This window comes from Coregonus lavaretus (genome assembly GCF_964263955.1).
Source record: "Coregonus lavaretus genome assembly, chromosome: 19".
Taxonomy (NCBI): Eukaryota; Metazoa; Chordata; class Actinopteri; order Salmoniformes; family Salmonidae; genus Coregonus; species Coregonus lavaretus.
The window spans coordinates 9,555,024-9,627,112 of NC_140006.1; positions in this window are offsets into that span (position 1 = coordinate 9,555,024).

The following is a 72,089-nucleotide window of genomic DNA, read 5'->3' on the forward strand; positions in this document are numbered from 1 at the left end:
ATATCCCCCCTAGCCGATACCACGACAGCCCTCAAGGAACTTCACTGGACTTTATGCAAACTGGAAACCATATATCCCGAGGCTGCATTTATTGTAGCTGGGTATTTTAACAAAGCAAATTTGAGAAAAAGGCTACCTAAATTCTATCAGCATATCAGTAGCACTCGAGCTGGAAAAACGCTGGACCATTCTTACACTAATTTCCGCTATGCATACAAGGCCCTCCCCAGCCCTCCTTTTGACAAATCTTACCACAACTCCATTTTGCTCCTCCCTTCCTATAGGCAGAAACTCAAACAGGAAGCACCCATGCTTAGGACTATTCTACGCTGTTCTGACCAATCGGAATCCACGCTTCAAGATTGTTATGATCACGCAGACTGGGATATGTTCCGGGTAGCCTCTGAGAATAATATAGACGTATACGCTGATTCGGTGAGTGGGTTTATAAGGAAGTGTATAGGAGATGTCGTACCCACTGTGACTATTAAAACCTACCCTAACCGGAAACCATGGATGGATGGCAGCATTAGCGAAAAACTGAAAGCACGAACCACCGCATTTAACCATGGCAAGGTGACGGGGAATATGGCAGACTACAAACAGAGTGATCGTTCCCTCCGCAAGGCAATCAAACAGGCAAAACGTCAATATCGATACAGTGGAGTCGCAATTCAATGGCTCAGACACGAGACGTATGTGGCAGGATTTACAGACAATCACGGACTACAAAAGGAAAACCAGCCACGTCGCAGACACGACGTCTTGCTGCCAGACAAGCTAAACAAGTTCTTTGCCCGCTTTGAGGATAACACAGTGCCTCCAACGCGGCCAGCTCCCAAGGCCTGTGGGCTCTCCTTCTCCGTAGCCGACGTGAGTTAGACATTTAAACATGTTACCCCTCGCAAGGCTGCCGGCCCAGACGGACATATTCAATCTCTCCCTATCCCAGTCTGCTATCCCCACATGCTTCAAGATGGCCACCATTGTTCCTGTACCCAAGAATGCAAAGGTAACTGAACTAAATGACTATCGCCCCGTAGCACTCACTTCTGTCATCATGAAGTGCTTTGAGAGACTAGTCAACGATCATATCACCTCCACCTTACCTGTCACCCTAGACCCACTTTAATTTGCATACCACCCCAATAGGTCCACAGACGATGCAATCGCCATCAAACTGCCCTATCCCATCTGGACAAGAGGAATACCTATGTAATAATGCTGTTCATTGACTATAGCTAAGCATTCAACACCATAGCCGACTAGGTGAAAAATCTATCGATGTGCCCTTGAGCAAGGCACTTAACCCTACTTGCTCCTGTAAGTCGCTCTGGATAAGAGCGTCTGCTAAATGACTAAAATATATAAATATATATATAAAATATAAATATATATATATAAATATATAAATATATAAATATAGTACCCTCCAAACTCATCATCAAGCTTGAGGCCCTGGGTCACCCTGTTCAATTGGGTCCTGGACTTCCTGATGGGCCGCCCCCAGGTGGTGAAGGTAGGAAACAACATCTCCACTCGATATGGCCATCAAGATGTTAGCTATCAAAATCAGATCCAACAATAATATCAGGGGATTAGAAATCCAGGGCTTAAAAACAAAGGTGTCATTGTACGCTGATGATTCATGTTTTCTTTTAAATCCACAACTAGAATCCCTCCACAGCCTCATAGAGGATCTAGATACATTCTAGATACCTCTCTGGATTACAACCAAATTATGACAAATGTACTATATTACGTATTGGATCACTAAAAAATAAAAATGTTACATTACCATGTAGTTTACCAATAAAATGGTCTGATAGTGATGTGGATATACTCGGAATACATATCCCAAAGGAAATAAATGATCTCACTTCAATAAATTTGAATAGAAAGTTAGCAAAAATATTTTGTGGAAAAATCACCCTGATTAACTCTTTAGTATTATCCCAGTTTACCTATTTGCTTATGGTCTTGCCTACGCCTAGCGAAACGTTTTTTAAATTATATGAGAAAAACATATTCCATTTTATTTGGAACGGCAAGCCAGACAAAATTAAACGGGCCTATTTATATAATGAATATGAATTCGGAGGACAGAATTTATTAAATATTAAAGCATTAGACCTATCAATAAATGCTTCAGTCATACAAAAGTTATACTTAAATCCGAACTGGTTCTCTAGCAAATTAGTAAGATTGTCTCACCCAATGTTCAAGAATGGCCTTTTTCCCTTTATTCAGATTACAACCTCTCACTTTCAGTTATTTGAAAATGAAATAATCTCCCAAATATCACTATTTCTAAAACAAGCCATAGAAAGTTGGTTGCAATTTCAATTTAATCTCCAGAAATTACAGAACAAATAATGCAACAAATATTGTGGTTAAACTCAAATATACTAATTGACCCAAAAACTTTTTTGTTTGACAAAATGTTTAAAAAAAGGTATAATCTTTGTATATGACATCATCGGTAGGACAGGTGGAGTTATGTCGCACATGCAGCTATCAAAAACATATGGAAATGTCTGCTCTACCCAAAATTACAACCAAATAATTGCAGCCTTACCGCAAAAATGGAAGAGGAAAGTGGAAGGGGGAGAAGGTAAGGAACTTGTCTGTCGGCCTTGCATTAAAGAACATAATTGGTTAAGGAAAACTGTGATAAATAAAAAAGTATACCAGTTTCATTTAAGGACCAAAGGATTGACAGCCGTCCCATATAGATTGCAAAATAGTTGGGAAGAGATTTTTGACGTACCGATCCCATGGCATATTGTTTATGAACTGATATGCAAAACGACACCGGATTCAAAACATAGAATCTTTCAATTTAAATTATTATATAAAATTCTTGCTACCAATAGGATGTTATTTATATTGAGGATACAATCTTCCCAGCTCTGCAGATTTTGCTGCGAAGAGACAGAATCATTAGATCATTTGTTTTGGTACTGTCCATTTGTAGCTTTTTGGACACAGGTCCAGGAATGGCTAAAGGATTGCAATATTTACCTGGAGCTAACCTTGCAGATAGCATTACTGGGTGATCTGAAAAGTCATAGTCAATCGATCAATAATATAATAATACTTTTAGCAAAAATGTTTATTTTCAATTCACAATCTGTAGAAACAATGAGAATAGAAAGGTTCAGAACTTTTGTAAAACATCACAGTACAGTGGCAAATAGAAATCCTATATGGATGGTGTTAAGAGATAGATGGGTGGTGTTGAAGGATGGGACTAATAACAACTAACAACAAAGGTTGTAGGTTGGGAGCTTTTGTGAAAGAGCACAGTTAGACAGATATGGCATATAGAAGCAAACCGGATGGACATCATGAAAATGATTGAGAGGTTGAGAGCAGAAGAAGTTCAGGAGAAAAAACAAACAAAATATAATTATTGTAAAATTGACTGTGTCCATAAAATGTAGATAGTAAGTATACGCTGGAAGAAGAGGCCTAAACATTGTTGTTCACTAGTTTACTCCAAGTAGGGAAAGGGTGGTGGGGTTGGAAAGTAATAAAGGGGAATATATATATATTTGTTAAGGATATGTATGTGTATGTATGTATGTATGTATGTATGTATGTATGTATGTATGTATGTATGTATGTATGTATGTATGTATGTGTGTGTGTGTGTGTGTGTGTGTGTGTGTGTGTGTGTGTGTGTGTGTGTGTGTGTGTGTGTGTGTGTGTGTGTGTGTGTGTGTGTGTGTGTGTGTGTGTGTGTGTGTGTGTGTGTGTGTGTGTGTGTGTGTACGTGTGTGTGTGTGTGTGTGTGTGTGTGTGTGTGTGTGTGTGTGTGTGTACGTGTGTGTGTGTACGTGTGTGTGTGTGTACGTGTGTGTACGTGTATGTATGTATGTATATATACAGTGGGGAAAAAAAGTATTTAGTCAGCCACCAATTGTGCAAGTTCTCCCACTTAAAAAGATGAGAGAGGCCTGTAATTTTCATCATAGGTACACGTCAACTATGACAGACAAATTGAGGAAAAAAAATCCATAAAATCACATTGTAGGATTTATTATGAATTTATTTGCAAATTATGGTGGAAAATAAGTATTTGGTCACCTACAAACAAGCAAGATGTCTGGCTCTCACAGACCTGTAACTTCTTCTTTAAGAGGCTCCTCTGTCCTCCACTCGTTACCTGTATTAATGGCACCTGTTTGAACTTGTTATCAGTATAAAATACACCTGTCCACAACCTCAAACAGTCACACTCCAAACTCCACTATGGCCAAGACCAAAGAGCTGTCAAAGGACACCACAAAATTGTAGACCTGCACCAGGCTGGGAAGACTGAATCTGCAATAGGTAAGCAGCTTGGTTTGAAGAAATCCACTGTGGGAGCAATTATTAGGAAATGGAAGACATACAAGACCACTGATAATCTCCCTCGATCTGGGGCTCCACGCAAGATCTCACCCCGTGGGGTCAAAATGATCACAAGAACGGTGAGCAAAAATCCCAGAACCACACGGGGGGACCTAGTGAATGACCTGCAGAGAGCTGGGACCAAAGTAACAAAGCCTACCATCAGTAACACACTACGCCGCCAGGGACTCAAATCCTGCAGTGCCAGATGTGTCCCCCTGCTTAAGCCAGTACATGTCCAGGCCCGTCTGAAGTTTGCTAGAGTGCATTTGGATGATCCAGAAGAGGATTGGGAGAATGTCATATGGTCAGATGAAACCAAAATATAACTTTTTGGTAAAAACTCAACTTGTCGTGTTTGGAGGACAAAGAATGCTGAGTTGCATCCAAAGAACACCATACCTACTGTGAAGCATGGGGGTGGAAACATCATCCTTTGGGGCTGTTTTTCTGCAAAGGGACCAGGACGACTGATCCGTGTAAAGGAAAGAATGAATGGGGCAATGTATCGTGAGATTTTGAGTGAAAACCTCCTTCCATCAGCAAGGGAATTGAAGATGAAACGTGGCTGGGTCTTTCAGCATGACAATGATCCCAAACACACCGCCCGGGCAATGAAGGAGTGGCTTCGTAAGAAGCATTTCAAGGTCCTGGAGTGGCCTAGCCAGTCTCCAGATCTCAACCCCATAGAAAATCTTTGGAGGGAGTTGAAAGTCCGTGTTGCCCAGCGACAGCCCCAAAACATCACTGCTCTAGAGAAGATCTGCATGGAGGAATGGGCCAAAATACCAGCAACAGTGTGTGAAAACCTTGTGAAGACTTACAGAAAACGTTTGACCTGTGTCATTGCCAACAAAGGGTACATAACAAAGTATTGAGAAACTTTTGTTATTGACCAAATACTTATTTTCCACCATAATTTGCAAATAAATTCATAAAAAATCCTACAATGTGATTTTCTGGATTTTTTTCTCTCTCATTTTGTCTGTCATAGTTGACGTGTACCTATGATGAAAATTACAGGCCTCTCTCATCTTTTTTAAGTTAACACTGGGGCCCCACAAGGGTGTGTGCTCAGCCCCCTCCTGTACTCCCTGTTCACCCATGTCAGTGTAGGCATGCACACCTCCAACTCAATCATCAAGTTTGCAGACAACACAACAGTAGTAGGCTTGTTTACCAACAACGATGAGACTCAGTCAACGTCAAAAAAACTGGAGATGATCGTGGAAGGAGATGATCGTGGACTTCAGGAAACAGCAGAGGGAGTACCCCCTATCCACATCGACGGGACAGCAGTGGAGAAGGTGGAAAGTTTTAAGTTCCTCGGCGTACATATCACTGGCAATCTGAAATGGTCCACCCACACAGACAGTGTGGTGAAGAAGGCGCAATAGCATCTCTTCAACCTCAGGAGGCTGAAGACATTTGGCCTATCACCTAAAACCCTCAGAAACTTTTACAGATGCACAATTGAGAGCATCCTGTCGGGCTGTATCACCGCCTGGTATGGCAACTGCAATGCCCACAACCGCAGGGCTCTCCAGAGGGTGGTGAGGTCTGCACAACGCATCACCGGGGGCAAACTACCTGCCCTCCAGGACACCTACAGCATCTGATGTCACAGGAAGGCCAAAAAGATCATCAATGACAACTACCACCCGAGCCACTGCCTGTTCACCCCGCCATCATCCAGAAGGCGAGGTCAGTACAGGTGCATCAAAGCTGGGACTGAGAGACTGAAAAACAGCTTCTATCTCAAGGTCATCAGACTGTTAAACAGCCATCACTAGCACAGATAGGCTGCTGCCTACATACAGACTTGAAAATCACTGTCCACTTTAATAAATGGAACACTAGTCATATTAATAATGACACTTTAATAGTGTTTACATATCTTGCATTACCCATCTCATATGTATATACTGTATTCTATACTATCTATTGCATCTTAGCCTATGCCACTCTGATAATGACATTGCTCATCCATATATTTATATATTCTTATTCCATTCCTTTACTTAGATTTGTGTGTATTAGGTTTTTGTTGTGGAACTGTTAGATATTACTTGCTAGATATTGCTGCACTATCGGCACTAGAAGCACAAGCATTTCGCTACACTCGCAATAACATCTGCTAACCATGTGTATGTGACCAATGCATTTGATTTGATTTTATTTGAATGGAAGACCCAGAGTTACCTCTGCTGCAGAGGATAAGTTCATTAGAGTTACCAGCCTCGGAAATTGCAGCCCAACTAAATGCTTCACAGAGTTCAAGTCACAGACACATCTCAACATCAACTGATCAGAGGGGACTGTGTGAATCAGGCCTTCATGGTCGAATTGCTGCAAAGAAACCACTACTAAAGGACACCAATAAGAAGAAGAGACCTGCTTGGGCCAAGAAACACGAGCAATGGACATTAGCCTGGTGGAAATGTGTCCTTTGGTCTAAATTTGAGATTTTTGGATCCAACCGCCGTATCTTTGTGAGAGGCGGTGTGGGTGAACGGGATGATCTTCACATGTGTATTTCCCACCGTAAAGCATGGAGGGGGAGGTGTTATGGTGTAGGGGTGCTTCGCTTGTGACACTGACTGCGATTTATTTAGAATTCAAGGCACACTTAACCAGCATGGCTACCACAGCATTCTGCAGCGATACGCCATCCCATCTGTTTTGGCCTTAGTGGGACTATCATTTGTTTTTCAACAGGACAATGACCCAACACACCTCCAGGCTGTGTAAGGGCTATTTTACCAAGAAGGAGAGTGATGAAGTGCTGCATCAGATGACCTGGCCTCCACAATCGCCCGACCTCAACCCAATTGAGATGGTTTGGGATGAGTTGGAAGGAAAAGCTGCCAACAAGTGCTAAGCATGTGTGGGAAGACTGTTGGAAAAGTATTCCAGGTCAAAAAGTGTAATAGTTTAAACAGTATAAATGTTATCAAAAAGTTATATATTAGCGACTTAATCCATGGTTTTTCTAGCTTTAACGGTGTAAGAGGAGTATCGTTCCAAATAATAATAAAAAGTCAGGAATACATTTTACAATATTTAAAGTAGTCTACCTACCTACCTCTCTCAAGAGAGACCTAATTAATGGGACTTGTGAAAGCAAAAGGTCCCACTTTAATTATTGTAGGTTTTTCTCCTTTTCCTGCAGTAGAGTCTGGTATATTCAGACTAAGCACACTCTCACTGCAGGAGAGAAAATCACTGGCCTCCCATGACATACTCTCTCTCTCTCCCTCCCTCTCACTCTTGCCCCACTCGCTCCCCCTCTCCCTCACTCCCTCCTAATCGTAATCTACTTCTTAGCTGTCTGTTCCACATGGTGCTGATATTTTAAGAGATCTGAAAATAACAGCCATTTATTTCTGATCTATGCCATTTATCAGATAGCCTAAGAGTAGTGGGTAGATTATCGCAGAACAATGATTAGAGACAAAATAGAGAATCTACAATGCAGGTTTTAGTATGTGCATTATAAAAAAATTAAGTATATTTTATAAAGTGTGCACTTATGTTGGTAACACTTTATTTGACACCTAACGTCATAACACATTATAACACGGTCATAACCATATCATAATATGTCATAACAGCTGACATAACTTGTCATAACCTATCATAATATGGTATTAATCATATTTGGTATTAATCATAATATATATATATTTTTTTATGGTAAAATGTTTTCAGTGTAAACTTAAATTACTAAATCCAGATATAAAGTATGTAGAAAAGATAATGGATCTATATATTTTTTAAAGAAGATCATCTTTTAGAACTAAGAATCACCCAAATAAAAATTAGACAGTCAGGGAGAATCAACAATTGTAAAAATGTCATGGCATGGGGCCCTCATTGATTTTGTTATAATGTTTGAATCACTTGGACAGCATAAGAATATGGCATAAACCATGGCAAAATGTGTAGAATTGCAGGAAATTGGCTTTAAAACGTCAAAAAAATTTTTTGTTGGTTTTTGTCTTCATTTAGCTTTGTTTCATCTGGCTGTTTACACATTGGACAATAGTGCAATATTGCGATGCTGTTTTGATGGGCCCCAGCATTTAATCGCATTGAGTAAATCACCACTCTCACCTTACTGTTGTTATGCTGGCAAGTTTTGTGCCTTGGTTGTGTTCATTGTGGGTCCTAGTGATGGCTGGTTTCTAGTCTGTGGTTGGGTTCTGACTTCCTGCCTATAACTGTGGTGATCCTACAAACTGTGTGATTCAATGTAACTAACTATCACACTGTGTGGATTGATTGACTTTTAGATGATTCCTCGCAAACCTATTTTATTTGTGTGGATTTTAACTGACTTTTTCCAAAATGGTGTCTACCACTTTCCACCATAGGGGGAAACTGACTTTTTCCAGATTGGCGGCTACCACCTTCAGAGACTACGGTGAACATTTCATCCCATGTAGGAGCTGCACCTATTTTGCACAGTTCCGGGATACTATTGAACAACCAAATTTCCAATTTGGATACTGTCAGCTTATTGAGGAATATACAGTGAGGGAAAAAAGTATTTGATCCCCTGCTGATTTTGTACGTTTGCCCACTGACAAAGACATGATCAGTCTATACTTTTAATGGTAGGTTTATTTGAACAGTGAGAGACAGAATAACAACAACATTTTATAAATTGATTTGCACCACTCCCTGATGTGGGTCCTCTGTCCCCCATCTCCCGTCGGTCCTCAAGGAGGCTCAGAAAAGGCCGGAAAATGATGTCCGTCCTACATCAGCAGCCAAGGGGTGCTGCTGTCGTTGTGCATGTGGGATCAAATTATATCAAAAAGTGTTTATCAGAGTTGTGAGAATACAAAAATCTAAGCCTCGTGTCATCACAAAGAGGAACTTAAAAAACGTAAGTGAACAAGCTTTTTTTTTATTACTATCTTTATTTTAGTTACCTTGATTGTATTTCAGCTATCCCTGAACCTGATTTAGCTTTGAGCCTTTTTGCAGATATCTTCAATGCTATTGTGGATAATCATGCTCCTTTAAAAAAATTAAGGGTTAAAGGTAGATCGAATGCCTGGTACACTCCGGAATTATCAGAAGTCATTCATAAAAGAGATGATACTTGGGTCAAGGCAAGGAACACAGGCTTCGGCCCGGACTGGCAAGCTTTTCAGCAACTGAGAAATCAGAAAGGCTAAATCTGAATATTATGTAACCGCTCTTTTGGATTGTAATGGGAACCCAGCTAAATTCTGGAAAACTGTCAAATCCCTGAAGGGTTCTACTTCCTCCTCTCTGTCACAACAAATTAATTCAGACACTGGCCTCATTACGTAAATAAATGCCATCATTGATGCATTTAATCACCATTTTATCTGTTTGAAAGAACTTCTAAGCCTATTCACATTGATATTGGGCTGGATGCTGATAGCAGAAACTTGCTGAATGATCAAAGAAATTATAGTAAAAGCTTTTCTTTTAGGCTATTTACAGAAAAATAAGTCCTGGATGCTTTGCTAGCAACAGACAACAAGAAATCTACAGGGGCCGGCCAATTGGATCCTGGTCTGCTTAAGTGTGCAGCACCCATCATTGTTTGCTCAATAACCCACATTTTCTATTTAACATTGTTATCAGGAAATATTCAAAAAGTATGGAAATCAGCTCTTGTGCTGCCACTCCATAAGGACGGGGATAGTAGTGATCTTATTAAATATCGCCCCATTTCAAGGCTTCCTTGTCTAGCTAAGATTCTTGAATCCTTGGTAAATGAACAACACATTTATTTGGAATGTAAACCAATCAGGGTTTAGGCCTGAGCATAGCACTATTACAGATATCCATAGGTTTTAATGATCTTGTAAATGCTTTAGACACTAAAATGAACCGTGTTGCTTCGTTTGTGGACCTGTCAAAAGATTTTGATACTGTCATGCTAGTTTATTAAATAAGTTGTCCTCGATAGGCCTGAGCTCAGACGCCAGTTCATGGTTTCATGATTGTCTGTATATATGCCGTACCAGTTTGGACACACCTACTCATTCAAGGGGGTTTCTTTATTCTTTTTTCTACATTGTAGAATCATAGTGAAGACATCAAAACAATGATATAACACATATGGAATCATGTAGTAACCAAAAAAGTGTTAAACAAATCAAAATATATTTGAGATTCTTCAAATAGCCACTCTTTTCCTTGATGACAGCAAAAATAAAGAAAAACCCTTGAATGAGTAGGTGTGTCCAAACTTTTGACTGGTACTGTATGTATATAATGTATATAATGTATATATTTATATTGTATTATACAGGGCGCACTTGGAAAATAATCCTTGGTCTTCCCTGTTAAAAATCTCAGCTCCATGGGAAAATGTTTACATTTACAGAAAATTAGCTTAAAATTGATTAGATTTGTCTCTGCGGCCAAGAGGAGGTCCTCTAAAACTGTGCCATTCCCCACGCCCCCCAACCCAGTCCCCCCTATGCTAAGTTTGCCACGGCTGCTGAAAAAACTCCTAGGAGAAACACTGGGTGTGTCAGATTGTTTTAGTTTGTTTGGCCTTTTGCCTTGTTCGCTGCGTCATGAAAGGATTCTGAAGTTTAGAATGTTGACAGCAGTGAGAGGGCAGCTGACACACACACACACACACACACACACACACACACACACACACACACACACACACACACACACACACACACACACACACACACACACACACTGCTGCACCCAAACTCTTTTTCTCTGTCTGTTTCTCTCTCTCTCTCTCTTTTTCTCTTTTGTTCTTCGATCCCGGAGCAGTAGAATACAGGTGAATCGATACAGACACTTTTCTCTCATTAAGTCCCTTCAATGTCAGAGCTGGGGGAGAGTAGAGAGGAGGAGGGAAATGTGTGTCCTGTGCCTGGACTCACAATACTCCTCTTGTTCTATCTCCAGCTCTCTTTCTCTCCATCTCTCTCTATCTCTTTCTCCAAAACAACATACCCCTTTATGCCTTGGCTATGTAGGCAGTGTGGGAGGTAATTTCCATTACATTTTCCATTCCACTCTATGCAATGAATTGAAACTCTGCTCATTAAATGCCAAACGCACGCCATTGTCAGTGAGTGTTTCTATTTTGCATTTATCTGCATGTATTGACAGGCAGGTATGCACAGAGTTCTTATGAGTTCAAGTATCTATAAAGTTATGTCCGTGAGCCCACATGGATGGTATTCTGCAGTTGTATATGGAGGTTTTACAAATCTAATGGAGTTCATATGAATTGATGTTTGTTATTCTGCATGGTGGCAAGGCATGGGAAGCTGAACAGGTGAGAGAGAGAGAGAGAGAGAGAGAGAGAGAGAGAGTATTGTAAGTCGCTCTGGATAAGAGCGTCTGCTAAATGACGTAAATGTAAATGTAAATGTAATTATTACTCAACATGTCCTCACCTGGGACTTGAACTCACAACCTCTTGATTCACGGTACTCTGCACTTCCTGCTACTCCACCATGTCCATTTCAGGTATCAGTTAATCTGACTATTCTCATCATTGATTGTATTTACTTATTTCAGCAATTGAAGGGCTTTCTGTATAGTTGTCTAATGTTGGTGGGGCATATTAAGCTGTTTTAATGATACTGCAGAATCACTATGATCAATACAATATTTTCTTGAGTGCACTTTTAACAGAGCTGAGATTTACTTCAAAGTGAATTCACCCTATTGTTTACACTTATCTAGTTGTTTCAGATCTGCACTGCCTACACCTATCAAGTTGTTTCAGATCTCATTGGTGCTGGTGGCCTGGGTTTCGAGACCTGCTAGGGTAGTCACCCTACTCTCACATTCTTAGCAATATGCCTTCAGAAAGTATTCACACCCCTTGACTTTTTCCACATTTTGTTGTGCTACAGCCTGAATTTGAAATGAATTCAATTGAGATTTTTTTGTCACTAGCCTACACACAATACCCCATAATGTCGAAGTGGAATTATGTTTTTCAACATTTATTTTACAAATTAATTAAAAATGAAAAGCTAAAATGCCTTGAGTCAATAAGTATTCAACCCCCTTTGTTATGGCAAGCCTAAATAAGTTCAGGAGTAAAAATGTGCTTAACAAGTCATATAATAAGTTGTATGGACTCAGTCTGTGCAATAATATGGTTGAACATGATTTGTGTATGACTACCTCATCTCTGTACACCACACATACAATGATCTGTAAGTCCCTCAGTCGAGTAGTGCATTTCAAACACAGATTCAGCCACAAAGACTAAGGAGGTTTTCCAGTGTCTCGCAAAGAAGGGTAGATGGGTAATGTTTTAAGAAGGTCATACCAAGGATCATTTTGCTATTTGAGTTGGAATTTTAAGACCCCTTGAAGTATAAAAAAATATACATACCATATTTATTTGGCGTTACTGCTATTAGCCCATACAAATGGATTGAATGACAGATTCACTACATGGAACAACAGTTAGTCTCCCCCAAAAAATCTAAAGGAAGTTTGTTCTGAAGTATATCTCCTATATCTGAGAGATATAACAAAGATCAGGAAACATTTGTTATTAATGTATTTAAAACCTCTTAATTTTGGCACTAAACAGTCTTCATATATGCTGTACTTCCATATACTTTTTTTTACTGGTACCAGGGGACCTTCAGACGAGTCTTATGAGGCCTGTGGGCATCCTAGAGCAAAACAACCGACATGTACGTGTTCGTGAGAGTCTCACCTTTCCATGTTAGTGTGTAGACCAAACTGTTCGGACACTACAGACAGAAGTTGGCAGATCGGCTGTACCGACTTCAGACGAGTCGCAAGATGCTTGTGGGGGTCGTAGAGCAAAAGGGAGAGTGTTCGTGAGAGTCTCATCTTTCCATAGAGGGGTCATAATAGTTTTATAGGCCAAACCATTCGGACGCTACAGACAATTTTGTGAGAAGACCGATTTTCTCATGGTCTGACAAACACAATTCTAGCTCTGTCACCTTTCACCTCAGATATGGAAGTAAGACAGAGGTGGATGTGGTGGATTGAGAGGCATTCAATGCAAAAAATCTGATATCTCCAGCAAACTGATGGATTTTTATGGGGATTTATTTATTATGTTCATTCGATTTTCACGGGGCGCAGACATCAACCTTAGGGGGTTATGGGTATGCTTGTAATCTTTCAGGACTGGGGATTTTTTCAGGATAAAAAATACATTGAATGGAGTTAAGCATAGGTAAAATCCTAGATGAAAACCTGGTTCAGTCTGCTTTCAACCAGACACTGGGAGATTAATTCACCTTTCAGCAGGACAATAACCTAAAACACAAGGCCAAATCTGCACTGGAGTTGCTTACAAAGAAGACAGTGAATGTTCCTGGGTGGCCAAGTTACAGTTTTGACTTAAATCTACTTGAAAATATATGGCAAGACCTGAAAATGGTTGCCTAGCAATGATCAACAACCAATTTGACAGAGGTTGATGAATTTTGAAAATAATAATGGGCAAATGTTGCACAATCCATGTGTGGAAAGCTCTTAGAGACTTTCCCAGAAAGACTCACAGCTGAAATGGCTGCCAAAGGTGCCTCTACAAAGTATTGACTCAGGAGTGTGAATACTTACGTAAATGTTATATTTCTGCATTTAATTTTCAATACATTTGCTACATTTGCTAAAAACATGTTTTTCATTATGGGGTATTGTGTGTAGATGGGTGAGCTTATAATTGTTTTAATCCATTTTGAATTCAGGCTGTAACGCAACAAAATGTGCAAGTCAAGGGGTATGAATACTTATTTTCTTGTATGTTAATGTCTTTATTATTTAATGCATTTATCAAACATTTAGATTGTTCACATGGACATTTAGAACACTTGGAAATATTATTTATGCATCTTTGTTTATTATCATAATGTGTATAGATTTTTCCTATTAACTTTGGCTACCAGCTTTGTGCCTTTGTGCACGACCTCCAGATACTTTTTCAGGTTTGATGTGTTTCTGGACGAAGAAATTAATGCTGCCTTTACAGAGTTTGCATTTGACTAAAATGTTGTTCTCTTTCTCCTCGATTAACTCAAAATAATGGGAGCATTTCCACAAGGAAAAGGTTAAGCAGGATAACAACACAGCTCCCATCTTTCTTTGAATTAGGAATGTTACAGATAAAAATAATTTAACATACTGTATATTGCTAAAAAATGTGAGAGTAGGGTGACTCCTTTAGTGGGTCCCGAACCCAGGCCACCAGCACCAATGATGAACACCCTATCCACTGTCCCAATAAGGGGTATCTCTAAGGTATGTGCTTATTGGGCAAGTATAGTTAGGCCCTGTCCAGAAGAAATCCTAACCCCTCCTCCCTAGGATTTGTAGATTTGTAGATTTGAAACAACTTGACAGGCACTTTGAAGTAAATCTCAGCTCTGTTAAAAGTACACTCAAGAAAAACTTTTATTGATCATAGTGAATAAGGAGTATCATTAAATTAATATACCCCACCAAAATTAGACAACTATACAGAAAGCCCTTAAATTGTTGAAATACAGTAAGTAAATCAAATCAATGATGAGAGTATAGTCAAATTAACCGATACCTGACACGGACATGGTGGTGTAGCAGGAAGATCGGCGTACCGTGAACCAAGAGGTTCTGAGTTCAGAATCCCAGGTGAGGACATGTTGAATAATAATTACTGTATAAATGAACACGCACAATGTATGTCAAGTACAATCATGTATATTCAGTACGTACTTTTAAAACGTTGGCCTTCTGATGATGCACAGCGCGTTGGAGGTGAACGTGGGCAGCATCCCACGTCTCCTCCGCGGGCCGAAACCACTCATCCACCGCAGGAGCCTCAGTCTGGCTCTGGTGCCACAGTGCCAGAACTGGTTGGTAACCTAAAACACATTGGAATGGCGTTAGGTTAGTAGAGGAGTGGCGGAGAGAGTTCTGGGCATATTCTGCCCATGGCAAGAACACCGACCACTCCCCCGGCCGGTCCTGGCAGTAGGACCGCAGGAACCTACCCACATCCTGATTTACCCGTTCCACCTGCCCATTAGACTCGGGGTGGAACCCAGAGGTCAGGCTGACCGAGACCACCAGACGTTCCATGAACGGCTTCCAGACCTTGGATGTGAACTGGGGACCTCGGTCAGACACTATATCCTCTGGTACCCCGTAGTGCCGGAAGACGTGTGTAAACAGGGCCTCCGCAGTTTGCAGAGCCATGGGGAGACCGGGCAGAGGAAGGAGGCGGCAGGCCTTGGAAAAGCGGTCCACAGCGACTAGGATGGTGGTGTTACCTTGGGAGAGGGGAAGATCAGTCAGGAAATCAACACTTAGGTGAGACTATGGTCGTTGTGGAACTGGTAAAGGTTGTAACTTACCCGCTGGGAGGTGCCTAAACACTGTAAGTTAAAAGCACTGTCTGAGTGTCCTTAATGTATAAATGATTATGCACAATGTAATCATCTGTGTCAAATTTGTAAGTTGAAAACTCTGTATGTTAAAATCACTGTGTGTGAGTTTCCCTAACCTTGTCAACAGACAGAAATAGCTGTGAATGGATCAGTGGTTCACCAATCAGGGCCTTGATGGGCTTGGCAACAGTAACAAGGCGTGATATGTAATGAAACAAAAAATAATTTATTTGGGACCATCAGGCGACGTCCTGACTGATACACAGAAATATTCTTGCAACATTCCCATGAAACGTGTCTATAACATTAATATCTTACATTCTGAGAACATGGCAAACATGTTCTGTGCATGTTTGATGTGATGTTGATGGACTATTCTCCTAACCCTCAGAAAACTGGACACAGGAATGTTCTTGCAAAGTTCTCATGAAACATGTCTAGAACATTAAGTATCGTTTTTGCGTCTTTTACCTTTGGTTTTGTACACCAGCTTCAAACAGCTGAAAATACAATATTTTGGGTTATAGAAAATATATATCAGACCGGTTTAGATGGTACAGATTCTACACAATGACTGCTTGTTTTGTCACAGAAACTGAAACTAGGCGAACTATTAGAATTTTTGCAACCAGGAAATGGCAGAGCGATTTCTGCATATTGCACCTTTAATGTTGTATATTCCGAGAACGTTGTAATCACGTTCTAGATAAGTTCTGCTTGACATTAAGGGAATGTTCTCCTAACTTGAACACCAAAACGTACTAAAAAGGTTCTCAGAAGGTTCCCCTAACTAACAGAAAACTGGACACTCAAACATTACTGGTAACATTACAAAAAACTTTCTAGAATTGTTAGCTGGGTGGATGGTGAGAGTAAGTGGAGACCAAGGGATACCAAATCACAGGAAATCCAGTAGGAGGAGGGGGGGGGGGGGGCTGTGTGTATGTGTGTGTGTGTGTGTGTGTGATGTTCTGACAGGGCCCAGCCAACTATGAAAAAGACCTGTAAACAGCGGATCAATCGGGTCTCTGGTTGGGTCACTTTCTCTCTCTCACTCCTCCACAAACTTTCTTTCTTTCTCTCCTCTTTGCAACCCTTTTTTTTCTTGAGTCGATCCGTGTCGTATGCTGAAACCAGGCCAATGGCTGAAATTTTCTGTCCCGAAACAACACTGAAAACCCCCAAAATGTCTTATCGTTCATAATATTTATAGTCTCAATTGGTTGAGAAGGCAGTGATTATACAGACATAACACATGCAGCCATTTTGACTGCATGTGAATTGAAATTTGAAATATCTCTGCAATTTTTTAAGTCATGCACCCCTCTGTCCTTGACTTTTCCAAAATAGGTATATTTAACACATTAATGTTGTTAGAATTTCAATATCATTAACATAATTTTAGTTATAAGCAGTTTTAAGAGGACATGTCATTTTTTCCCCGGAGCACCAAAAAGTTACTTTTTCAAATTAACCTACAGAGTCACATAAGGTAAGATGTTTTGATTTCTATATAGTATCAGAAAGAGCAGATTCTGAGGTTTCCAAAACACTTACCTTTGCCAAAGAACTCTCAAAATTGAAGAGACAAGCTCTATTTAAAAATTTCACCTTTTCCTAGATTAACCTCAGTTCCTTTGCGCTCAATGATTTATATATGTGTTACAGCCTGAATTAAAATAATAATAATAATAATCTCACCCATCTACACACAATACCCCATAATGACAAAGTAAAAAAATGTTTAATTTTTTTGGTGCTAATTTCTTGAAAAAGAAATACAGAAATATCTAATTTACATAAGTAATTCACACCCCTGAGTCAATACATGATAGAATCACCTTTGGCAGCAATTACAGCTGTGAGTCTTTCTGGGTATGTCTCTAAGAGCTTTCCACACCTGGATTGTACAATATTTGCACATTATTCTTTTAAAAATTATTCAAGCTCTGTTAAGATGGTTGTTGATCATTGCTAGACAGCCATTTTCAAGTCTTGCCATAGATTTTCAAGCAGATGTTAAGTCAAAACTGTAACTAGGCCACTCAGGAACATTAAATGTCGTCATGGTAAGCAACTCCAGTGTATATGTGGCCTTGTGTTTTAGGTTATTGTCCTGCTGAAAAGTGCATTTGCATCACAGTGTCTGTTGGAAGGCAGATTGAGCCAGGTTTTCCTCTAGAATTTTGCCTGTGCTTACAGTAGCTCTATTTCGTTTATATTTATCCCCCCCAAAAAACTCCCTAGTCCTTCCCGATGACAAGCATACCCATAAGATGATGCAGCCACCACCATGCTTGAAAATATGAAGAGTGGTACTCAGTGATGTGATTGGATTTGCCCCAAACATAACACTTTGTATTCAGGACATAAATTTAATTTCTTTGCCACATTTTCTGCAGTTTTACTTTAGTGCATGTTTTGGAATATTTTTATTCTGTACAGACTTCCTTCTTTTCACTCTGTCATTTAGGTTAGTATTGTGGAGTAACTATAACGTTGTTGATCCATCCTCAGTTTTCTCCTATCACAGCCATTAAACTCTGTAAGTGTTTTAAAGTCACCATTGGCCTCATGGTGAAGTCCCTGAGTGGTTTCCTTCCTCTCCGACAACTGAAAGGAAGTGACTGGGTGTATTGACACACCATCCAAAGTGTAATTAATAACTTGCTCAAAGGGATATGTAATGTCTGCTTCTTTTTTTACCCATCTACCAATAGGTGCCCTTCTTTACGACGCATTGGGAAAACCTCCCTGGTCTTTGTTGTTGAATCGGTGTTTGAAATTCACTGCTGGACTGAGGAACTTTACAGATAATTATATGTGTGGGGTACAGAGAAGAGGTAGTCATTAAAGAAATCATGTTAAACACTATTATTGCACTACAGAGTGAGTCCATGCAACTTATTATGTGACTTGTTAAGCAAATGTTTACTCCTGAACTTATTTAGGCTTGCCATAACAAAGGGGTTGAATACTTATTGGATCAAGACATTTCAGCTTTTCATTTTTAATTAATATGTAAACATTTCTAAAAACATAATTCCACTTTGACATTATGGGGTATTGTGTGTAGGCCAGTGACACAAAATCTCAATTTAATCCATTTTAAATTCAGGCTTAAACACAACAAAATGTGGAAAAAGTCAAGGGGTGTGAATACTTTCTGAAGGCACTGTACATCATTGTTTGCGCTCCGAACGTGAGCACGTGGCAGCAGATCGCCTACAGTAACATAAACTAATGAAAATGCTATTGTGTTTCTTTGAAATACATTTTTCCCCCATATTCTAATGTTACCCAAGACCTTCATAAACAACCAAAGGATAATTATTCCCGTAGCATATATGTATTAGTAGTTTTTATTATACTGTTAGAATGTTGCAGTCAAAATAGCTGCTCATTAGTGTAGTAAGGGGGGTAGCAAGGCCCGACAGTTTAAGTGTTAAAGTAAGCAGCCCCACAATGTGTTGCATGTTATTTAATCTTAAACTGCAAGTATTTTGGGAAACTTTACACGTTGCAGGGGTCTGTTTTGCAGACATAAATTGTTGGCAATAATCTATCACTGCAGCCAGCCAGACAGACACTCAGACAGAAACACAGACAGATAGACACACAGACGCACAGACAGACAGACAGACAGACAGACAGAAACAATTCAATTCCCAAGGAAATTGAAAATGACTTCAAAATGGCTTCCATCGAGCCCATGAAGAGAGGGCTATAGTTAGTGAGTATTTGCCCACAACTGCAATATTCTGTGATTCATAGCGATGACTGGGTGCCATTCTGTCATGTTTCTCTAATAGCATTCATAAGCATGTATAACCATTCATAACCATCAGTGCTCATATGGCTACTTTAGATAACTTTAAAAAATGTGCTGTAACCATCTGATAAACTTTGATTTTGGGGTGAACTATCCCTTTAAGATGAGGTTAGGTATATTTAGCTTTCCATAGTCTGTAAAAGAAGATCAGAAGGAAGAGCCACCAGAAAGAATATAACAAATATATTCTTCCCCTCATTTTTACCTTTTATTTTTTAGGTCAGACGGAAAAGCTGTTAACGTTTTGAAGCGTCCGTGTTAAAGCCTTTATCAGTGCAACCCAGTGTTTGTTGTTCTGACCTCTCCCTATAAGCTCTTCTCCTGTTGACCTGCTTTATGCTCTCTGACCTCTTTAAAAGCCTAGGTGCAGCCAAGTCCACCTCTTTTTTATAAACTGTCATTCCTTTTTCTCTCATCCTTATTTACACCTTTGACCTTCTCCATCTCTTCCTGACCTCTCCTCTTAAACTCTTTTTCTTTTTACTTTCTCTCTCTTTACTCTTTACCAGTCTGGTTTTTACAGTAAAAGTTGCAGTCATTCTCTGGATTTTTGCTGAGTAACTAAGCCTCCCTCGCTCCTTTTCTCCCCTCACTCTCTTCTGCTCTCCTCTCCCCCTCCCTCCCTCCCTCCTTCCATACACACCTCCCTAGTGCTCTCCTCTCCCCATCCCTCTATCCTCTTTTCCCACACCTCCCCCACTCCAACACAGCATGGTGGATGCCCTTCACTTCAAGGCAAACCAATCTGGCAGATGTGCAGAGATTTTAAGGCCGAACAGCTGGCCACTACAACTGGCAGCCACACACACACACACACACACACACACACACACATAGCTATGTAATGCCCCCCTCTCTCTATTTCTCTCTCCATCTCTCTTACCCTCTATCTCTCTTCCCAAACACACACAGAAGCCATGACCAGGGTGTTGTGATATTCACTAGTGAGTGACCTGACTAGAGATGAGCTCCAGCAGTACTGTAGAAGCTGTTCATTCTGACTGCCTCCCAATATGCTACTGCAGGATGGATGAGGGGGAGGGATGAGGGGTGGCAGAGGGGTGAGGGAGAGGGATGATGGACAGGTGAAGGAATGGAGAGAGAAGGATAAGAGGATGAGGAAGGAGAAAAGTGTCTGAGAGAGGGATGTGGAGGAGAGAGATGAGGGGGAAAGATGAGGAGAGAGGGACGATGGAGAGGGAGAAATAGGATAGATGAGGATAGACATATAGGGAAAGGGGGCTTGCTGCCTGTCAGGCAGCCTGTTAGTAGCTGTTCTCTTTGAGTCAGGCAGTGTGATAAACGCCTTCCCAAAAGCACAGCTCCATGATGTATGTATTTAACTGTCACTTCCCAGCCTTGCTGCCTATACTGCAATGCTCTCACACTGACTGATGGATAAATCAGCCATATGCTGCTGTGGGATGACAGCATACAGTAAGCAACACACACAAACAATGAATGAGTAATACTTGTGTTTGTCGATAAATGGTGTCAATGCAGATTGCTATGGTTTACCACTGGCCTATGAATCACATTGCATATGATTACAGTATTGAATATCCCAGGGTTTCGCTGTATACCTCTTCATTTATTTACACTGCCTCATCCATATTACATAAAACACTAATAACTTTGTCAACTTGGCTGCAATACAAGTTAGCATAATGGATCAATGCCATTTCAGGATTGTAAATTACTGCATAGGACTTTGTGTCCTGTGAGGAAATACAGTGTGTCCCTTTTCTAACTCTCTAACCCACTGGAGTTGATGGCGACGTCACGCTGGCATGTGATTGGCCAGTCGAGGTTGTGTAACCCGTCCAATCAGTTAATTGAATCACCTCCTCTATTACAAGTTTGCCGACATCAACCATGTTCGAGCAAAGTCATTACAAGCTTTTTATGAAGTTCCCCCAAAACGACAACATCAATGCCTTGAGACACAGCTACTGTGGCCGAGACACAGCTACTGTGGCTGCATGTTAGTGTAACACTCTGGCTCCGGGACTTTTGTATTTGAGCCAGGGTGTATTGTGTTTTGTTGGGTTTTGGGTGATTTTCTATGTTGGTAGTTCTGTTGTGTGTGTTTCTAGGTTTGGTCATTGACTCCCAATCGGAGGTAACGAGTGTCAGCTGTCGGCTCGTTATCTCTGATTGGGAGCCATATTTATTCTGTATGTTTTCTTGTGGGCATTGTGGGTTATTGTTCCGTGTTTCAGTCGTTGTACTGTGGACTTCACGAGTCGTCTTTTGTTTTGTATTTCGGTGCTTTTTCAATTAAAGTCATGTTCGTTCAACGCGCTGCGCTTTGGTCTCCTTCACTCCTAGACGATCGTGACAGAATAACCCACCATAAAAGGACCAAGCAGCGCGTCCAGGAGCAAAGGGTCTGGACATGGATGGAACTGTTGGACGGTAAAGGGTCCTGGACTTGGGAGGAGATCCTGGATGGTATGGATCGCCGACCATGGAACGAGACGGTGGAGAGGCGACGGCGAGAGGAGCAACGGCATCGGCAGGGCCATCGTCGGAAGGACGAGAGGCAACCCCAAAAAGTTTTTGGGGGGGGGCACATGGCTTGGGCGACTGAGCAGCAGGAGGCTGCCACAAGGCAGATTCAGAAGGCTACCAGGTTAAGGGGGCTGACGGAGGCAGAGAAGGGACGGATTCAGGAGGCTACCAGGTTAAGGGGGCGACTGGGAAAGGCAGGGAAGGAAGGTGTAGAGGCACGGCGAGAGGTACTGGGGTGTGTAACCAGTCCGGTCCGGCCCGTTCCTAATCCCGAGGTACAGCCAGTAGTGTGTGTCCCCAGTACGGTACGGCCTGTTCCGGCCCCTCGCACTAAGTGTACGGTGCGCGTCGCCAGCCCAGCCCGGCCTGTTCCTGAGCCTCATACGAAGCCTACGGTGCGCGTCGCCAGCCCAGCCCGGCCTGTTCCGGCCACTCGCACCAGGGAGACGGTGCGCGTCGCCAGCCCAGCCCGGCCTGTTCCTACTCCACGCACCAGGGATACGGTGCGCTTCGCCAGCCCGGCCCGGCCTGTTCCGGCCACTCGCACCAGGGATACGGTGCGCGTCGCCAGCTCAGCCCGGCCTGTTCCTACTCCACGCACCAGGGATACGGTGCGCTTCGCCAGCCCGGCCCGGCCTGTTCCGGCCTCTCGCACCAGAGATACGGTGCGGGTCGCCAGCCCAGCCCGGCCTGTTCCTGCTCTCCGCACTAGGCCTTATGTGCGTCCCCAGGGTCCAGCATGCCCTGTTGCTGCTCTCCGCACTAGGCCTTATGTGCGTCCCCAGGGCCAAGCATGCCCTGTTGCTGCTTCCCGCACTAGCCCTGAGATGCGTGTCCTCAGCCCGGTACCTCCAGTTCCGGCACCACGCATCAGGCCTACGGTGCGTCCCCAGGGCCAAGCATGCCCTGTTGCTTCTCCCCGCACTAGCCCTGAGATGCGTGTCCTCAGCCCGGTACCTCCAGTTCCGGCACCACGCACCAGGCCTACGGTGCGCCTCAGACGGCCAGAGTCTGCCGTCTGCCCAACGGGGCCTGAACTGTCCGTCTGCCCAACGCCGCCTGAACTGCCCGTCTGCCTAAAGCCTGCAAAGCCGCCCGTCTGCCATGAGCCATCAGAGCCGTCCGCCAGACCAGAGCCGCTAGAGCCTTCCGCCAGACAGGATCAGCCAGAGCCTTCTGCCAGACAGGATCAGCCAGAGCCTTCTGCCAGACAGGATCAGCCAGAGCCTTCTGCCAGACAGGATCAGCCAGAGCCTTCCGCCAGACAGGATCAGCCAGAGCCTTCCGCCAGCCATGAGCAGCCAGATCCGTCGGCCAGCCATGAGCAGCCAGATCCGTCGGCCAGCCATGAGCAGCCAGATCCGTCGGCCAGCCATGAGCAGCCAGATCCGTCAGCCAGCCATGAGCAGCCAGATCCGTCAGCCAGCCATGAGCAGCCAGATCCTTCAGCCTGCCATGAGCCGTCCAGCCAGGATCCGCCAGAGCCAGCCAGCCAGGATCCGCCCCTTAGCCAGGTGCTGTCCCTTAGCCCGGTGCTGCCCCTAAATCCAGGTGGAGTAAGTTGGAGGGTGGTCATGTGGAGGAGGCTAGGGAAGCAGGTGGTGACTAAGGTGGGGTGGGGACCACGACCAGGGCCAGAACCGCCACCGTGGACAGACGCCCACCCAGACCCTCCCCGAGACTGTATGCTGGTGCGCCCGGAGTGCGCACCTTTAGGGGGGGGTACTGTAACACTCTGGCTCCGGGACTTTTGTATTTGAGCCAGGGTGTATTGTGTTTTGTTGGGTTTTGGGTGATTTTCTATGTTGGTAGTTCTGTTGTGTGTGTTTCTAGGTTTGGTCATTGACTCCCAATCGGAGGTAACGAGTGTCAGCTGTCGGCTCGTTATCTCTGATTGGGAGCCATATTTATTCTGTATGTTTTCTTGTGGGCATTGTGGGTTATTGTTCCGTGTTTCAGTCGTTGTACTGTGGACTTCACGAGTCGTCTTTTGTTTTGTATTTCGGTGCTTTTTCAATTAAAGTCATGTTCGTTCAACGCGCTGCGCTTTGGTCTCCTTCACTCCTAGACGATCGTGACAGTTAGATACTCTGTACTCTCCCTCCACTTCTCTCCTCCTCTCTTCTCGATCCTTCCTCTCTTCTACCTCCTTCATTATCGTCTCTTATTTTCCTCTCTTTCTTTCCCTATACCCCTCTCTTCTTTTCTTCTCTCGCTTCCCTTCATCTTCTTCCCCTCTTTTCCTCTTCCCTCTTTTTTTCCCCCTTCCACCCTTTCTTCCCTTTCCCTCCTGCCTCTCATCCCGCTGTCCTCCTCGCACCTCACCCTAGGGCCCCCTATAAATCCGTTTTATTCTTTCAAAAATTCTACATAATTTTTTCCCAAATTTGTTTTTCCAGGTTTCAGATTTTTCATAGATTTTATAGGTTTTCACTCTCAAAATCACCGTTTTATTTTATAGAAAAACAAACAAATTGGATGTTATAAGTCCATAACAATGCTTAAACCACAGGCAAGGAATATTTAGCTAACATTAGCTAGTTAACGTTAACTCACAGTTTGTGTAGTCAGATTTGCTAGCTATATCTATAGAGGAATATTTAACTTTCTCTGTTCATAGTAGTAACAACATGAATGTGTGCATGAGGCAGAAATAATGCGGTGTAACTCAAGTTTCGCCATCAGCTGGAAGATGCTGTCCCTTTTTGGTAATTGTCAGCGGAGGAAAGGGAGAGCGGAGGGATGTTGAGCGGCGGACCCTCAGTCTGCTGCTCTCTCCCTCCGCTGAGACTGACCATCAGATGCAGGCACCATCAGTCCAGAATTGTTTTTTTTTTAAGTTTCAGCTGTGCCTCACAAGTAATACAACAACGGATCTATTGCCAGTGTGATCATATAGCCTACCTCAAATTTTGAAAATAATAATCTATTGCCTGAACAACAATGCATTGGCAGGGCAATTCAAGCACAGCCAATATGTGGTGATAATGTATTGGGCCTAATAGCTTACTGCACAAACGTCATTGCTTCAGTACTGTTTTTAATTGGTTAATGTTGCATAGGCTTACATTTTTTAAGTAATGTAAAAAAATTATCTGAGCGGTAGATCTCGGCTTGCATTTTGACTCAGAATGTGATCTTGACTCAGAAAAGGTTGGTGACCACTGTTCTAGAGTTTTCCATGTTAACACTATCAACGTTTCCCTTTACTGTGGCATTGTGATCGAATCAATGCAATATTAGCCACTTTCAATGCAACATACCGAAACAAAACGAACAATGCAAGATATTTTGTTGTAGGCAGAACGCATCGGAGTAGGATTATATTGAATTGACATGCACGACTCAGTCCTACACAGACCGATGCGGCATAAACAATCAGAGCTGCAGTAGGCCTATATGCAAATAGACCATTGCCATATATGGATCTGTGCCATTTACTTTGAACTGGACTGTGTTTACAGCATGAGCAGTCGTGAGTAGATGCGGTTGTTTTGAGATCAATGCGAGAGCTGCATGTAGCCACGTGTGCACATTTTGTTCATATCCTTTGCTAGTTAGTGAGTTATTAGCCCAGTTATAGATCATTTGTAGTCAGCAATAGAGGAGTGATTACTTCCTACAAGAGCACAAAACGTGTAGATTTCTAGACATCTTTGAAAAGTGAGTCAGGTGAAGAGCTTTTTTTTGTCTTAAAGGGGCAGTGTTGTATTTTGAGACAGGCTTGAATAAGCTAAGTAGACCATTTGTCTGATTCTCTGTAATAATGGTATGGGAATAATAAGGAATTTTATTTTGTAAAGTGTTTTTAATTATTATTATACAGTGGGGAGAACAAGTATTTGATACACTGCAAATTTTGCAGGTTTTCCTACTTACAAAGCATGTAGAGGTCTGTAATTTTTTATCATAGGTACACTTCAACTGTGAGAGACGGAATCTAAAACAAAAATCCAGAAAATCACATTGTATGATTTTTAAGTAATTAATTTGCATTTTATTGCATGACATAAGTATTTGATCACCTACCAACCAGTAAGAATTCCGGCTGTTAGTTTTTCTTTAAGAAGCCCTCCTGTTCTCCACTCATTACCTGTATTAACTGCACCTGTTTGAACTCGTTACCTGTTTAAAAGACACCTGTCCACACACTCAATCAAACAGACTTCAACCGCTCCACAATGGCCAAGACCAGAGAGCTGTGTAAGGACATCAGGGATAAAATTGTAGACCTGCACAAGGCTGGGATGGGCTACAGGACAATAGGCAAGCAGCTTGGTGAGAAGGCAACAACTGTTGGCGCAATTATTAGAAATTGGAAGAAGTTCAAGATGACGGTCAATCACCCTCGGTCTGGGGCTCCATGCAAGATCTCACCTCGTGGGGCATCAATGATCATGAGGAAGGTGAGGGATCAGCCCAGAACTACACGGCAGGACCTGGTCAATGACCTGAAGAGAGCTGGGACCACAGTCTCAAAGAAAACCATTAGTAACACACTACGCCGTCATGGATTAAAATCCTGCAGCGCACGCAAGGTCCCCCTGCTCAAGTCAGCGCATGTCCAGGCCCGTCTGAAGTTTGCCAATGACCATCTGGATGATCCAGAGGAGGAATGGGAGAAGGTCATGTAGTCTGATGAGACAAAAATAGAGCTTTTGGTCTAAACTCCACTCGCCGTGTTTGGAGGAAAAAGAAGGATGAGTACAACCCCAAGAACACAATCCCAACCGTGAAGCATGGAGGTGGAAACATCATTCTTTGGGGATGCTTTTCTGCAAAGGGGACAGGACGACTGCACCGTATTGAGGGGAGGATGGATGGGGCCATGTATCGCGAGATCTTGGCCAACAACCTCCTTCCCTCAGTAAGAGCATTGAAGATGGGTCGTGGCTGGGTCTTCCAGCATGACAACGACCCGAAACACACAGCCAGGGCAACTAAGGAGTGGCTCCGTAAGAAGCATCTCAAGGTGCTGGAGTGGCCTATCCAGTCTCCAGACCTGAACCCAATAGAACATCTTTGGAGGAAGCTGAAAGTCCGTATTGCCCAGCGACAGCCCCGAAACCTGAAGGATCTGGAGAAGGTCTGTATGGAGGAGTGGGCCAAAATCCCTGCTGCAGTTTGTGCAAACCTGGTCAAGACCTACAGGAAACGTATGATCTCTGTAATTGCAAACAAAGGTTTCTGTACCAAATATTAAGTTCTGCTTTTCTGATGTATCAAATACTTATGTCATGCAACAAAATGCAAATTAATTACTTAAAAATCAAACAATGTGATTTTCTGGATTTTTGTTTTAGATTCCGTCTCTCACAGTTGAAGTGTACCTATGATAAAAAGTACAGACCTCTACATGCTTTGTAAGTAGGAAAACCTGCAAAATCAGCAGTGTATCAAATACTTGTTCTCCCCACTGTATGTACATATATGTATATACATATATATATATATTTTTTATTTATTATTTATTTATTTTATTTTATGAATAACACAACAAATATGTATAAAACAACAACAACAAAGGTCTGGCAGGTACAGTACACATCATACGTTCATCAGATTAGTTACAGTAACATCTTTGAATTAGACAATTTTCAAGTCCGAAACCCATTTTTCCCAGTATTCCTGGCCTCTCTCTTCATGAGTTCTGAAAGCATAGAGTATTTCTTTAACAATGTCTATCCATTGGGTCACGGTGGGAGGGTCTTTCGGTAGCCATTTCCTAGTGATAGCCTTTTTACTGGCTGCCAGTAGGACCTTCAACAGGTACTTTTCTCTATTGTGTAAGTTATCAGGTATTTCACCCAAATAAAAAGAAATGTCAAAAACCAATTATTTCTCCCCAGTAAGTTTCAATTGCGGGGCAGGACCAAAATATATTAGAGTGATCCGCCCTTGATAGCCCGCATTCTCTCCAACAAGGGTGTTGGGAGCCAGTCTGTTTTGATTTCAGTTTAGGTGTTATGAAGAAATGTATAACATTCGTCTAACAGAATTCTCTCCAAGACCTTGAGTTGGTAGAGCCTAATTGAGTCTCAAATATGTTCAACCATGTTTCATCAGTTATTTCAATGTTAAGTTCCTCCTCCCATTTCTGTTTAATATAGGTTTTAGAGTGTTTCTTTGAGGATAGAATACCCAAGTAAAGATTTGAAATAGTTTTTTTGATACTCCCCAAGTTGTATGTGTTAGTGAATACTTGGATCAATTTCTGAGGTGCCCGAGGGTCAATCACTTTTATTTCTTTTAAAAAGTAATGTCGACCCTGTAGGTATCTGTAAAAATCTTGTTTATCTAAGCCATGTTTTTTACTTAGGTCCTGGAAGTTCCCTAGATCTCCATTCCTTATAATTGTACAAAATGATGTGATGCATTTCTGTGTCCACTGTTTAAATCTGCTATCCTGATGAAGCTGGGGTCATATGCGGACCAACTCAGCAGGTTGACTTCTATCTAAATGAATTTGCCCTACCCTAAGCCATGTCTTAAGAGAGAAATTAATCCACTGATTTTTTAATTTTTTATATTTCTATTACAGTTATTTTTGTGCATCTTCTCGAAGTTCCTCTCGTAGGCCAGCGAGTGTCTCATGCAATTCCTCCTTTATCACCTCACGAAATGAGTCTTTCCATTTGGATTCGTATTCTGAATTGCATCAACACATAATATTTTAGGCTTGGTAAGGCCATACCCCCAACAATTTTAATGTTGTACTGTATATATAATTCTTGGCCTCTTACTGTTCCAGATAAACCTTAATATCCATTTAAACTGTTTAGGCGGGATTTCTATGGGCGGTGATTGGAACAAATACAGTAACTTCGGCAGGATATTCATTTTGATTGTTTCAATTCTACTACTAAGATCCAAAGGAAGTGAATTCCACCTTTCCAGGTCATCATATACTTTCTTGTTGATGTGAACATAATTCATATCATAAAGTTTTGGTGTATCTTTTGGTAGATTTACTCCAAGATATTTAATGGATGAAGAGGTCCACTGGAAGTTATACCTACTCATCAGCTCTTGCTGTGGGGTATAATTATATACTAGGGCTTGGGTCTTTTGTACGTTAAGCACATACCCTGAATATGTTCCAAATGTTTGCAAAACATCCATCAATCTAGGTACACTTGAACCTGGGTCTTTAAGGAATAAGAGAACATCATCAGCATACATGCATATATTATGTTCACTGCCTCTTATTGTTATTCCTTCCAAAGATGGGTCCTGTCTTATTGCCTATGCTAATGGCTCGATGTACAAGGAGAAGAGCGTGGGTGAAAGATTACAGCCTTGTCTTGCCCCTCGTTCTAAACGTATCATTCGTGACAAATGTACATTCATCTTTATTCTAGCAGTCGGACATGAATACGGTGTTTTGATGCACTGTATCACTTCTTTGTTGAAACCAAATCTATCCATAAGGTAGTGATTTCCCTCTTTCTCTGTGACTCTGCTCGCCGACCACGGTCCATGGGAGGACCTGCTTGAGTCTTTCCGCCGGTGAAGACTCCTTTCTCCTGGCGGTATATGCCATTGGGATGCCCCTCGACTTCAGGTCCTCAGCCGCCTTGTCTGCATGCTCGTATGTAACAGGGCCATTATCCAGAAATACCTGCCTTTTTGCCGGGAATGGTGTTAGAAAGCGAATCCCTTTCTCTTTTAGTGCCTTCCTGATAGGGGTGTATTCCTTCCTTCTTTTCAGTATCTCTCCCGCGTAGTCATGATGAAAGAACACTCGTTGGCCTTGGAAGTTAACAGGCTGTTTCCAGGCAGCACGGAGGACTTTCTCTTTGACTGAGAATTGTAGGAACCATACAACTATGGATCTTGGTGGGGCGCCGCTGGGGGGTTTTGAGGCCAGAGCTCGGTGTGCTCTCTCGATTCCCAGGTCAGTGTCGTCTTCAAGTATTTATTTCAATGGTCCCTCCACGGATTTTGGCATCGAGTATTTTTCTGCGCCCTCTGCCACGGAATAAAGTATAATGTTAGTGCGACGTGAAAACCCTACAGGTTCTGTCACTTTTGCCTGTAGTGCGTGATGGCTTTTCAAAGACTGTACAAGTGCATCCTTGGCCGCAGTGTTCCATGTATCCATTTCTCCAATGTGCTGTTCTGCATCCCCCATTCTTGTAGATATGCTGTGAAGTTCTTCTTTGTTTTCTTAGAGTTTCTGGTTAATGTCCTTCTTGAACTCATTTAGTTATTTTCGTGCATCTTCTCGAAGTTCCTCTCGAAAGCCAGCGAGTGCCTCGCGCAATTCCTCCATTATCACCTCACGAAATTAGTTTATTTTGCTGCTGCTAGCTTGTTTGTGCTAGCATTAGCCATGTCTGTTTTGTTGATGATTTTAGCTTCTCCTTTCTTGTTACGGACTATCATTGTAGCTCCACTACCTTTTCTTACTTTCCCCTTTTCCATTTTAGTTTAAGTTATTATAATGCTCAGAGTAAATAATTTAATTTAGGGAGGAAATACCCAACCGATGTGCAGTACAAAAAATCAGGCAGCCATTTCCTAAGTTGCATCACCGGAAGGCCGTAAAGTGGTTTTTTGCATCAAACAACAACAACATTTTCAGTCACCTCCTTGTCTGATGGACAAGTGGATAAACAGGTTAATGTCAAGCTCTGCATGTTTTTTTCAAAAGTCACATGGAATGTAGGCCTACATTGAACAACCTGGTTCAGGTTATCAGTCAACCTACAAGGGTAGTTACAAACAGCACAGGTATGAAATCATCAACATGTATTGATCACATCTTTACTAATGCTGCAGATATGTGCTTGAAAGCAGTATCCAGATCCATCGGATGTAGTGATCACAATATAGTAGCCATATCTATTAAGACAAAGTTCCAAAGGCTGGGCCTAATATAGTGTATTTGAGGTCATACTATAAGTTTTGTAGTGATTCCTATGTTGTTGATGTAAAGAATATTTGTTGGTCCGTGGTGTGTAATGAGGAGCAAACAGACGTTGCACTTGACACATTTATGACATTTCTTATCCCAGTTACTAATAAGCATGCACCCATTTAGAAAATGACTGTAAAAACGGTTAAATCCCTGTGGATTGATGAGGAATTTAAAAATTGTATGGTTGAGAGAAATGAAGAAAAAGGAATGGTAAATAAGTCTGGCTGCCCAACCGATTGGCAAACGTACTGCAAATTGAGAAATCATGTGACTAAACTGAATAAAAAGAAGAAGAAACTACACTATAAAACAAAGATAAATGACATAAAAAATGATAGTAAAAAGCTTTGGAGCACCTTGGGAAAAAAGGCAAACTCAGCTCCATCATTCATTGGATCAGATGGCTCATTCATCACAAAACTGATTGATATTGCCAACTACTTTAATTACTTTTTCATTGGCAAGATTAGAAAACTTAGGCATGATATGCCAGCAACAAATGCTGACACTACACATCCAAGTCTATCTGACCAAATTATGAAAGACAATAATTGTAATTCTGTACAGTAAGTGTGGAAGAGGTGAAAAAAGAATTGTTGTCTATCAACAATGACAAGCCACCAGTGTCTGACAACTTGGATGGAAAATTACTGAAGATAATAGTGGACGATATTGCCACTCCTATTTGCCATATCTTCAATTTAAGCCTACTAGAAAGTGTGTGACCTCAGGCCTGGAAGGAAGCAAAAGTCATTCTGCTACATAAGAATAGTAAAGCCCCCTTTACTGGCTCAAATAGCTGACCAATTAGCCTGTTACCAACCCTTAGTAAAGTTTTGGAAAAAATTGTGTTTGACCAGATATCGTCTGAAAACGTAATGATGGTGTTGGAGTCGTGCTTGGCCACACAGTCATGGGTGAACAGGGAGTACAGGAGGGGACTAAGCACGCACGCCTGAGGGGCCCCCGTGTTGAGGATCAGCGTGGCAGATGTGTTGTTGCCTACCCTTACCATCTGGGGGCGGCCTGTCAGGAAGTCCAGGATCCAGTTGCAGAGGGAGGTGTTTAGTCCCAGGGTCCTTAGCTTAGTGATGAGCTTTGAGTGCACTATGGTGTTGAACGCTGACCTGTAGTCAATGAACAGCATTCTCACGTAGGTGTTCCTTTTGTCCAGGAGGGAAAGGCCAGTGTTGAGTGCAAAATATATTGCGTCATCTGTGGATCTGTTGGGGCGGGATGCAAATTGGAGTGTGTCTAGGGTTTCTAGGATGATGGTGTTGATGTGAGCCATGACCAGCCTTTCAAAGCACTTCATGGCTACAGACGTCAGTGCTACGGGTCGTTAGTCATTTAGGCAGGTTACATTGGTGTTCTTGGGCACAGGGACTATGTAGGTCTGCTTGAAACATGTAGGTATTACAGATGCGGCCAGGGACAGGTTAAAAATGTCAGTGAAGACACTTGCCAGTTGGTCAGCGCAATATAACCTATTCTAGGAGCTTATTGTTTGTGTCTGATCTTTATTCTTTGATCACTTGTTTTTCAACAATGTCAGGTACATGCAGGGATGACTGGGGCCTTCAGCAAGTAAGACACAAGGTAAGAAATAATTTGAACATCACAGATATAAATTATCACTGTGCCCATGATAAAGTCAACTACATTACTTTAGTTGACTGCATTAAGCAAAACTTGTATGTAATATAACCTATTCTGGGAGCCTAGTGTGTGTGCATGAAATACACTACCGGTCAGAAATTTTAGAACACCTATTCATTCAAGGTTTACATTGTAGAATAATAGTGAAGACATCAAAACTATGAAATAGTACATATGGAATCATGTAGTAACCCAAAAAGTGTTAAGAAAATCAAAGAATGTTTTACATTTGAGATTCTTCAAAGTGGCCAACCTTCGCCTTGATGACAGCTTTGCACACTCTTGGCATTCTCTCAACCAACTTCATGAGAATTGCTTTTCCAACAGTCTTGAAGGAGTTCCCACAAATGCTGAGCATTTGTTGGCTGCTTTTCCTTCACTCTGCGGTCCGACTCATCGCAAACCATCTCAATTAGGTTGAGGTCGGGGGATTGTGGAGGCCAGGTCGTCTGATGCAGCACTCCATCATTCTCCTTCTGGGTAAAATAGCCCTTACACAGCCTGGAGGTGTGTTGGGTCATTGTCCTGTTGAAAAACAAATGATAGTCCCACTAAGCCCAAACCAGTTGGGATGGCGTATCACTGCAGAATGCTGTTGTAGCCATGCTGGTTAAGTGTGCCTTGAATTCTAAATAAATCACAGACAGTGTCACCAGCAAAGACCCCCACACCACAAAGACTCCTCCTCCATGCTTTACGGTGGGAAATACACATGCGGAGATCATCCGTTCACCCACACTGCGTCTCACAAAGACACGGCGGTTGGAACCAAAAATCTCCAATTTGGACTCCAGACAAAAGGAAACAATTCCACCGGTCTAATGTCCATTGCTCGTGTTTCTTGGCCCAAGCAAGTCTCTTCTTCTTATTGGTGTCCTTTAGTAGTGGTTTCTTTGCAGCAATTCGACCATGAAGGCCTGATTCACACAGTCTCCTCTGAACAGTTGATGTTGAGATGTGTCTGTTTCTTGAACTCCGTGAAGCATTTATTTGGGCTACAATTTCTGAGGCTGGTAACTCTAATGAACTTATCCTCTGCAGCAGAGGTAACTCTGGGTCTTCAATTCCTATGGCGGTCATCATGAGAGCCAGTTTCATCATAGTGCTTGATGGCTTTTGCAACTGCACTTGAAGAAACTTTAAATGTTCTTGAAATGTTCTGGTATTGACTGACCGTCATGTCTTAAAGTAATGATGGACTGTAGTTTATCTTTGCTTATTTGAGCTGTTCTTGCCACAATATGGACTTGTTTTTTTATCAAATAGGGCTAGCTTCTGTATACCTTGTTACAACACAACTGATTGGCTCAAACACATTAAGAAGGAAATAAATTCCACAAATTAACTTTGAAGAAGGCACACCTGTTAATTGAAATGCATTCCAGGTGACTACCTCATGAACCTGGTTGAGAGAATGCCAAGCATGTGCAAAGCTGTCATCAAGGCAAAGGGTGGCTATTTGAAGAATCTCAAATATAACATATATTTTGTTATATTTGTTTAACACTTTTTTTGTTACTACATGATTCCATATGTGTTATTTCATAGTTTTGATGTCTTCACTAATATTCTACAATGTAAAAACATAGTCAAAATAAAGAAAGAAACTTGAATGAGTAAGTGTTCTAAAACTTTTGACCGGTAGTGTATGTGGAATCTTTTTGGACCATTGGCTTCCCTGAAAACAGGTACTGACAGGAGGAGCAATATGTGCCTGTCAGAGGTTGTCACACTGGATGTGTGTGGTGATGGAGGCTTTGGTGGTCCACACAACGAAGTAGCAGGGGTCCCTTCCAGTGATGTGGAGCTGACCTTGGACCTGGTGCCAGTAAAGAGGGTTTTCATGGAGGCTGTAAGACCTTCCCTCCTTGATATAGAAATCCTTCAACTTCACTGCCTCTTCAATGGTAAGGTCTCTTGCACCATAGGGACACTTGACCTCCACCACTGCTGTGGTGCCCACCAGACCATCCGGTGAGGCACCCAGAATCCCAAACCCTGTGACCCAAAGCCCTGACTCCTGCACATCCATCGCTGAAGCCATTTGAATGCCTTGATGCCCTCCTCTTTGTAATCTGTGCCCTACTTTACAGACAACACCCCATCCAACGACTGTGATCTGAGGGAACTTTTTAGCAGCGATGGAGTAACGTGCATGCCCCTAACCACTACTCCATAGCTGCTGGCCGTCAACCTCCCTCTCCTCATGGTGTGCCAGTTGGGGTTGGTGCGCTGTCCAACTGTTGCCTGCCGTATAGCCTCCTGCTGCTCCAACGACAGTGCCATGCCAGCCAGGATGCCTGCATGCCCCAGGTGCCCTTGTTTTTTAACAATGTCCAGTACAAACAGGGATGACAGGGTGGGTAGTGGTTGTTCTGGCTCAGGTTAAAGGAGACATGCCATTCCACTGAACCTGACCTGGAGACGGTTCCTTAGCCACTGAAGATCATCCTCTGTGGGCTCTCAGGACAGAGAGTTGTAGTCTTCGGCCGGGTGCAGTTCCTCCACTGACTGTTCCTGGTTGGGCATGGCTGGCTTCCTCCACTCGCATTCCACATCCGTCAAGCCTATATTGTTAACAGTCAAAATAGGCTGCATGGCTATTTAGCATCAAGGCAAAGGGTGGCTAAAGGGTGGCTATTTGAAGAATCTCAAATATAAAATATATTTTGATTTGTACTTTATATAGATACATACATACACTACCGTTCAAAAGTTTGGGGTCACTTAGCAATTTTTTTGTCTATTAAAATAACATCAAATTGATCGGAAATACAGTGTAGACATTATTAATGTTGTAAAGGGCTATTGTAGCTGGAAACGACTGATTTTTTATGGAATATCTACATAGGCGTACAGAGGCCCATTATCAGCAAACATCAGTCCTGTGTTCCAATGGCACGTTGTGTTTGCTAATCCAAGTTTATCATTTTAAAAGGCTAATTGATCATTAGAAAACCCTTTGGCTGAAAACTGTTGTGCTCATTAAAGAAGCAATAAAACAGGCCTTGAGACTAGTTGCGTATCTGGAGCATCAGCAATTATGGGTTCGATTACAGGCTCAAAACGGCCAGAAACAAATAACTTTCTTCTGAAACTCTTTAGTATATTCTTGTTTTGAGAAATGAATGCTATTCCATGCGAGAAATTGCCAAGAAACTGAAGATCTCGTACAATGCTGTGTACTACCTTCACAGAACAGCGCAAACTGGCTCTAACTAGAATAGAAAGAGGAGTGGGAGGCCCCAGTGCACAACTGATTAAGAGGACAAATACATTAGAGTGTCTAGTTTGAGAAACAGGCGCCTCACAGGTCCTCAACTGGCAGCTTCATTAAATAGTACCCGGAAAACACCAGTCTCAACGTCAACAGTGAAGGGGCGACTCTGGGATGCTGACCTTCTAGACAGAGTTGCAAAGAAAAAGCCATATCTCAGACTGCCCATCTTAATCTTTTATTTTTATTGGCCAGTCTGAGATATGGCTTTTTATTCCTGTCCTTCCTCTACCCTCAACCTCTCCCATCTATTTCTGATGTCCATCCAGTTTGATTTCTATTTGCCATATATTTTTAACTGTGCTGTTTCACAAAAGTTCTGAACCTATTATACAGACAGAATATTTTACATTTGTTATCGGGTTGTTATTAGTCCCACCCTTGAGCTCCATTCAACTACTCCCATCTATCTCTTAACACCATCCATATTGGATTTCTATTTGCGATATATTTTTCAACTGTAGTGTGATGTTTCACAACCTTCCTATTCTCATAGTTTCTACAGATTGTAAATTAAAGATGCTAAAAGTATTATTATATTATTGATCGATTGACTATGACTTTTCAAATCATCCTATAACTCAAGACTGTGTGAATGCATGTACCACTCCGAATAAATAAATACTGTGCCTTTGAAGATTTGTCTCTGGTCATGAAACTACAATAGAGGCTGGATGTCTAAGCAGTCAATTCTAAATGTCAATAGATTTTTTGATTCATTCTCATCAATGACAACATTCTAGACCTGAGTTATCACTCATCGAAGTCTGGTATCCGGGGTAATCTGGTTAATGATATAACTGATTAGGTGTCTCTTTCCTTGTAGAATGTTGACAGCTGTATAGAACACATTGTATTGCTAAGATGCACAAACTTAACTTAATAGCTACTACACTCACCGACACAGGATAAACTTTATCCCTCATGCTGGTCCTGACCAAACCGGTAAGTTGCCCCCACTATAGCTGCACTTCTCCACATGACCAGACTTATAGTGGTCTTCTCCCCTTTTAATACTCTTATGCGCATCCTTGAAAAATGCCATAAGGTCTGAAATAGACACCAAAGTCGACATACTGTACAAACAATTATCTAAGCTAATCAAAACAAAAATATTTTTTGATCTACTGCTCTGCTAACTAGCCAGCTAAAGTGTAGCTAGCTAAGACAAAGAAAGGGGAGCTAAGAAGTTCATGGATTGGGCGCAGGTCTCTCGCGCTGGTGAATGGTAGCTGACAGTGTCGGCTAGAGATGACATGCAGGAGCATCCTGCAGGAATTTGTAGTCTTGCTGAGGTCTTCTCTGTTGCTAATTAACATTTCAAATTTTTTAGAGTAAATTGGGGCGAATATATTGATAAAACTCACCTTGTCAGAGAGAGAATTTCACGGTTATTAAAACGTCACACCAGGGTAAGCCTACACGAAACACAGACCTTACATGAAGTAGTTCTAAAATCCCAGATGCAAAAAATGAATGGTGAAAAATCGATTGGAATCAATACCATGTTTTACCCCTAAGGTTTTATGGGTATTATGACGGGTCCACTGTGCCGGAGACAGAGTACTCTACGGCAGCTGCCGAGACCAAGTGCATACAGCACAGAGCGTGTTGTGTGTTGCGCTTAAAAGGGTCTTCAAAGAGCCTTGCCCATCAACTTATTAATTTCAAATTCGCTCAAAGGTTTTAATTAACCCCAGAGCGAAGGTTCAAAATGAAGCTTGTGGATAGTGATTTATGTAATAAATGTACCCCATCTGAGGTGGGCAATTATATGCATATGTTTTGGAGTTGTGTACCGGTAAAGTATCTTTGGGTTCATGTTGTTAGTGTTTTAAATGGTATTCTTGGCAGGAACCTACCTGTTTGCCAATCCATCCTCTTATCAAGAGAGGTAGGTTGCTATGGCTGCATTAACAGCAGGCAAAAAAAAATATTCTAAGGAGTTGGTTTGAACCGGTTATTGCCGTTTGCAGATGTTGGTTGCTTATGTACTTGGACATTGCACAGCTGGAAAGATCTTGCAAGATCAAATTTTTCTCTGTTTTCCTATGTGGCTCTGGGTTGGTAGCCGTTGAAAATTAAATTTGAATAGACCATTTTAATTTGGAAATACTGAAAACTATTTGTCTTTAATCTATTTTGTTTTGTCCTTTTTCATTTGTATGGTGTTGTTTTTGTTTTTATTCTCCGACATTTTGTTTGTTTGTTTTGCCCCTATTGAACTGTACATATTTATATCTTTAAACTCTAATTGTCAAGTACATGCAAGAAAAACAAATCAATAATTGTTCACAAAAAAAGGGTCCGTGTAAAAACACATGCGCTTAAAAGGGTCAGTGCAGTGAAGAAATAGATAATGCGATTAACGGCGTCAACAGTTTTTACAGCATTAAAAGTGTTATTAACTAATTGACCCTGACAGACTATAAGTGAATTTGTCCAAATACTTAGGAAACAAAAACTAATTCAAATGGGGGGACTAGATACATAAAGTGCTTTAATTTCTAAACGACAAAACAGATACAGTATGTATGAAAATACCCTCAAATAAAAGGTGACATTCTGTAAGGAAAAATACATTCAAATATATTTTTAGATGCATTTCAGAATAAATATGAAAATATTAAGAATTGGCCAAATCATGTATTTTAAAAAATATATATGTAAAACATTTTGGCATACATTGCTAAATGTATTTAAAAGCGCATCTGAAAATGTATCTGAAAATGTATTCATGAATGTATATGAATATGCATTGAAAAACATTGTACACTATATGTTACAATACATTCTTAAATGCACGTATAATAAATATAAATAAGTCATATATTTTGTCAAAATTCATTTTTTTATTGCAGTTTACATGTTTTTTTCAATGAAAATTCCCAAAACACGGAATTTACTACTTCCAGGATATAAAGATATTGATATGTTGTGATTGATATGTTGTGTTGTAATAACTCACCAATGACACTGTAAATTATGCTTAATTAACTTACCACTGCTTTTAATTGAAATCGGAGCTCTGCCATTTTGCAATTAATTGCAATCTGCAGCTGCCTCTTTGTCACATGGGGAAACTTTCTCATGGTCGCCGCTGCAGATCAAAAGAATCAAAGGGTTAAAAACAAAACAGCCACCAGTAACATCAGCTAATTTGGTTCAACACAAATGTATACTGAGTGTACAAACCATTAAGAACACCTACACTTCCATGACATAGACTGAGCCGATGAATCCAGGTGAAAGCTATGATCCCTGATTGTTTTAATTTGTTAAACCACTTCAATCAGTGTAGATGAAGGGGAGGATACAGGTTAAATAATATTTTTTAAGCCTTGAGACAATTGAGACATGGACTGTGTATGTGTGCCATTCAGAGGGTAAATAATATAAAATATTAATATGCCATTTAGCAGACGCTTTTATCCAAAGCGACTTACAGTCATGTGTGCATACATTTTTACGTATGGGTGGTCCCGGGGATCGAACCCACTACCCTGGCGTTACAAGCGCCATGCTCTACCAATTGAGCTACAGAGGACCATATGAATGTCGCCTCATATGAAACATTTGATCTCAAATCCAAAATGCTGGAGTATAGAGGTATCATTTTAATTTTTTTATTGCTTCACTGTCCAAGTAAATATGGAGGGGAGTGTATACAGTGGGGAAAAAAAGTATTTAGTCAGCCACCAATTGTGCAAGTTCTCCCACTTAAAAAGATGAGAGAGGCCTGTAATTTTCATCATAGGTACACGTCAACTATGACAGACAAATTGAGAAAAAAAAATCCAGAAAATCACATTGTAGGATTTTTAATGAATTTATTTGCATATTATGGTGGAAAATAAGTATTTGGTCACCTACAAACAAGCAAGATTTCTGGCACTCACAGACCTGTAACTTCTTCTTTAAGAGGCTCCTCTGTCCTCCACTCGTTACCTGTATTAATGGCACCTGTTTGAACTTGTTATCAGTATAAAAGACACCTGTCCACAACCTCAAACAGTCACACTCCAAACTCCACTATGGCCAAGACCAAAGAGCTGTCAAAGGACACCAGAAACAAAATTGTAGACCTGCACCAGGCTGGGAAGACTGAATCTGCAATAGGTAAGCAGCTTGGTTTGAAGAAATCAACTCTGGGAGCAATTATTAGGAAATGGAAGACATACAAGACCACTGATAATCTCCCTCGATCTGGGGCTCTACGCAAGATCTCACCCCATGGGGTCAAAATGATCACAAGAACGGTGAGCAAAAATCCCAGAACCACACGGGGGGACCTAGTGAATGACCTGCAGAGAGCTGGGACCAAAGTAACAAAGCCTAACATCAGTAACACACTACGCCGCCAGGGACTCAAATCCTGCAGTGCCAGACGTGTCCCCCTGCTTAAGCCAGTACATGTCCAGGCCCGTCTGAAGTTTGCTAGAGTGCATTTGGATGATCCAGAAGAGGATTGGGAGAATATCATATGGTCAGATGAAACCAAAATAGAACTTTTTGGTAAAAACTCAACTCGTCGTGTTTTGAGGACAAAGAATGCTGAGTTGCATCCGAAGAACACCATACCTACTGTGAAGCATGGGGGTGGAAACATCATGCTTTGGGGCTGTTTTTCTGCAAAGGGACCAGGACGACTGATCCGTGTAAAGGAAAGAATGAATGGGGCCATGTATCGTGAGATTTTGAGTGAAAACCTCCTTCCATCAGCAAGGGCATTGAAGATGAAACGTGGCTGGGTATTTCAGCATGACAATGATCCCAAACACACCGCCTGGGCAACGAAGGAGTGGCTTCGTAAGAAAACTTTCAAGGTCCTGGAGTGGCCTAGCCAGTCTCCAGATCTCAACCCCATAGAAAATCTTTGGAGGGAGTTGAAAGTCCGTGTTGCCCAGTGACAGCCCCAAAACATCACTGCTCTAGAGGAGATCTGCATGGAGGAATGGGCCAAAATACCAGCAACAGTGTGTGAAAACCTTGTGAAGACTTACAGAAAATGTTTGACCTGTGTCATTGCCAACAAAGGGTATATAACAAAGTATTGAGAAACTTTTGTTATTGACCAAATACTTATTTTCCACCATAATTTGCAAATAAATTCATTAAAAATCCTACAATGTGATTTTCTGGATTTTTTTTTTCTCATTTTGTCTGTCATAGTTGACGTGTACCTATGATGAAAATTACAGGCCTCTCTCATCTTGTTAAGTGGGAGAACTTGCACAATTGGTGGCTGACTAAATACTTTTTTTCCCCACTGTATGAGTTGAACACTAGGTTTAAGGGTATGACGTGGGCCCCATGGGGATGGTCTGAACTTCCTCCTCTCTCATGGTGTGGGGGACTCAGAATCAGGAGGAAAATGAACCAAATAGCACCCAGCCTAGCCAAGTCCTGCCCCACGGGGCAACAAGGCTACCCAGCATCTATCCATCACACAACTAAGACAACTCTCAGCTCACTGAGGGACAGACAGACAGACGCACATCTGACATAATGATGATGTCATGTGAGGGGTTGTGTTCTTACTACACTGAACAAAAATATGTGTAAAGTGTTGGTCCCATGTTTCAAGAGCTGAAATAAAATATCCCAGAAATGTGCCATACGCACAAAAAGCTTATTTCTCTCAAATTCTGTGCACAAATTTGTTTACATCCCTGTTCGTGAGCATTTCTCCTTTGCCAAGATACTCCATCCACCTGACAGGTATGGCATATCAAGAAGCTGATTAAACAGCATGATCACTACACAGCTGCACCTTCTGCTGGGGACAATAAAAGGCCACTGTGCAGTTTTGTCACACAACACAATGCCAGAGATGTCTCAAGTTTTGAGGGAGCGTGCAATTGGCATGCTGACTGCAGGAATGTTGACCAGAGCTGTTGCCAGATAATTGAATGTTAATTTCTCTACCATAAGCCACCTCCAACGTCGTTTTAGAGAATTGGGTAGTACGTCCAACCGGCCTCACAACCGCAGACCATGTGTAACCATGCCGGCCCAGGACCTCCACCTCCGGCTTCTTCACCTGCCGGATCGTCTGAGACCAGCTGATGAAACTGTGGGTTTGCACAACCGAAGAATTTCTGCACAAACTGTCAGAAACAGTCTCAGGGAAGCTTATCTGTGTGCTCGTCGTCCTCACCAGGGTCTTGACCTGACTACAGTTAGGAGTCGTAACCGACTTCAGTGGGCAAATGCTCATCTTCGATGGCCACTGGCATGCTGGAGAAGTGTGCTCTTCACAGACTAATCCCAGTTTCAACTGTACTGGGCAGATGGCAGACAGCGTGAATGGCGTTGTGTGGGCGAGCGGTTTGCTGATGTCAACGTTGTGAACAGAGTGCCCCATGGTGACGGTGGGGTTATGGTATGGGCAGGCATAAGCTATGGACAACAAACACAATTGCATCATCTCATGTTTCAGCATGATAATGCACGGCCCCATGTCGCAATGATCCGAACACAATTCCTGGAAGCTGAAAATGTCCCAGTTTTTCCATGGGCTGCATAGTCACCAGACATGTCACCATTAAGCATGTTTGGGAGGCTTTGGATTGTTGTGTATGACAGCGTGTTCCAGTTCCCGCCAATATCCAGCAACTTCGCACAGCCATTGAAGAGGAGTGGGACAACATTCCACAGGCCACAATCAACAGCCTGATCAACTCTATGCAAAGGAGATGAGTTGTGACCAACAGATGCATATCTGTATTCCCAGTCATGTGAAATCCATAGATTAGGGCTAATTTATTTATTTCAATTGACTGATTTTCTTATATGAACTGTAACTCTGTAAAATCTTTTAAATTGTTGCGTGTTGCGTTTATATTTTTGTTCAGTGTATGTGCAACCAGGCAGAGCAGATCATTCAGAACCAACATAGTCAGTTCTGCTTGACCACATGTATTTACTATTCTTTTTCAGGGTAGTTACTCTGTTAGTTACTCCGGTATTAACCTATGTAATGCAAAGTGGGGCAGAGAAACCATCATGCTGTCAATCGATCAGATTCTAAACCAACATTGTCACGACTTCCGCCGAGGCTGCCTCCCCTCCTTGGTCGGGCAGGCTTCGGCTTTCGTCGTCACCGGCTTACTAGCCACTGCCACTCCATATATCATCATTCCATTTGTCTTGTCTTGTCAATTACACACACCTGGTTCATATCCCCTCATTAGTCCGTGTATAAGTGTTCCCTCTGCCCCTTTGTCCTTGTTGGTGATTGTTTTATGTGAGTTGAGAGTAGCTCGGTGGAGCTACTCGTACCTTGTATTGCCGGGGTAGATTGTTCCCCTGTGCCTGTATTTTGTTGTTGCTATCCAGCGCAACTGTGTACGACGGAATAAACTCTGTATTCTGTGATTTACCCTCCTGCGCCTGACTCCTTCTAATCACACTCATCACAAACATACAGTGGGGAGAACAAGTATTTGCTACACTGCCGATTTTGCAGGTTTTCCTACTTACAAAGCATGTTGAGGTCTGTAATTTTTATCATAAGTACACTTCAACTGTGAGAGACGGAATCTAAAACAAAAATCCAGAAAATCACATTGTATTATTTTTAAGTAATTCATTTGCATTTTATTGCATGACATAAGTATTTGATACATCAGAAAAGCAGAACTTAATATTTGGTACAGAAACCTTTGTTTGCAATTACAGAGATCATACGTTTCCTGTAGGTCTTGACCAGGTTTGCACACACTGCAGCAGGGATTTTGGCCCACTCCTCCATACAGACCTTCAGGTTTCGGGGCTGTCGCTGGGAAATACAGACTTTCAGCTCCCTCCAAAGATGTTCTATTGGGTTCAGGTCTGGAGACTGGCTAGGCCATTCCAGGACCTTGAGATGCTTCTTACGGAGCCACTCCTTAGTTGCCCTGGCTGTGTGTTTTGGGTCATTGTCATGCTGGAAGACCCAGCCACGACCCATCTTCAATGCTCTTACTGAGGGAAGGAGGTTGTTGGCCAAGATCTCGCGATACATGGCCCCATCCATCCTCCCCTCAATACGGTGCAGTCGTCCTGTCCCCTTTGCAGAAAAGCATCCCCAAAAAATGATGTTTCCACCTCCATGCTTCACGGTTGGGATGGTGTTCTTGGGGTTGTACTCATCCTTCTTCTTCCTCCAAACACGGCGAGTGGAGTTTAGACCAAAAAGCTCTATTTTTGTCTCATCAGACCACATGACCTTCTCCCATTCCTCCTCTGGATCATCCAGATGGTCATTGGCAAACTTCAGACGGGCCTGGACATGCGCTGGCTTGAGCAGGGGGACCTTGCGTGCGCTGCAGGATTTTATTCCATGACGGCGTAGTGTGTTACTAATGGTTTTCTTTGAGACTATGGTCCCAGCTCTCTTCAGGTCATTGACCAGGTCCTGCCATGTAGTTCTGGGCTGATCCCTCACCTTCCTCATGATCATTGATGCCCCACGAGGTGAGATCTTGCATGGAGCCCCAGACCGAGGGTAATTGACTGTCATCTTGAACTTCTTCCATTTTCTAATAATTGCGCCAACAGTTGTTGCCTTCTCACCAAGCTGCTTGCCTATTGTCCTGTAGCCCATCCCAGCCTTGTGCAGGTCTACAATTTTATCCCTGATGTCCTTACATAGCTCTCTGGTCTTGGCCATTGTGGAGAGGTTGGAGTCTGTTTGATTGAGTGTGTGGACAGGTGTCTTTTATACAGGTAACGAGTTCAAACAGGTGCAGTTAATACAGGTAATGAGTGGAGAACAGGAGGGCTTCTTAAAGAAAAACTAACAGGTCTGTGAGAGCCGGAATTCTTACTGGTTGGTAGGTGATCAAATACTTATGTCATGCAATAAAATGCAAATGAATTACTGAAAAATCATACAATGTGATTTTCTGGATTTTTGTTTTAGATTCCGTCTCTCACAGTTGAAGTGTACCTATGATAAAAATTACAGACCTCTACATGCTTTGTAAGTAGGAAAACCTGCAAAATCGGCAGTGTATCAAATACTTGTTCTCCCCACTGTACATACATACATACATACACACATACATACATACATACATACATACATACATACATACATACATACATACATCAATACATATCCTTAAAAAAAAATATTCCCCTTTATTACTTTCCAACCCCACCACCCTTTCCCTACTTGGAGTAAACTAGTGAACAACTGTGCTTAGGCCTCTACTTCCAGCTTATACTTACTATCTACATTTTATGGACACAGTCAATTTTACAATAATTATATTTTGTTTGTTTTTTCTCCTGAACTTCTTCTACTCTCAACCTCTCCGATCATTTTCATGATGTCCATCCGGTTTGCCTCTATATGCCATATCTTTCTAACTGTGCTCTTTCACAAAAGCTCCCAACCTACAACCTATGTACTTATTATGGACACAGTATGCTTTACATTAGTTACCTTGTTGTTATTAGTTGTTGTTAGTTGTTATTAGTCTCATCCTTCAACTCCATTCAACCCCTCCCATCTATCTCTGAACACCATCCATATAGGATTTCTATTTGCCATATATTTTTTAACTGTACTGTGATGTTTTACAAAAGTTCTGAACCTTTCTATTCTCATTGTTTCTACAGATTGTGAATTGAAAATAAACATTTTTGCTAAAAGTATTATTATATTATTGATCGATTGACTATGACTTTTCAGATCACCCAGTAATGCTATCTGCAAGGTTAGCTCCAGGTAAATATTGCAATCCTTTAGCCATTCCTGGACCTGTGTCCAAAAACAAGCTACAAATGGACAGTACCAAAACAAATGATCTAATGATTCTGTCTCTTCGCAGCAAAATCTGCAGAGCTGGGAAGATTGTATCCCCCATATAAATAACATCCTGTTCGTAGCAAGACTTTTATATAATAATTTAAATTGAAAGATTCTAAGTTTTGAATCCGGTGTCGTTTTGCGTATCAGTTCATAAACACTATGCCATGGGATCGGTACGTCAAAAATCTCTTCCCAACTATTTTGCAATCTATATGGGACGGCTGTCAATCCTTTGGTCGTGAAATGAAACTGGTATACTTTTTTATTTATCACAGTTTTCCTTAACCAATTATGTTCTTTAATGCAAGGCCGACAGACAAGTTCATTACTTTCTCCCCCTTCCACTTTCCTCTTCCATTTTTGCGGTAAGGCTGCAATTATTTGGTTGTAATTTTGGGTAGAACAGACATTTCCATATGTTTTTGTTAGCTGCATGTGCGACATAACTCCACCAGTCCTACCGATGATATCATTTACGAAGATTATACTTTTTTTATTTTTTATTCAAAAAAAAAAGTTCTGTCAATTAGTATATTTGAGTTTAACCACAATATTTGTTGTTGTGTGTACACTTAGGTTTAAAATCATTTGGGCTATGTGCATCAGTGGAGGTTCCTCAGAGGAGGAAGGGGAGGACCATCCTTATCAGTGAATTTCATAAAAATACAAATAGTGAAACATTTTTTTAGATGAAACTACTAAATATATTAACGTGATCACGTCACCAAATAACTGATTTAAAACACACTGTTTTGCAATGAAGGTCTACAGTAGCCTCAACAACACTCTCTTGGGTAGCACCATGGTGTAGCCAGAGGACAGCTACTTTCCATTCTCATCTGGGTACATTGACTTCAGTACAAAACCTAGGAGGCTCATGGTTCTCACCCCCTTCCATAGATTTACACAGTAATTTTGACGACATCCGGAGGGCGTCCTCCAACCTATCACAGCTCTTGCAGCATGAACTGACATGTTGTCCACCCAATCAAAGGATCAGAGAATGAATCTAGTACTGAAAGCATAAGCTACAGCTAGCTAGCACTGTAGTGCATAATATGTTGTGAGTAGTTGACTCAAAGAGAGAGAAAGACAACAGTTTAACAGTTTTGAACAAATTTGTTTCTTAAATTAAGGAGAAGCAGCAGAGAGAGAGTAAGAGCTAGCTGTATTTTGTTTTCTTTTTTTCACTTTCACTTTCTCTCGACATGTGCACCTACAGTTGAAGTCGGAAGTTTACATACACTTAGGTTGGAGTCATTAAAACTCGTTTTTCAACCACTCCACAAATTTCTTGTTAACAAACTATAGTTTAGGCAAGTTAACACAAGTAATCTTTCCAACAATTGTTTACAGACAGATTATTTCACTTATAATTGACTGTATCACAATTCCAGTGGGTCAGAAGATTACATACACTAAGTTGACTGTGCCTTGAAACAGCTTGGAAAATTCCAGAAAATGATGACATGGCTTTAGAAGCTTCTGATAGGCTAATTGACATCATTTGAGTCAATTGGAGGTGTACCTGTGGATGTATTTCAAGGCCTACCTTCAAACTCAGTGCCTCTTTGCTTGACATCATGGGAAAATCAAAAGAAATCAGCCAAGACCTCAGAAAAATAATTGTAGACCTCCACAAGTCTGGTTCATCCTTAGGAGCAATTTCCAAACACCTGAAGGTACCACGTTCATCTGTACAAACAATAGTACGCAAGTATAAACACCATGGGACCACGCAGCCGTCATACCGCTCAGGAAGGAGACGCGTTCACGTACTTTGGTGCGAAAAGTGCAAATCAATCCCAGAACAACAGCAAAAGACCTTGTGAAGATGCTGGAGGAAAAGTATCTATATCCACAGTAAAACAAGTCTCATATCGACATAACCTGAAAGGCCGCTCAGCAAGGAAGAAGCCACTGCTCCAAAACCGACATAAAAAAAGCCAGACCACGGTTTGCAACTGCACATGGGGACAAAGGTCGTACTTTTTGGAGAAATGTCCTCTGGTCTGATGAAACAAAAATAGAACTGTTTGGCCATAATGACCATTGTTATTGTTATGTTTGGGGGAAAAAGGGGAAGGCTTGCAAGCCGAAGAACACCATCCCAACCGTGAAGCATTGGGGTGGCAGCATCATGCTGTGGGGGTGCTTTGCTGCAAGAGGGACTGGTGCACTTCACAAAATAGATGGCATCATGAGGAAGGAAAATTATGTGGATATATTGAAGCAACATCTCAAGACATCAGTCAGGAAGTTAAAGCTTGGTCGCAAATGTGTCTTCCAAATGGACAATGACCCCAAGCATACTTCCAAAGTTATGGCAAAATGGCTTAAGGACAACAAAGTCAAGGTATTGGAGTGGCCATCACAAAGCCCTGACCTCAATCCTATAGAACATTTGTGGGCAGAACTGAAAAAGCATGTGCAAGCAAGGAGGCCTACAAACCTGACTCAGTTACACCAGCTCTGTCAGGAGGAATGGGCCAAAATTCACCCAACTTATTGTGGGAAGCTTGTGGAAGGCTACCTGAAAACGTTTGACCCAAGTTAAACAATTTAAAGGCAATGCTACCAAATACTAATTGAGTGTATGTAAACGTCTGACCCACTGGGTATGTGATGAAAGAAACAAAAGCTGAAATAAATAATTATCTCTACTATTATTCTGACATTTCACATTCTTAAAATAAAGTGGTGATCCTAACTGACCTAAGACAGGGAATTTTTACTAGGATTACATTTCAGGAATTGTGAAAAACTGAGTTTAAATGTATTTCGCTAAGGTGTATGTAAACTTCCAACTTCAACTGTACATTATAAACTTTAATTCGTAGGCTAGGTTGTAGCAACCTCATGATTGGTATAGGGAAAATTTGAGTATCATGTAGTAGCCTAAACCTATCAATGTTACATTGAGCTGGGTGAATGGAATATGAATGACAGTCATCCAATATGCTGTAATAGAAATAAGGCCATGCTCATATATAAAACATCCTCCCTAATCTTAAATGTCACTGACCGCCACTAATGTGTATACACTTATGTTAAAAGCAGTTTGTGCTACGGGCTGTGTGTGTGTATTTGGGGCTTTGTGTACAAGACGTTTGGGCTGTGTGTGTAGAGTGATGGCAGATTTTGGGTCTTGGCAGCAGGCAGGTCTGTGTAAAGCAGCCAGTCTGTTTTGGTGTGTGTGTGTGTGTGGTGGGGGGGGAGGGGGGGGGGGGGAGATTGTGGCTCCAGCCCTTAATTATGAGAACTAACAACCAGGGGGCATTTTTAATTATAATAGGATGACAACATAACACCCTCTGGTCTCCAACACAGCATCAGATGGCAGGAGGGGAGAGTGGGGAAGGTATGACTGACAGGAGAGAAAGAGGGAAGAATGGATGACAGAAGGAATGAAGACGGAAAAGGCGATGGTAGAGATTCCAAAACCTTCAAGCTATTGTAAGTGAGAACCTGTTCCATGCCACTCTCACGCAAGGCTTGCTTTTATTTTGTTTTATTTGATTAAAACCTACTTTTAACATGCAGTAATAGCCCATGTGGGAATCAAACCCACAACTTGGATTGCAACCCAACTGAGTCATCAGACCAGTACTTCCATAACACACATCAGTGATAAAAAAAAGTGGCAAGTGCCTAATAATAAAAATGATATTACTGTGAACGAGGGATACAAAGTATATTGAAAGCAGGGTCATGTATTAGGGTCATGTATAATAATGCCCAGTTGCCCATTATTTTGGCTACTGTGGCTAGAAGAAGAGATCTCAGTGACTTTGAAAGAGGGGTTTCAAAAGAGCATAGGGGGTTTAAAGGGTGTGTGTCTGTGTGTCTGTCTGTCACCAGATCTCAACCCAATTGAACACTTATGGGAGATTCCTGAGACAGCGTTTTCCACCACCATCAACAAAACACCAAATTATGGAATTTCTCGTGGAAGAATGGTGTCACATCCTTTCAATAGAGTTCAGACACTTGTGGAATCTATGCCAAGGCGCATTGAACCTGTTCTGGCAGCTCGTGGTGGCACAAAACCCTATTAAGACACTTTATGTTGGCGTTTTCTTTATTTTGGCAGTTACCTGTATGTCATTCAGAGCTTTGATAAGCTTTATAAGGGCCATTCAATAAGAATTAGTGTCCTACAGCAGTGGAAAGGTTTGGGTGAGGGTCTTATAAAGGGTGAGAGCCCATTCACCCATGCACTCCCCCATGCTGGCTTTGGCTGGACTGCCTGGGCACATGATGCAGCTCCACTGAGGCAGGCTATACAGAAGTAGCTATATCACCCCCAGGTTCACTGGCCGTAAAAATAGCTCTGAAATATGCCAACAATTTACGAGTACTCACCACGAGTCAGGGCGGCGAGCGTGTATTGGAAGTGACGTTTTAAGGTTAGCGAACTTGGCTCAGGGCAGGGAACATTTTACTCTGTGCTACACTGTACTGTATAGGAGATGGTTCAGAGAGAGGGGAGACCATGAGCAGATTCTGTCTTTATTTTTTTCGCTGACATACAGACTTTGGGTCCCCAAAGCAGGCAACGTCGCAAATTATTTGAGCCATTTTCAGTCAATACTATCTTAATTTATACATGGTTTGCATTTATGTTACAGCTCTGTGAGAAATCCCCTAGGACCTGTTTCAAATAATAGTAACCACCTTGTAATAACATAACACGTACATAGTAACTGTATTAGTTACTAATTTGACTATTTTGTTTTTCCATTTGTTTCCATTTCTTTTTCTTCCTAAGACCCAGAGTCTTTCCCGGTCAGCTCACATGGTCAGAGAAAAATGTGGTCAGCTCACATGATCTGTAAAACCCCTGGTCCTGACCCTAGTCCTATCAACATGTTTGGCCTGTGTTGTGGTCTGGCCAGCCCTGATCGGACTGATCTTTGTGTGTCTTTGATTACTAAACCCTGGCCTTGGCTTGGCCGCTGCTACACTACGCTGTAGGTTTACCACCCAGCTCTCTCTCTCGCTGTGTAGATTGCCTCATTAATCCCTGGTTAATTTAATCAGTGAGTTTAGCAGCAGCAGATATCAGTGGGTTAATGCAGCATTCCATAGTATTCTATAGCCCATTAGCTAATCTTACCTTCCACTGATCATATATTATGCTACGTTACTGGGACAGTACATAATATATTGCTGGTATTACTGGGAGCATTGGTAATACATTTAATTGTATTGAGGGCATCCTTAATCTACAGTGATGGAAAAAAGTATTTGATCCCCTGCTGATTTTGTACGTTTGCCCACTGACAAAGAAATTATCAGTCTATAATTTTAATGGTAGGTTTATTTGAACAGTGAGAGACAGAATAACAACAACAAAAAAATCCAGAAAAACGCATGTCAAAAATGTTATAAAATGATTTGCATTTTAATGAGGGAAATAAGTATTTGACCCCTCTGCAAAACATGACTTAGTACTTGGTGGCAAAACCCTTGTTGGCAATCACAGAGGTCAGACGTTTCTTGTAGTTGGCCACCAGGTTTGCACACATCTCAGGAGGGATTTTGTCCCACTCCTCTTTGCAGATCTTCTCCAAGTCATTAAGGTTTCGAGGCTGACGTTTGGCAACTCGAACCTTCAGCTCCCTCCACAGATTTTCTATGGGATTAAGGTCTGGAGACTGGCTAGGCCACTCCAGGACCTTAATGTGCTTCTTCTTGAGCCACTCCTTTGTTGCCTTGGCCGTGTGTTTTGGGTCATTGTCATGCTGGAATACCCATCCACGACCCATTTTCAATGCCCTGGCTGAGGGAAGGAGGTTCTCACCCAAGATTTGAAGGTACATGGCCCCATCCATCGTCCCTTTAATGCGGTGAAGTTGTCCTGTCCCCTTAGCAGAAAAACACCCCCAAAGCATAATGTTTCCACCTCCATGTTTGACGGTGGGGATGGTGTTCTTGGGGTCATAGGCAGCATTCCTCCTCCTCCAAACACGGCGAGTTGAGTTGATGCCAAAGAGCTCCATTTTGGTCTCAGCTAATGACAACACTTTCACCCAGTTCTCCTCTGAATCATTCAGATGTTCATTGGCAAACTTCAGACGGGCATGTATATGTGTTTTCTTGAGCAGGGCGCTGCAAGATTTCAGTCCTTCACGGCGTAGTGTGTTACCAATTGTTTTCTTGGTGACTATGGTCCCAGCTGCCTTGAGATCATTGACAAGATCCTCCCGTGTAGTTCTGGGCTGATTCCTCACCGTTCTCATGATCATTGCAACTCCACGAGGTGAGATCTTGCACGGAGCCCCAGGCCGAGGGAGATTGACAGTTCTTTTGTGTTTCTTCCATTTGCGAATAATCGCACCAACTGTTGTCACCTTCTCACCAAGCTGCTTGGTGATGGTCTTGTAGCCCATTCCAGCCTTGTGTAGGTCTACAATCTTGTCCCTGACATCCTTGGAGAGCTCTTTGGTCTTGGCCATGGTGGAGAGTTTGGAATCTGATTGATTGATTGCTTCTGTGGACAGGTGTCTTTCATACAGGTAATAAACTGAGATTAGGAGCACTCCCTTTAAGAGTGTGCTCCTAATCTCAGCTTGTTACCTGTATAAAAGACACCTGGGAGCCAGAAATCTTTCTGATTGAGAGGGGGTCAAATACTTATTTCCCTCATTAAAATGCAAATCAATTTATAACATTTTTGACATGCGTATTTCTGGTTTGTTTTGTTATTATTCTGTCTCTCACTGTTCAAATAAACCTACCATTAAAATTATTGACTGATCATTTCTTTGTCAGTGGGCAAACGTACAAAATCAGCAGGGGATCAAATACTTTTTTCCCTCACTGTAGTTGTATTGCTAATATATTTAACTATATTGAGTACATCCCTTGTGCGGTGCTGTGCCTTCCAGTAGCTACTAACTCTAGCTCATACCCTGTTATGATGGACATAGCTAGCAAGATAGAAAAGAGTGTGTGTGCATATGAGAGAAAAGGAGTGAAAGAGAGAAAATGTAAAAAGCAGACAGAGTGAGAAGACTTGAAACTTTTTGCTAAAGGGCAGCTTTTTTGCTTTACCCCTCTCCTAATCTCTGTTAACTCAGAAGTAAAATCTTGCGGAATTTGGTCAGCTGCGTGATTAACTTTTGTGTTCATGCGTGTTAGAAATTGAGAGTTCCGGCAAAAACAAAGTCTCCACCCTCACAAAAAGAGACTCTCAGCCAAAGCCCACCTCCTTATGATCCGTGAAGCATTCGAGGCAAAGCAGTTTAAGCACTGCCTTCGCCCAATCCTGTTACATCCAAATAACCGGTGACGAAAACCCCAAAACCAGAATTAATGCTGTACGTTATCTCACGCACCCCCTTCAGTCCTGGCAGATTCTTGGGTCTACACGGAGAATGTGCCCATGGGAGATTACATCAATGCCCATAGGCCAAATCAGATGCCAGCCAGAGAGCGGTCAATTTCCTACCTCTTAAACATAAGCAGCAGCCCTGCAACAACATTACATCTGTAGCAGTGGCGGTCGGTGCTGTTTAAGATGAGGGAGGATGATATCTTTTTTTAATGAGCATGGCCTTATTTCTATTACAGCATATTGGATGACTGTCATTCATATTCCATTCACCCAACTCAATGTAACATCGACACTCACATTTTCCCTATACCCATCATGAGGTTGCTACAACCTTGCCTATGAATGAAAGTTTACAACGTAGGTGCAAAGGTAGAGAGAAATATTAGTAAATCAAGGTGACAGACATTGACACATTCATACCCCCTTGCACACTCTTGCCTGCATTTAGCTGATCTAAGGTGTAATCATTAGTCCAACAGTTGCAAATGTGAGTTTCTATTGGACAAATTCAGGTATGTTTATCCCCGTTTCGTTTGCTTCCATTAAATAAATGTTTTTCTACAGAATTGGTGGAATGAATACACTGCTGATCACACGCAAACACAGATTACTTTCATACCAGACACATACAAACAGCTCGTTGTATATATAATTCCTTCTTGCATCTATCTACGTGCTCTCCTCCTCTCACCTTTTCCCTTCGCTTGTGGACTTCAGTGCACAACACATAAGCTGTCTGTGACCAGGCAAAAAAATATCATGACTGCTAACCGCTACACACAGCCTACATCGTTGTCACGTCATAGTCAACATAGCTACTAGAATGAATAAAACCAAAAGTTTACATTGACTTGGATGAGTTCCAGTGTTGGATAACCATAGCCAACTAGCTAACATAGCATCCCTCTCTGTTTGAGCCAGGTGTTTGAGTAGGCTAAACTAGCTAGCTGCATTTGACACTAGCTAAGTAAGTGAAAGTGAAAGTGAAAAGAAATGTACAAAAAAATATAGCTAGCTCTCCCTCTCTCGCTTCTCCTTAATTTTGTTCAAAACTGTTCAACTATTCTTTCTCTCTCTTTGAGTCAACTACTCACCACATTTTATGCACTGCAGTGCTAGCTAGCTGTAGCTTATGCTTTCAGTACTAGATTAATTATCTGATCCTTTGATTGGGTGGGCAACATGTCAGTTCATGCTGCAAGAGCTCTGATAAGTTGGAGGACGTCCTCCAGAAGCTAGCTGTCCTCAGGCTACCCTACAGAGTGCTGCTGAGGCTACTATTGACCTTCATTGCAAAACAGTGTTTTAATAAATTATTTGGTGACGTGAATATATTTATTTTATCTAAAAATGATAACTTTAATGTTTCACAATTGTATTTTTATGAAATTCACTGAGGAGGATGGTGCTCCCCTTCATCCTCTGAAGAGCCTCCACTGATCTGTAGCTATCGACCATTTAGACCACAAACTACTCCAGCCTTCTGATAGGCCATTCTCTGGTAATGGCATCACACCTCAAGGAGAACATTATGACTAGCATTAACATCATGATTAGCATAACCATATCATCCCTCTAAATGAATAGGAGTTGTACAAACAATACAAACAAAAGACAAACAGAGACGAAGTCTCCAATTGGAGGCAATGCAACTCCCTCCAGCCTGAGTGAAGAGAGGATGATGAGGGGTTATGTAAGTTATTGAAGTGTTACTGGAATACAGCACAGTGCTGTTTGAAGAGGAAGAGGGCGAGATGGCAGCCATAGTCTTCCTCACCACTTTCCTTTGGCCAGAGAGGGACAGAGAGACTGAAAACAACATGAAACCTGCTGAATACATACATATTTTGAAAAACTAATGTCAGTGGCAATTACACAAGAGTGTGTGAGTGTGTGTTTGTGAGAGAGAAGAGAAGAGAAAGATGAGAGAGGAGAGAGAAAGACAGAAAGAGAGTTAAGTAATCACACTCATTATTCATCATCTGATTATCCATCACTACGCAGAAGCACGTCACACCCCGTCCCTCCATATTTCAGAGTTCTCCGTTACACGTTACCAGGAGCATTCCTCTGGCCATTAACTCCAGACACCCCGGTCGTCAAGAACAGGAGAACACTGTGACTCAGTGTTGACACCCCTCTGTCACCCCTACTCCCCCGTGTCACCCCTCTCCCTCCGTGTCACCTCTGCTCCCCCCATGTCAAACCTGCTCCCCATGTTGTCACCCCTGCTCTCCCGTGTCACCCCTACTCCCCTGTGTCACCCCTGCACCACCCCTACTCCCCCCATGTCACCTGTACTCCCCCTGTGTTGTCACCCCTACTCCCCCTGTCACCCCTACTCTCCCGTCAATCAGCCACCAGCGTCACTCAGTCACCCAGACACTGGGTTACCGTGAGACTGGAAAATATCTCCCTTGGCCAGTCACCATGGTGGAGGAGGAGTGGGAATCCCGTCCTGCCTGCCTTCCAGCCCGCCACGACTAAAAAAACAGCCTTGATTGTGGGTTTGTTGGTCAGGCTGATAGCGGTTCACATGCGTCCTGGGTCAGAAATAGCTGTTTAATCTGTTAAAGAGAGGCCTGGAATAGTAAATCACAGGGGTTATCAGCCAGCTTTAGGCCAGCCCAGTGCTGTGAACTGAGGTTGGCGTGATGAGGCAGTAATGACGGAGGCTCTAGAGTACTGGGTAGGTACCTATAATCAGACCTGGGTACATGGCCTATATAGTCTACAAAGGTGCTGTGTCAGATTGGGAAATAGTCTCTTCTCAGACACTGGCTTGAAGTAGGGTTCTGAGAAAGTCTGTTACAGAAGAGCTGTCACTTACCTCGTACAACTTAGTTCAATAAAAAGGTAAATAAGTAAACAAATTTACCTTCTTCTAAGTGGTTGTAAATTCTAGTGAAGTCATTATTATTAGGAGATTATTGGGTCTACTGGACTGTATTCCTAGCAGAGTCAGTGTAGGATATGGGGCCAAACAAACGGGAGGGAAGTAATTGCTCTCTGTGTGGAAAACAAAACATCAAATTAGACTGGCCTCCCTCCCCTTTAAACTGTATGCCTCGGGAGCAGAGTGCTGTTCCTCCACCACACACAGGCACGGAAACATAAACACACACACACACACACACTCCGTCTGGCACTGTCAGGCTCAGTGGAGAGTGAGAGGGAAAGAGAGAACTCATTCCTAAGCCTCCAAGCCTACTCAATTAAATCTCTCCCCTCTCGCTTTCCTTCCCTCCCACGCCAGCCCTCTCTCTCCCCCTCCCTCTCGCCACAAACTACATTGCAGTTGGTGATAGAGTACTTGTTTTAAAATATGAGTAGCTGTAGCCTAATGTATTGTTCTCCTTGTTTCTGAAACTTAATTGTCAGTTATTCTTATGTAGATCATCTCATTTTACATTTTAGTCATTTAGCAGACACTCTTATCCAGAGCGACTTAGTTAGTGAGTGCATAATTTTTTTTATTTATTAATTTTTCATACTGGCCCCCCGTGGGAATCAAACCCACAACCCTGGCATTGCAAACGCCATGCTCTACCAACTGAGCTACATCCCTGGCGGCCATTCCCTCCCCTACCCTGGGCCAATTGTGCGCTGCCCCATGGGTCTCCCGGTCGCGGCCGGCTACGACAGAGCCTGGATTCGAACCAGGATCTCTAGTGGCACAGCTGCGCCACTCTCATACTCCGTACTCTACCTTTTAAAATATGCAGCAAAGTTGAGGCCTTTCTCTCTCATGATCCTCCAGTCTCAGTCTTAACATTTTGCCCTACATATCCTCTTTGTCAGTTCACTCAAAAGTTAGCCAATAACTTATTTTCTAAGTTTCATCTATAGTTATTTCAGTTCCATATACTGTATATTTCTCTCTCCCTCCACTTCAGCAGTGAGACTGAACTTGATGATGGACACCGGGCCTGGTTTGTTGACATTCTCTGCCCATGGATGTGTGTGTCGGCTCGGGGACGTAATTGCCTGATGAGGGGTCCTAAGTGGTTCTCCATGGCTGCTCCATGCATTCACCAGCTGACTGGCGCTGCTTCTGCTCAAAACGATCAGGGTCAATCACAGTGTGAGTCATGTGGGATGCTGTTTATCTCAAATATTTAAAAAAATGTGATTTGTTTAACACTTCTTGGTTACTACGTGTGTTATTTCATAGTTTTGATGTCTTCACTATTATTCTACAATGTAGAAAATAGTAAAAATAAAAGAGTTGAGTGTGTCCAAACTTTTCACTGGGACTGTAAGTATGCACACCCCTTTGCTATGACACTCCAAATTTAGCTCAGGTGCATCCAATCTCCTTTGATCATCCTTTGAGATGTCACTAAAAGTTGATTGCAGTCCACCTGTGGCCAATTCAATTGTTTGGACATGAATTAGAAAGAAACACACCCGTCTATATAAGGTTCCACAGATGACAGTGCATGTCAGAGCAGAAACTGTACCATGAAGTCCAAGGAACTGTGCGTAGATCTCCGAGATAGAATTGTGATGCGTCATATATCTGGGGAAGGCTATAAAACTATTTTTAGAGTGTTGAAAGTTTCCAAGAGCACAGTGGTCTCCATAATTGGGAAATTGAAAAAAATATGGAACTACCCAGACTCTGCCTAGAGCTGGCCGTCCGACCAAAATGAGCAACCGGGCAAGAAGGACCTTGGTCAGGGAGGTGACCAGGAACCCAATGACCACTCTGACAGAACTACAGAGTTCCTTGGCTGAGATGGGAAAACCGGCCAGTAGGACAAGAGTCTCTACTGTACTTCACCAATCTAGGCTATATTTTTACTCCGGACTCATCCTAATATTTCTTAATTCCATTATTTTACTTTTAGATATTACTGCACTGTTGGAGCTAGGAACACAAGCATTTCGCTACATCCGCAATAACATCTGCTAAATGTATGCAACCAATTTGATTTGAGAAAATCTGCAAGGAAGAATGGGAGAAATTCCCCATATCCTGATGTGCAAAGCTGATACAGACATAACCAAAATGACTGAAAGCTGTAATCGTCAACAAAGGTTATTCTACAAAGTATTGACTCAGGGGTGTGAATACTTATGTAACTGAGATATTTCTGTATTTCATTACATTTGCAAACATTTCCAAAAACATGTCTTCATTTTGTCATTATGGGGTATTGTGTGTAGATGGGTGAGAATTTTAAAAGAAAATCAATTTTGAATTCAGGCTGTAACACAGAAATATCACATTTACATAAGTATTCAGACCCTTTACTCAGTACTTTCTTGCCACACCTTTGGCAGCAATTACAGCATCGAGGCTTCTTGGGTATGACACTACAAACTTGGCACACCTGTATTTGGGGAGTTTCTCCCATTCTTCTCTGCAGATCCTCTCAAGCTCTGTCAGCTTGGATGGGGAGCGTCGCTGCACAGCTATTTTCAGGTTTCTCCAGAGATGTTCGATCGGGTTGAAGTCCGGGCTCTGGCTGGGCCACTCAAGGACATTCAGAGACTTGTCCCGAAGCCACCCCTACGTTGTCTTGGCTGTGTGCTTAGGGTCGTTGTCCTGTTGGAAGGTGAACCTTCACCCCAGTCTGAGGTCCTGTGCGCTCTGGAGCAAGTTCTCATCAAGGATCTCTGTACTTTGCTCCGTTCATCTTTCCCTCGATCATGACTAGTCTCCCAGTCCCTGCCGCTGAAAAACATCCCCATAGCTGCCACCACCTTGCTTCACCGTAGGGATGGTGCCAGGTTTCCTCCAGACGTGACACTTGGCATTCAGGCCAAAGAGTTCAATCTTGGTTTCATCAGACCAGAGAATCTTGTTTCTCATGGTCTGAGAGTCTTTAGGTGCCTTTTGGCAAACTCCAAGCGGGCTGTCATGCGCCTTTTACTGAGGAGTGGCTTCCGTCTGGCCACTCTACCATAAAGGCCTGATTGGTGGAGTGCTGCAGAGATGGTTGTCCTCCTGGAAGTTTCTCCCATCTTCACAGAGGAACTCTACAGCTTTGTCTGAGTGACCATCGGGTTCTTGGTCATCTCCCTGACCAAGGCCCTTCTCCCCTGACTGCTCAGTTTGGTCAGGCGGCCAGCTCTAGGAAGAGTGTTAGTGGTTCCGAACTTCTTCCATTTAAGAATGATGGAGGCCAATGTGTTCTTGGGGACCTTCAATGCTGCAGTCATTTGTTGGTACCCTTCCCCAGATCTGAGCCTCAACACAATCCTGTCTCGGAGCGCTACGGCCAATTCCGTCGACCTCATGGCTTGGTTTTTGCGCTGACAGGTGTTTTCCTTTCCAAATCATGTCCAATCAATTGAATTTACTACAGGTGGACTCCAATTAAGTTGTAGTAACATAGGATGATCAATGGAAACAGGATACATCGGAGCTTAATTTCAAGTCTCATAGCAAAGGGTCTGAATACTTATGTAAATAAGGTATCTGTTTATTTTATACATTTGCAAAAATTTCAAAAAATCTGTTTTCGCTTTGTCATAATGGGGTATTGTATGTACAGTGGGGAGAACAAGTATTTGATACACTGCCGATTTTGCAGGTTTTCCTACTTACAAAGCATGTAGAGGTCTGTAATTTTTATCATAGGTACACTTCAACTCTGAGAGACGGAATCTAAAACAAAAATCCAGAAAATCACATTGTATGATTTAAGTAATTAATTTGCATTTTATTGCATGACATAAGTATTTGATCACCTACCAACCAGTAAGAATTCCAGCTCTCACAGACCTGTTCGTTTTTCTTTAAGAAGCCCTCCTGTTTTCCACTCATTACCTGTATTAACTGCACCTGTTTGAACTCGTTACCTGTATAAAAGACACCTGTCCACACACTCAATCAAACAGACTCCAACCTCTCCACAATGGCCAAGACCAGAGAGCTGTGTAAGGACATCAGGGATAAAATTGTAGACCTGCACAAGGCTGGGATGGGCTACAGGACAATAGGCAAGCAGCTTGGTGAGAAGGCAACAACTGTTGGCGCAATTATTAGAAAATGGAAGAAGTTCAAGATGACGGTCAATCACCCTCAGTCTGGGGCTCCATGCAAGATCTCACCTCGTGGGGCATCAATGATCATGAGGAAGGTGAGGGATCAGCCCAGAACTACACGGCAGGACCTGGTCAATGACCTGAAGAGAGCTGGGACCGCAGTCTCAAAGAAAACCATTAGTAACACACTATGCCGTCATGGATTAAAATCCTGCAGCGCACGCAAGGCCCGTCTGAAGTTTGCCAAAGACCATCTGGATGATCCAGAGGAGGAATGGGAGAAGGTCATGTGGTCTGATGAGACAAAAATAGAGCGGATATTGTTTTATTTAATCCATTTTAGAATAAGGCTGTAATGTAACAAAAAATGGAAAAAGTCAAGGGGTCTGAATACTTTCCGAAGGCACTGTACATATAGTGCCTTCAGAAGGTGGTCATACCCCTTGATTTATTACACATTTTGGTGTGTTACAGCTTGAATTCAGAATGGATTAGATATATTTTGTTCTCTCACACCTATCTACACACAATAGCCCATAATGAGAAAGTGAAAACAGGTTAGAAATGTGTGCAAATCACAGTAATTACAGTTTTCCTCAATAAAAGTAGTTATCAGCAAAGTCGGAGATAGTAAGGGGGTGTGAGTGAAGTGTGAGTGTTAGTTCATGAACGGATTGCTCGGGTTGGGGTGTACGGTTTGAGCACAGCCTGAAAGTAGGGAGGGGCAGTTCCTCTTTCTGCTCAATAGGCAAGAACCATGGTCTTGTAGTGCATGGGAGCTTTGACTGGTAGCCAGTGGAGTGTGCGGTGGAGCGGGGTGACATGGGAGAACTTGGGAAGGTTTAACACCAGGCGGACTGCAGCATTCTGAATAAGTTGCAGGTGTTTGATGGCACAAGCGGGGAGCCCAGCCAACAGAGAGTTGCAGTAGTCCAGACGGGAGATGAAAAGTGCCTGGATTAGGACCTGTGGCTCTTCCTGTGTGAGCTAGGGTAGTGCTCTACAGATGTTGTAGAACATGAACCTGCAAGAGCGAGTCACTGCTTTGATGTTTGCAGAGAATGACTGGGTTTTGTCCAGGGTCACGCCAAGGTTCTTTGCACTCTGGGAGAGGGACCCCGTGGAGTTGTCAACCATGATGGAGAGGTCTTGGAGCAGGCAGGCCTTTCCCTGGAGGAAGAGCTTGAGGTGGTGGGCCGACATCCAACCTGCCAGGCAAGCAGATATAAGTGTTGCCACCAGGGTGTCAGAATGGGGGAGGAGACAAGTAGTTGAGTGTCATCCATATAGCAATGATAGGAGAGACCATGCGAGGATATGACAGAGCAGAGTGCCTTGGTGTACAGAGAGAAGAGGGCCTAGAACTGAGCCCTGGGGGTCCACCAGTAGTGAGAGTACGTGGTGCAGACACAAATCCTCTCCATGTCATCTGGTAGGAGCGGCCTGCCAGGTAGGATGCAATCCAAGAGTGTGCAGAGCCTGAGACGCCCAGTCCTGAAAGGGTGGAGAGGAGGATCTGATGGTTCATGGTGTTGAAGGCAGCGGATAAATCTAGGAGTCAGCTTTGGCAGTGCGGAGAGCCTCCGTGACACAGAGAAAAGAAGTCTCAGTTGAGTGACCAGTCTTGAAGCCTGACTGGGACCAGTGGACTCAATAGGCTGAGTGAATGAGGAGCAGATGTCGTCAACCTTCTTTTCAAAGTGGTTGACAAAGTCGTCCACAGAGAGGGAGTCGCGAGGGAGAGGGGGTGGAGGATTAAGAGTTTCCTAGCGTTAGAGGCAGAAGCCTGACATTTTGACTGATAGAAAGTGGCTTTAGCAGCAGATACAGAGGAAGATAAGGTAAAGATGAGGGAGTGAAAGGATGATAGGTCCTTCTGAAGTATAGTTTTCCTCCATTATCACTCAGCTGCCCGCAGCCCTGTTCTGTAAGCTTGCAATTAGTCACTCAGCCACGGAGCAGGATGGGAGAGCCGAGCTGGCCGGGAGGAAAGGGGACAGTGCGAGTTGTAGGATGCATAAAGGGAAGAGAGTAGGGTCGAAGAGGCAGAATCAGGAGAAAGGAGTGAGAAGGATTTAGCAGAAGGGGGAGATGATAGGATAGAAGAGGAGAGTAGTGGGAGCGATAGAGCAAAGATTGACTGCACATGACGATCTGGGAAGGGGCTGAGTGGCTAGGGTTGGAGGAGAGGGAGACAGAAAAGGAAACAAAATAGTGATCAGAGACCTAGAGGGGGGTTGTAGTGAGATTAGTAAGCGAACAGCCTCTAGTAAAGATTAGGTCAAGCTCATTGCCTGCCTTGTGAATGGGAGGAGACTGGAAAAGGGTGAGGTCAAAAGAGGCAAGGAGGGGGAAAAAATGAATCCAAAGCAAACGTCGGGAGGTTGAAGTCGCCAAAAACGAAGAGCCATTGTCAGGAAATGAGCTTATCAAGGTGTCAAGCTCATTGAGGAACTCTAAGGGAACCTGGTGGGCGATAGATGACAACAATGTTAAGCTTGTGGAAAAATTACACCGACAGCATGGAATTCAAATGAGGAGATTGACAGGTGAGTGAGGGAGAAAAGAGAATCTCCATTTAGGAGAAATGCGTAGCCCTGTGCCACCACCGCAATGACCATATGCCTTCGGACTATCAGAGAAAACGTAGTCAGATGAAGAGAGAGCAGCTGGAGCAGCAGTGTGTTCTGGGGTGATCCATGTCTTCAGGGCCAAAAAGGGCAGCATAGGCTGAGATGAACTCAGCGTTCTTGACTGCAGATCGGCAGTTCCAAACGCTGCCAGTGACCAGGACTTCCACATGAGCTGTGCACGCAGGGTACACTAAATTAGAAGGGTTACAGCCAAGAGGTGGGGAGTTTCTGTATAGCCTACAGGGAGAGGAGCAAACTGGGATAGAAAACCCACACATAGTTGCCAAAGCTACAAAAGAGCAAAATGAAATAATCTGAAAATAACTAGGTAAAATACTCAAGTGAGAGAGTGGTGTGGAGCCTTCCTCTCTTAACTCCGCAGAACAATTTGGCAGCACCATCTTTGTTCCTGCAATGGTCTTAGTTTTGCAACGAGACCACCGCTGACAAAACAGGGGAGACTGAAGTACTAACAATAATTGCTAATTGCCTTACAGAGGTGAAGAGCACACCTCCTGATACTAATTGCTGAGAAACCACTCCCCCTCCAATATAGCCACTGATTACGAAGACATCAGCAGTCACAAATTGTCCTGCCCCTTAATCCTGGTTGATGTGTCAACAATCATCTGCAAGTTAATAGCAGTTAGCGGTTCATACAAGTAGGTTACTGGGAAGACAGGCAGCACTTAAAGTAGATGGCCATAGCTAGCAAAAAGACAGTACTAGATGACAACAGATTAAGACAAAAATTATTCGTATCTCTCCTGGAGATATCAGGGGTCGTCTAGCTATAGAATAACCATTATTGCCCATTATTCTTTTCAAAATTCTTCAAGCTCTGTCAAATTGGTTGTTGATCATTGCTAGACAAACATTTTCAGTTCTTGACATAGATTTTAAAGTAAATTGAAGTAAAAACATTGACTCGGCCACTCATGAACATTCACTACTGTCTTCTTGGTAAGCAAATCTGGAGTAGATTTGGCCTTGTGTGTTAGGTTATTGTCTGGCTGAAAGGTGAATTCAACTCCCAGTGTCTGGTGGAAAGCCAACTGTACCAGGTTTTCCTCTTAGAATTTTGCCTGTGCTTAACTCCATTCTGTCTCTTTTTTACCCTGAAAAACTCCCCAGTTCTTAACTATTACAAACATACCAATAACATGATGCAGCCACCACTATGCTTGAACATATGAAGAGTGGGTAATGTGTTGTATTGGATTTGCCCCAAACATAACGCTTTGTATTCAGGACAAAAACGTTGCCACATTTTTTGCAGTATTACTTTAGTGCCATATTTGAAAACAGGATGCATGTCTTGGAATATTTTTATTCTGTTCACTCTGTCATTTAGATTAGTATTGTGGAGTAACTACAATGTTGTTGATCCATCCTGTTTTCTCCTATCACAGCCATTAAACTCTGTAACTGTTTTAAAATCACCATTGGCTTCATGGTGACATCTCTGAGCGGTTTCCTTCCTCTCCAGAAGGAGTTTGGAATGATGCCTGTATCTTTGTAGTGACTGGGTGTATTGATATACCATCCAAAGTGTAATTAATAACTTTACCAAGCTCAAAGGGATATTCAATGTCTGCTTTTTATTTGCCCATCTACCGATATGTACCCTTCTTTGCGAACATTGGAAAACCTCCCTGGTCTTTGTGGTTGAATCTGTGTTTGAAATTCACTGCTCGACTAAGGGACCTTACAGATAATTGTATGTGTGGGGTACAGAGATGAGGTAGTCAATCGAAAATCATGTTAAACACTATTATTGCACACAGAATGAGTCCATGCAACTTATGTGACTTGTTAAGCAAATATTTACTGCTGAACTTATTTAGGCTTGCCATAACAAAGGGGTTGAATACATATTGAATCAAGACATTTCAGCTTTCAATTTTAAAATAATTTGTAAAACTTTTGAAAAACATTATTCCACTTTTACATGATGGGGTATTGTGTGTAGGCCAGTGAAAACAAATCAAAACGTTATCCATTTTAAATTCAGCCTATAACATAACAAAATGTGGAAAAAGTCAAGGGGTGTGAATACCTTCTGAAGGCATTGTACCAGAAACATTTATTCCGTAAAGTGAACCCAATTATAGTACAGTATATGTTGGACCCTCTAGTGCAACAAACCCTGTGCTCCCACCAACTGAGCCATTACAACCCAGTTGGATCACTCCTCTTCAGTGAAGGACAGGGTAACTGCATTCCCATCCTCAAAGCAGAGCCTGATAAATGGCAGCGCTCCTCCTCACACAGATAAGCACTTAAAGCGTTTAATGACTGGCTCTCCCTAGCCACCCCGTTGGATAGCAGTGAACGCCCTCCTCGCCTCCTTAGATGTAAACACACAGTGGAGGACATAATAAACCATAATAAACACAATTAATTTGCTGTGTTCATGAGTGGCTAGGCCTCTCTGTAACCCCATACTGGATGAAAAGGGTTTGTGTTGTTTAAGAGAAAGAAAAGAGGAAAGAGATGTAGTTGTTTAGGAGATATGAGTCATCCTTTCTGTGTCACGAGTGGATTGAGAACAGAGGGACGGTTTCATCTTCAATTACTCATGAAAACAGCTAAATGACCTTTAAAAAACTATTTAAAAACTAATGGAACGGCGGGGACTGTAAGGGGACACACACACAAACACAGACACACTGACACACATTATTGTGTTGTTGTATTGTTTGCATTATTTCTTTTTTGTATTGTTTGTATATCGTTGTATTTTAAATTTGTGTGACTATCCTTGTCAATCAGTGTTTTGTTACTTGCCATGCTTTGTGTTTTTTGTGGACCCCAAGAAAAGTACAGTGCCTTGCAAAAGTATTCATCCCCCTTAGCATTTTTCATATTTTGTTGCATTACAACCTGTAATATAAATTGATTTTTATTTGGACATACACAAAATAGTCCAAATTGGTTAAGTGAAATTAAATAAATAACGGAAAAGTGGTGCGTGCATATTTATTCACCACCTTTGCCATGAAGCCCCTAATTAAGATCTGGTGCTGTCACGATCGCTTACAGACGGGTCAGACCAAGGCGCAGCGTGATATGCATACATGTTTATTTATACTGAATAAACACCATGACAAAACAACAAATGAAACGAAACGTGAATCCAAGGTAGACAAACAACATACCTCACACGGAACAAGATCCCACAACCCACTAGTGCCAATAGGCTGCCTAAGTATGGTCCCCAATCAGAGACAACGAGCTACAGCTGCCTCTGATTGGGAACCACACCGGCCAACATAGATCTACACGATCTAGATCTAAACATAGAAAATGCAACATCGAACATACCACACAGAAAATACACACCCTGACTCAACAAATACGAGTCCCCAGAGTCAGGGCGTGACAGGTGCAACCAATTACCTTCAGAAGTCACATAATTAGTTAAATAAAGTCAACCTGTGTGCAATCTAAGTGTCACATGATCTGTCACATGATCTCAGTGTATATACACCTGTTCTGAAAGGCCCCAGAGTCTGCAACACCACTAAGCAAGGGGCACCACCAAGCAAGCGGCACCATGAAGACCAAGGAGCTCTCCAAACAGGTCAGGGACAAAGTTGTGGAGAAGTACAGATCAGGGATGGGTTATAAAAAAATATCAGAAACTTTGAACATCCCACAGAGCACCATTAAATCCATTATAAAAAAATTGGAAAGAATATGGCACCACAACAAACCTGCCAAGAAAAGGCTGCCCACCAAAACTCACGGACCAGGCAAGGAGGCCATTAATCAGAGAGGCAACAAAGAGACCAAAGATAACCCTGAAGGAGCTGCAAAGCTCCACAGCGGAGATTGGAGTATCTGTCCATAGGACCACTTTAAGCCGTACACTCCACAGAGCTGGGCTTTACGGAAGAGTGGCCATAAAAAAGCCATTGCTTAAAGAAAAAAATAAGCAAACACGTTTGGTGTTCGCCAAAAGCCATGTGGGAGACTCCCCAAACATGTGGAAGAAGGTACTCTGGTCAGATGAGACTAAAATTTAGCTTTTTGGCCATCAAGGAAAAAACTATGTCTGGTGCAAACCCAACACCTCTCATCACCCCGAGAACACCATCCCCACAGTGAAGCATGGTGGTGGCAGCATCATGCTGTGGGGATATTTTACATCGGCAGGGACAGGGAAACTGGTCAGAATTGAAGGAATGATGGATGGCGCTAAATACAGGGAAATTCTTGAGGGAAACCTGTTTCAGTCTTCCAGAGATTTGAGACTGGGATGGAGGTTCACCTTCCAGCAGGAGAATGACCCTAAGCATACTGCTAAAGCAACACTCGAGTGGTTTAACCTCCTAGGGCTTAGTGGTCACATACGTGGACAGCACTTTTTAGCTCTTATGTCCACAATTGTGTAGAAGTTCTGTCATATTTCATGGCTTATTCTGATTTAGATATTTATAAAAGCCTTGTATATTTGTCATGACATGCAAATTTGAAAAAAAAAGTGTAAAACTAGCAACTTTGTAGGTCGCTAAACATGAAGTACACGTAAGTGTACTTATGGACTGAGGCTCCTCGAAACAGCTAATATGCTTGTAAACATGCACACACGTAAAATGGGAAAAAAGCTAGCTCTGATGCAGCTAAAAAGCTGTACATGGTCCCAATGAAATAAATAACAATTAAATCACTAAATACATACATACATACTTAAATTAGTTGTGTTGAAAATGTTAGCCAAATGCAATTCGGACCATGAATCCACATATGTGGACATAATTTTTCTCTAAAAGTACATCATATCAAAAGATGATACTTAGTTTTTATTCTAATTAGGTTCCAATAAGCCCAAATAGCAAAGAGAAATAAAAAATGCATGTAAAAAAACAGCTTGGGCCTTAAGAGGTTAAGGGGAAACATTTAAATGTCTTGGAATGGCCTAGTCAAAGCCCAGACCTCAGTCCAATTGTGAATCTGTGGTATGACTTAAAGATTGCTGTACACCAGCGGAACCCATCCAACTTGAAGGAGCTGGAGCAGTTTTGCCTTGAAGAATGGGCAAAAATCCCAGTGGCTAGATGTGCCAAGCTTATTGAGACATACCCCAAGAGACTTGCAGCTGTAATTGCAGCAAAAGGTGGCTCTACAAAGTATTGACTTTGGGGGGGGTGAATAGTTACGTATGCTAAAGTTTTCTGTTTTTTTTGGTCTTATTTCTTGTTTGTTTCACAATAAAAAATATTTTGCATCTTCAAAGTGGTATGTTGTGTAAATCAAATGATACAAGCCCCCCCAAAATCAATTTTAATTCCAGGTTGTAAGGCAACTGTGACGAGTACTGAGGATACGAAGAGGCAGGACGCAGACGCAGGAATCAACAATGTAAAGGTTTATTTAGAGAACAACAAAGAGCGAGTACATGACAAGACACTAACAATCACACACAACACAACACTGAACAGTCCAAGGCCATATAGGGGTGGTGATGAGATTATGAGGTGCAGGTGCGCTGGAGGTGATTAGGGTGCGTTGGGTTTCCATTCCGGTGTTGTCGAGGTGGTGCGCTCAGACCGGTGGCTCAGTAGACCGGCAAATCAGAGCACCGGAGGGGAGCAACGGGAGGAGACGTGACAGCAACAAAATAGGAAAAATGCCAAGATGGGTGAATACTTTCTCAAGCCACTCTAGCTGATGCTTCTGCAAAAGCTAATGGGGATCCCAAAAAATATATATTTGAAAAGGAGCCTTGGGAGATAAAAGGGACAGCCTGTGTTGCCTCAGCCTCAACCCAGCGACTCAGAGAGGGGATGAATAGGTGGTCACATAGCGATGACTGGGATCAGTTAAAAGTACAGGATTGTGTGACTTTCTTTCTTGAAGTTCACTATTTGTCAATTTAGACCTTGTTTATGTTCTCAGGGACCGTGTCTTTATCTTGAACTCAGTGGAAAAGTAACAACGTACCAATTATCAAGACCTTGATCAAATCGATTGTGTTCAGTCAGAGTTGAGCTGGAACAAAAGCCTGCACAACTGTAGCTCTCCAGGACCAAAGTTGGTGATCACTTGCCTGTATCTGGCTGTGGCACTTGTGGTTTCTCATGACCTAGTAAGAGCAGATCTAGGATCAGATTACCCTACACCAATCTTAACCATAACCATTGGAGGGGTTGAAATCATATCTAATCCTGTATCAGTGGGTATCTGTGGCAGTGGGGCTTCCCTGTGCTTCCCTCCTGGCTTAGTAAGAGCTGCTAAGTGTGCTGGTGGTGGAACCATGGCTGGGCTTCCCCGGTCACCATCCTTGTCCCATGGGAGACCCCTCGAGTTGGCAGACACACTGGCCCACTTTACCTCCCTCCCTTCCTCTATCCAGCTGCTGCCAAAATGTATCCTCCTCTCCTCCACACGGGTGCCCTTTTAACGAGAAGCGCTTCAGAATAGCAGAATAGGAGGAGGCTCAACGCGCTATTGTGAAGAGCTAACTACTATGGTCCCATAGTTTCCCTTCATTTTCAAATCAAATTCATTACACCTTTATTTATCCATGTTAGTCTCATTAAGATACCTGGATATACCTGAGAAACCTGGTTAAGTAAAATGTGACGTTTTACCTGCTACACAGAAACGAACCAAAATAAAAGTTTTTTCGAATTACTTAAATTCACAAGATAGAATGAACGTGTGCGTCAGACATCGAGATTTGAACCTCAGCGATTTTTTTACTTGGATGCTGCCATTGGAAGCGACGCAACGCGAACAGTATAGCAGCTTTCATTGATTTCAAAGGAAGCATTCCCTCAATGGCTGATGGCAATGTCGGATGCCCAATAGCTGTAGTGCAGCAAGGTCATTATATGTCGGCGTTTGAAGGGAAGTGGTGACACTTTACAATAGGATTTCACACATTACAATAGGTGGAATGCTACTTATAAAGTGCTACCCTAGTTCCCTAGTAGACTGCTTCCAACCACACCACCTGAGTTTTCTTTAAAATGGTTCATGGCTAATAGCTAATGCAGTAGCGGCGCTTGGGTAAAATCACTGGGGTTGCCAGAAAAAAAAGGCATATTACAACCTATGTGTTGTGATAATTGCGTTGTTTACTCTATAACCTGTTAGTTCATATGCCTTGAGACTGTGATATATAGGCCTAAAGGCCGAGACAATAAGAAGACACAGTGGCAGAATAAATTCAACCACATCTTTGTTTCATCACAAAACCGGGGAGCAACCTCTGTCCGGTGAAGTTCACAAAGCATATTGCAACTAACCAACAGTTACATGACCTACAGCATCGTCAAGCAAGTTAATGTTTCCGACATTTTCAGACCACTAAACAACTATTGATTTTGAACCACGGAGAATGTGTGCGTGCGTGCGCGTTTGTGCAAGTAGAAAAAACATGTTGACTCACCCTACTTGTAGAGAAACACCAATGCCATCCTCCTCTCTTTCATGTTGACGAAACTGTCTATCACTCTGTCATACAGTACACACTTGTATTTTTTGTTGTCCTAGGCTACCTGGCTAAAATGCTTGCTCGCTAGCCTAACTTCCATTCATGGGCAATGTTAGCTAGTTAACATTAGCCTTCTACATCTAACTAAATATTGAACTTCCATCCTCTCAGGCCAGGGGCACAACAATGTATGAATTAATGGTTGGATCAGAATTGCCGTTATGAATCATTGGCCAGTACGGAGAATTAAGTAAAACCACAAGTCCAAAGCCCTGTCTCCATCAATGGCTAATTTAGGAAAGGGACAATTTTAGCTAGCTAGCTAGTCACCGGAGGACAACAATTCAAGTTGTTTCTGTCAATGACGTGTGCTCTCAATGCGATTTGATAGGAGTGACGCCAAATCCAAACTGGCTTCCCTTTACACTTTTTTTTGGTGCACCAGGACCATTCACTGTTGAGCTCACTCAGTTTAGCTCAATGCTGACTGACTATTATTTTATAAAAAATATACACTACCATTGAAAAGTTTGGGGTCACTTAGAAATGTCCTAATTTGTGAAAGAAAAGCAATTTTTTTGTCCATTAAAATAACATCAAATTGATCAGAAATACAGTGTAGACATTGAGCAAGAGGACAAATACATTAGAGTGTCTAGTTTGAGAAACCGACGCCTCACAGGTCCTCATGGCTTTTTCTTTACAACTTCTTTACAACAGCCTAGGTCAGCATCCCGGAGTCGCCTCTTCACTGTTGATGTTGAGACTGATGTTTTGCGGGTACTATTTAATGAAGCTGCCATTTGAGGATCTGTGAGGCGTCTGTTTCTCAAACTAGACACTCTAATGTATTTGTCCTCTTGCTCAGTTGTGCACCGGGGCCTCCCACTCCTCTTTCTATTCTGGTTAGAGCCAGTTTCCGCTATTCTGTGAAGGGAGTAGTACACAGAGTTGTACGAGATCTTCAGTTTCTTGGCAATTTCTCGCATGGAATAGCCTTCATTTCTCAGAACAAGAATAGACTGACGAGTTTCAGAAGAAAGTTATTTGTTTCTGGCCATTTTGAGCCTGTAATTGAACCCACAATTGCTGATGCTCCAGATACTCAACTAGTCTCAAGAAGGCCAGTTTTATTGCTTCTTTAATCAGCACAACAATTTTCAGCTGTGCTAACATAATTGCAAAAGGGTTTTCTAATGATCAATTAGCCTTTTAAGATGATCAACTTTATTAGCAAACACAACGTGCCATTGGAACACAGGACTGATGGTTGCTGATAATGGGCCTCTGTACGCCTATGTAGATATTCCATAAAAAATCAGCCGTTTCCAGCTACAATAGCCATTTACAACATAAACAATGTCTACACTGTATTTCTGATCAATTTGATGTTATTTTAATGGACAAAACAATTGCTTTTCTTTCGAAACAAGGACATTTCTAAGTGACCCCAAACTTTTGAATAGTAGTGTATATATAAATGGAGGCCAAATGCTCGCTGGCTTCCCTTGCATTCAATGTTACGGGCAGCAACAATGTCAGCCTCATGCGAATTTAAGGGAAATATGAAACACAGAGAGACGAAAGATACATTTTGTATATCTTTTTTTCCTGGTAAATTTTTGGGGGAAGCCTGGCTTCCCTTGGCATCCATGAATACAGGCCACTGAGCTAATGGCTAATTACAAGGCACTAGCTACTGTCATCCTGGTAAACTAGTCTTGCTAAATGGGCAGCATAATGAAGTAATTGCTAAGATGTGCCCAATGCACCTCTACCCAGCACAGTGACTTAATGACTAATTATATGGAAGTTCTAGTGAGTGCTTGGTAAGTGTAATAAAGTGTATTGTGTT